The 72,089-nt window shown below is 36.9% G+C and overlaps 2 protein-coding genes across 5 annotated transcripts; both read right to left on the reverse strand.

Annotated features, from left to right (window-relative positions):
- Positions 1-207: 207 nt before the first annotated feature.
- On the reverse strand, positions 208-5,130 carry GTF2A2 (general transcription factor IIA subunit 2). The gene is made up of 4 exons (XM_036303370.1): positions 5,017-5,130; positions 4,131-4,235; positions 3,099-3,225; positions 208-506 (listed from the first exon to the last, which is right to left on the reverse strand). Exons 1-4 carry the CDS (start codon positions 5,086-5,088, stop codon positions 481-483), a joined length of 330 nt encoding a protein of 109 aa, XP_036159263.1. The 5' UTR covers positions 5,089-5,130; the 3' UTR covers positions 208-480.
- BNIP2 (BCL2 interacting protein 2) lies at positions 208-41,156 on the reverse strand. 4 transcript variants are annotated; one of them, XR_004966743.1, is made up of 12 exons: positions 40,919-41,154; positions 36,785-36,891; positions 33,713-33,780; positions 33,115-33,291; positions 31,409-31,585; positions 28,241-28,343; positions 27,306-27,437; positions 26,077-26,163; positions 25,858-25,956; positions 5,017-5,136; positions 4,131-4,235; positions 208-506 (listed from the first exon to the last, which is right to left on the reverse strand). XR_004966743.1 is itself a non-coding variant. In XM_036303332.1 (11 exons), exons 2-11 carry the CDS (start codon positions 36,832-36,834, stop codon positions 22,218-22,220), a joined length of 981 nt encoding a protein of 326 aa, XP_036159225.1. In that variant the 5' UTR covers positions 36,835-36,891; positions 40,919-41,156; the 3' UTR covers positions 17,659-22,217. The 4 variants fall into 4 exon arrangements, 3 of the variants coding, with proteins under 3 accessions (XP_036159225.1, XP_036159251.1, XP_036159235.1); XM_036303332.1 differs by lacking the exons at positions 208-506; positions 4,131-4,235; positions 5,017-5,136 and adding exons at positions 17,659-22,269; positions 24,764-24,799 and having other exon boundaries at positions 40,919-41,156; XM_036303358.1 differs by lacking the exons at positions 208-506; positions 4,131-4,235; positions 5,017-5,136; positions 33,713-33,780 and adding exons at positions 17,659-22,269; positions 24,764-24,799 and having other exon boundaries at positions 40,919-41,156.
- Positions 41,157-72,089: the final 30,933 nt, after the last annotated feature.

The following is a 72,089-nucleotide window of genomic DNA, read 5'->3' on the forward strand; positions in this document are numbered from 1 at the left end:
GGGATTTTCTAAGTAAAATTCCAATCCAGAATTTGGTTTTGCTCCTGCTGATGCTTTTATCAGCTGTTACAATTATAAAACTAACCTGACTTTATTGAAATGAATGTATTTCCTAATCTCCTTTGCAAGGAACATTGTGCTCTTTCAAAATGCTTATCTAATATCTTCATATTTCTAGCTTGATAGCTCTACCAGTTATTACCCACATTGAGTTTTAAAATGAATTTATTAAAGAATATTATTAGGAAGGCAACAATGTTTGATTTGTCATTAAAAAAAAGTCTGTTTCTTCATGCTGTAGAATAAAGGTAATGTAAGAGGCTACAGAGTTACAAGCATCTTGCTACTGGATTCTCTGATAGTATAGCACAGTGTAGTCATTTCTGCAATGCTAGAATAAATAAAGTCTCTTCTATGCTTCTCTTTAAAAAGTGATGAATAATAATAACAGAAGATGGCATAAAAAAGCCACTTTTCTATTCATTCTGTAGTATTGGAGCCAGTATCTAGGAAATAGAGGAGAGAAAGAGTAAGTTCAAGGAGCAATTTAATTTTTAAAATAATATCTTAAAAATAAAACAGGAACTAATGGTGATGATGGTTTGAGGGGTGGGGAAGAAGAGGGGAAGCTGACCATGAAAATACCTAGAGGACTTAAAATAACTTTCCCTTTAAGACAGAGGTAAAACACAATGCTTAGCTCTCCATATTATGCTAGAGAAAAACCACATACTACATTTGATTTAACTGCTAACAACCATATTTTTTTTTCCAGGTTCTCTACTATCCCAAAATTTTAAACCACAAGGGCTATCACATATAATCAGAAGAGAATTATATAACTTAATTCCTGATGAGAAACAGACCAAAATTCTAGCCACCATCACTTTTTTCTGCTGTTCTGTCAGGAACGTAACTTTATTTCAGAAAGCTGACTTTCAGTAAAAATGAGCTTATTTCATAGTAGCACTATATATATTTGATACCTGAGAAAATAAATTTTCTTAATTACTTCAACTTCAACTTCTGAATGCCAAACCATTTGCTTTAATTTTGGAAAGAAAATTTCTAAAATTGTATTCTTTTCTGATGACACAGACTAATGGCACACAACCTAAGCTTCTCTTAATACTCAACAAGGTTTCCTTGGAAGATTACTACAATGTGTTGCAGAAGGGCAAGCTCCTCAGGAGCCACTGCAATAGATGAGGCTGATCTGCTTCTTTTCATCCAGTTAAGTTTGAAAAAAACAGGTAACTTGTATCTTTAAACAAGAGTAATATACTTGAAGACCACCAGAAACTGGGAGCCCCTGTGAGTAAACTATGTACGTTTACTCAGAGGCCTTCTTTACTGACTTTGTGGTTCTTCCCTATGTTTCCAATGATTTACAATGACACTTTACTAGTCTACATCTGTGCTGTCCAATACGATAGCCACTGGCTAGCCACATACAGCTATTCAAATTACTTAAAGTTAACTAATGAAGTTAAATAAAAATTAAAGCATTAGATTTCTCAATTGCCCTAACAAAATTCCAGACAACGATCGTTTCCATCAGTACAGAAGTTTTACAGAACAGTACTGGGCTACCTCATTTAGATAGGTCTAGGAGTTATAAATTATTGCCTAAATTCTAGTAAAAACTTAAAAACTTAAAGGTTATGAGAATGCTATACTATTAGCCTAAATTATAAGAATATGTGAACAAAAATATACATTATCTGAAGTATAGAAATGTTATTTTGTGATCCGGTAAATATAAAATAACATTGTTTTTTTGCTGAAATGACTAAAAAGATGTATCTGATGACTATATTAAAAAGTCATATGCTTTTAAAGTTCATAATTGGCTAGAAAGGTACAAGTCATTGTAACATTGCTAGTTTCAGAGGCTTTCTGACATCTGGAAGAGACCATTTCTTTCAAAAGGGCTAAAGGTGTAATTTCATGCAGCCATTAAAAAACAGGTTTAAGAGAAGAGTTACCAACTATGTTTGAAAATGATTTGCACATGTGTATACATGCATATGTATATTACTGTAAAAATACAAGACTAGGTTATACAAGAAAGCATTAAAAATGTTATTTTCAGATAACATCAAATGTTGTTACAAATGTTTTTCTTCTGTATGCTTTTGTTGCCTTGACATTTTTTTTTAGTGGTTATTTCTTTAAAAACCCCAAATATACAGAACAAAAAACCCCAACCCATAACCTGAGAAATGTAGGGTGTTACTTTCTATATATTTATCTTTCTCTTGCCCCTTTTCCCCCTTTCTTTATTGATTAAGGTATTACATGTGTCCTTATCCCCTAATTGCTCCTCCCCCACCCCGCTCTGGTGTCTGTGTCCATTGCTTATATGCATGCATACAAATTCTTTGGTTGATCTCTCCCCTTACCCCCACCCTCCCCTACCTTCCCTCTGAGGTCTCTTGCTTTTTAAAACTCCCCTTCTTGGACAGTCTTCTCTATTTAATTTCAGGAATAGCTGCTTTAAACAAATGGTTCAGATGATAAAGTAAAATTAAGTATATATTTAAAATACAATTAGCCAAAAGGAAAACTAATCATGAAACAGAAAGCAAAGATGTATACTTTTTGAAACACTGAAGGACCTGAACAAGTCCTTTGGTTGGCTGTGGAAAATACACCAGCACAGATTAGAAAAATGGATACTTACTATTATAATTGATAAGGTTCTTATGGTTAATTAAAATCTTAAATAACCATTTTTTAAATATAAAATGTACAGTTAGCTAGCAACACAGAAACCAAAGGATAAATTGTCAAAATTAAATGCTTCCTTAAAAAAATAGGTGGTGGTGAAAAAGCCTGATAAATACTTCAAATCTGTAGCTGAAATCTGCCCACACCCCTAACTCAATCTTGAAGTCATCAACGTGTCACATGAAATATCTATACTAAAGTCAGTTTGAGATCTGGAATTCAGAATCTAGCTGAGAAGCCAGGTCTCTTTCTAGGAGTGGATCACTGACAGTTTTCCATCTAAGTTTCAGATGAAGACTTTCTAAAGACTCATAAAACAAGATTTCAAGTAGCTTTGCTTTCACAGTAATTAGGTGAACACTTACTTTTACCATCACAGGCTACAATTTTCACTTTATCCACTTTAATAAGTTCTGTCACCTCTCTGAATTCAACATCATTCAATACAAAAGTCCACACATTATCGCAGAATCTGTATGTATTTAGAGAGCCCTTTAAAACAAAACATTTAGACATAATATGAAGTCATTTTTCCTCACATTTTCCTCCAAAGCAGTTTGAGACTCAGCCAACAAGGACAAAATTCTTAAAATAGTATAATTCTTTAATATTTACCTTGCTTAATATTTTCCTTAATTTTCATCCTAACAATTAAAAAAAAAAAATCCCTAGATAAATTTGCTAAGGGAAGAGTTTAAATTTTCTGTTGGCAGACTATTTTCAGCATTGTAAGTCTGTAAATTGCTCACCTGAAATCTGAAGAAAGCTGTATCGCCTACTTGAACACTTAGAAAATTTGAATCTGTATTTCTACTGCCCTCATGTGGCTAAATTATGAAAGTTCATTTGAATTTTTATGTGAACATGGTTTAAAAGAACATGTATGTTAATTCTCCACAACTGTACAAAACATTAATTTTAATCCTGTGACTTAGCTCAGGGAATTACTGTATTAGCCACTAAGACTACAATATTATTGTCCTGTGTAACTGACATTCTTCTAATGAGGTTTTTTTTTTTTTTTTTTTTTTAGGAGCAGGAGTTTGAAAAACATAACCTTAATGGATTACTCTGTCACTTACCTTCAAACCTGCAGATATTTTAGGCATTTGAAATCTCACTAATTCTTCAAGGAAGGTAGCCAAACATACATAGGTTAATTTGTGAAACAATGAAATAAGAAAAATCTAAAATAAACTTTGTATCTCACATTAAGTGGATGAACTTTAGTATCAAGGTACTAAGTAAAAGTATAATTTTGTTATTATAAAACATGCTCCAAAATTTGATTGAGCCATTTCTTCCTTTCATGACTGATAAATATGTAGAGGTCCTAAAAAACACTGTTGTAACAACCACTGGTTCAGGCTAATAGGTTTTGGAAAAAATATCCTTACCCTGAAATTGACTCTGTTCCTGACCCTTTGAGCCAATGCTGAATTTATAGCCTTATCAAACTGAAGTAGAACTTGAAGGGCAAGTTGGGGAGTGATCTGTTGAGACTGAGGAAAAGTAAAGGTCATACATCAGAAGAGCATTAAAGGCAAAATAAACAAAAACACGAATTATCATGAAAAAATTTCACTGAGGCTAACCAGAGCCTCTAAGCTCACACCTCTTATCTTCCTTTGCCATACCTGACAATTAGGCAATTAGCCTGACAATATTTTCTTGCATTATCTTGACACAATATAATTTTGAAAAGAAAACATGCAGAGATGTTACAATGCCTGAACAAAACTTTGACTATCATTCTTTATAGTATCTGGAAAGAGGCATTTGATAAACTGAAGAAATCATGCTTCATTTAAATAAAAAACATAGGACCAATAATACATTTTAAAAAATCTAATAAATCTCATTAAAGCTCATTAAATATATAAAAGCAAATGGAAATACTTAATGTTCTTAGATTAGTATAAAAAATTCTGTTAAAATTAAAATTCAAATCTCAAAAAACTTTAAAAAATTGTTCAAATTTACCTTAAAGCTACACAAAATGTCTTTCTTATACATATGAGAAGAAAACCAACACACTAATCTTTAAGTTTAACAAAAATATTTGAAAATTCAGATATATGCAACTATATCATTCAATCATCATTACATTTATGATCCATAGTAGGATGGTGTAAATGCAGAGGAATTTGAGATTATTAATCTGAATACTGATTTTCTGGGCCAAATTATCTAATATATTTAACCTCTTTGCCTGGAATAAGGACTATAACAAGAATTATTATAGACCCCTTTAAATAAAAATGCTGATTTTTAGTCTCTTACCTGTATGAGCTCATCGAGGCTTTCCTGAAGACTGTTTCCCAAAGTGGTATTTCTGTATAACTGATATGCCATGGCTTTAGGAGGAAGGAACTTTTTCTTATTCAGTCTTGCATTGATGTCCTAAAAATTTAATATAAAAGTATTAAAAAGAGAAAACACTACAAATTATGTATGTAAAGTCTATACATTCTAACATATACGATCAGAACTCTTAGTAATTGCAAATTACTATATAATAATTTTAGAATGACAAGGAATAGTTAAAAATGATTTTTCTAATTATATGTTATTTTGACATAGGCATTTATATTCCTTTATACAAAGTATACATATTATAATTATTAAAATGTACATTTTTATCATTTCTTTCAAAAGTTTACCTTTTGACTTAGCCTAGAATTTACCATACACCATTCTTTCTCCTTACTGTCAAGTCACTGATTCAGACAATATTCAGATCACATTTGCATGCCTTCCCCTTCATTTTCCTGTTCTCTTAAAATTTGATATTTATAGAGCATGTACGAAGAAGAGATAGTCTGTAATAGGTACTAGAGAGAGGGAGATAAATATACATTCCTGACCCTAAAAATTATACTTGAACAGACATATAAAAAAGTTAAATTCAAAAGCGAGTAAGAACTGTGATACAGTTATACAGTGTATTATGGAGGCTGACTGTGGACTGAATGAGTTGGTTCACAAAAGCTTCCTGATTCTTAAGCTAGTGTTTAGCCAAGCAAAGGAGGAAAGTCATCCTAGGCCCGTGGTCGGCAAACTGCGGCTCACAAGCCAAATGCGGCTCTTTGGCCCCTTGAGTGTGGCTCTTCCTAAGCCTTAGGAGTACCCTAATTAAGTTAATAGCAATGTACTTACCTATATAGTTTAAGTTTAAAAAATTTGGCTCTCAAAATAAATTTCAATCGTTGTACTGTTGATATTTGGTTCTGTAGACTAATGAGTTTGCCGACCACTAGGCTAAAAGAATAGAATGGTTAAAGCCAGAGAGGGATAAAATAGTATCTTGTAAAGAGAACTATAAATTGTTCTGTATTATTAGGGTACAGGTATGAAGTGGTAAAAGATGAGTTTGAAAAAGATGGCATGGATGGATTTGTTCTATCTGGAGAAGTGCAGGGCTTCTTAGTGAAGGTAATGGGGAGCTACTAAAGCATTTAGGCAGGAAAGGGCATGCAATTTGGCAGCCATATGAAGAATGTTCCTAAGTACAAGATTAGAAAGAGATGAGGGGCCCTGGCCAGTTGCTCAGTCTCAGCTGTGGGCAAACTACGGCCCGCGGGCCGGATCCAGCCCGTTTGAAATGAATAAAACTAAAAAAAAAAAAAAAAAAAAAAAAAAAAAAAGACCGTCCCTTTTATGTAATGATGTTTACTTTGAATTTATATTAGTTCACACAAACACTCCATCCATGCTTTTGTTCCGGCCCTCTGGTCCAGTTTAAGAACCCATTCTGGCCCTCGAGTCAAAAAGTTTGCCCACCCCTGGTAGAGCATCAGCCCATAGACCTGAGGGTACGTCAAGGGCATGCATTTCGGTTGCAGGCTCTATCTCTGGTCCCAGTTAGGGTACGAACGAGAGGCAACCAATCAATGTGTCTCTCTCACATCAATGTTTCTCTCTCACAGCAATATTTCTCTTTCTCTCTCCCTTCTCTCTATTCCCCTCCCCACTCTTTCCTCTCCTTCCTCCCCTCCCCTCTCTCTAAAAAATAAATAAATAAATAAATAAATAAATAAATAAATAAATAAATCAATGAACAAAATATCCCCAGGTGAGAATTAAAAAAAAGAAAGGAATGAGGGATGAGGATTCCAAGAAGGTGGCAGTAGTATGGATTCAACAAATATTTACTGAGCTTCTGCTGCATGTCTGGTATAATATCCCTGACCTCATGGAGCTTTCAGTTTAGAGATGGACAGGAGGAGATATAATCAAGGCCTAATCATCAGGCAGAACTCAGCAAAAATGGCCCATTATCAATCTTCACATCACACACCATGTGAGCATTTGATATACTAGGTCAGGGGTCTTCAAACTTTTTAAACAGGGGGCCAGTTCACTGTCCCTCATACAGTTGGAGGGCCATAGTTTTTTAAAAAAAACTATGAACAAATTCCTATGCACACTGCACATATCTTATTTTGAAGTAAAAAAAACGGGAACAAATACAATATTTGTATTTGCATGTGGCCCGCGGGCCGTAGTTTGAGGACCCCTGTACTAGGTCATTTCTGCGTTCTTAAAGCCTTTGCTTTGTGTGTTGTTTTTTTTTTGGGGGGGGGGGGGTTCCCACAGACACTTCTCTCCCCCCACTTCACTGGATACTGTGTATTTCTAGTTTTCTTTTGCTGGTTTCTCCCCAGCAACCCAACTTCTAAGTACCTGAAGGCTTCTTATGTCTTCTCTATGCTTTACTGCCTTAGTTTCCCCTTGTTGCTATATATAATCCACATTAACTTCCCTCTTTCTCTGCATTCCATGTCAGCAAATCCTTTCAGTACTTCCTTCTAAATATAGCCAGAACCTGACTACTTTTACCATCTCCACCCCTAGCACTAAGTCACCATCATCTGTCACTATGATTACTGTCATAGCCCAGGAAGGAGTCTCCCTCTTCCTACCCTTGCTTACTCCACCTCCCACCGCCAGAGCAGCCACACTGAGCCTTTTAAGTCATAAATCAAACCACATCACTCATTTACTCAAAAATCCCAATGCCAGCATCTTATCTCACAGTAAAAAAGTTATTTTAATGGACAGCAAAACCTACATGATCTGGGTCCTCCTCCACTTCCTCATTCCCTGGCTCCAGGCTGTCCCTTCTATTGTTCTTCAATAGAAGATGTTCCTGCTTTAGGACCTTTGCACTGGCTGTTCTCTTTGCTTTGAATGGTATTCTCAGGTTCTTGCATAGTTCACTCCCTCATTTTGATTCAGATTGCTGCCCCAAATGTCACTTCATCAGAAAGGACTTCTGTGACCAACTGAAGGATTGTCTCCCTGCCCGCTTATGCTATTTTATTCTTACTCATATCAATTGAGGCTGACATTTTATATGCTTATTCTGTTTCCATCCACTAATATAGATTTTCCATGAAGTTATATATTTACCATCTAGAAAAATGCAGTATGTATTCAATATACAGGGGCAGCAAAAGTAGGTTTACCGTTGTATGTGAAACACCATTTATTCTTGTATCATTATTTATTAACTAGGGGCCCGCTTCACGAAGAGATTCGTGCAATAGGCCTTCTCTTCCCCTGGCTGCCGGCACCGGTTTTCCCCCGGCACCCGGGACCCAGGCCTTCACTCCAGCCGGAGCCTTCAGTCTTCGCTCCGCCGCTTCAAACCTATGTATGCAAATTAACCACCATCTTTGTTGGGTTAATTTGTATACTCTCCTGATTGGCTGGTGAGCGTAGCAGAGGGATGATCAATTTACATGTTTGTCTATTATTAGGTAAGATTATTGTATTGTTTACCTGTAGTGTATAAACCTACTTTTGCTAACCTCTGTATTTGTTAGTCTGAATAAACTTGGTCATATGTCAAAATGCTAATATCAAATATAAATGTATTTAAGCGGGATTCAAAGACTTCTACTTTACTGAGGAAACTGAAGCAATGAAAACTTTTGGACTCTCAAAACTACATCTAATCCCCTACCAATACCTATATCCATATACTTTGCCTACCTGCCTTTCACTAATAGTCGAACTATCCATACCAGGGGCTGCCAACTGGTGGTCTGTGGAACATTGGTGGTCCATGAGGTCCAAAAGGTTGGTGACCACTGATCCATACTGTTGTCTAAATACAGTTCTTCTACCTATGCATCAGGTCCTATCCCTTCTAGGACCTACCCAACACTCAAAGATATTGTTCCAACAATACAATCATTCCTTCTCTCCCTCACCATCAAATCTCCCATCTTTATGAACCATTCCCATCAACAAACAGGTGGGTACTTCCTCAGCCCACTGCCCTCATCAGCCATCCTCTTATTTCTCTGTTCTTTGCAGCAAAACATGAGAATTGTCTGTATCACTGTCTCTCACTCCTTTTCTCCCATTTGCTCTTAAACTCCCCTCATGGGTTTTTGCCTCCAGCACTCAAATGAAACAGATGGTGATAGCCATCAATGGCATTGCTAAAGCTAACCCTCATCTCAGTCTTCACTGGACTTTAGTGTCTGACACAGTGATTACTCCCTCTTCTTTGATAATGGATCTTGGCTTATCTTCTGGGACACCCTCCTTTTTGGGTTGTTTGTTCCCTTAAGTTCACTGGTTCATCCTTCTCAATATTGTTGGTTGATCCTCTTTCTCCCTGAACACTTAATTTCACAAGATACCATCCTTGGTTCTCTGCTGCTTTCTATGTTCATTCCTTAGTGATAACATTCAGTCTCATGGTTTTAAACACTATCCATACTAATAAAAGAGTAATATGCTAATTAGACTGGGAGACCTTCTGGATGTCCTTCCAGACAAAGCCATGGTGGCAGGGCTGAGGCAGAGGTGGTTAGGGGCGATCAGGCTGGCAGGGGAGGGCAGTTGGGGGCAAGAAGGCTGGCAGAGGTGGGCAGTTGTGAGCGAGCAGGCCAGCAGGGGGCAGTTGGGAGCAAGCAGGCCGGCAGGGGGGCAGTTGGGGGTGAGCAGGCCAGCAGGATGGGTAGTTAGGGGTGAGCAGTCTGGCGGGTGGGGGGGAAGTTGGGGGCAAGCAGGCTGGCAGGGGGTGGCAGTTGGGGGCGATTGGGCCAGCATGGGGGGGGGGAGTTGGGGATGAGCAGGCCGGCAAGGGGGAGCAGTTGGGGGTGATCAGGCTGGCATAAAGGGGTAGTTGGGGGGTGAGCAGGCCAGCAAGGAGGGGCAGTTGGGGGCGATCAGGCCGGCATAAGGGGGTAGTTGGGGGGCAAGCAGGCTGGCAAGGGGGGGCAGTTGGGGGCGATCGGGCCAGCATAAGGGAGTAGTTGGGGGGCGAGCAGGCTGGCAAGGGGGGGGCAGTTGGCAATTGGGCTGGCAGTTGGGGGCGAGCAGGCCAGCAGGCAGAATGGTTAGGGGAGATCAGATAGGCAGGCAGGTGAGCGGTTAGGAGCTAGCGGTCCCAGATTGCAAGAGGGATGTCCGACTGCCGGTTTAGGCCTGATCCCCTAAACCGGCAGTCAGACATTCCCTGAGTGGTCCCAGATTGGAGAGGGTGCAGGCCGGGCTGAGGGACACCCCCTCATCCCCGTGCCTTAATTTCATGCAACTAGTGAGTTGCTGATAATTCCCAAATTCACTTATTAGCACAGACCTTCCCCCTTGAACTAACTGCTGAATCCAACTGCCTACTCAACATCTCTCCTTATTGTCTTTCCCATCTCAGGTTATATAACTCCATATTTAGGCAAAAACCTTTGAAGTTACCTCTTCCTTCCCCCAAGTTCATCTCCAAGTTCAATCCCTAGTAAATCCTGTAAACGCTTTCAAAATGCATTCAGAATCCAACCATTTCCATTGTTATCATCCTGGTGTGTGCCATTATCATCTGTCATTTGGATTACTGACATAGGTCCCTAACTGGTATCCCTGCTTCCGTGCTTGTCCCCTACACTCTAATTCCAACTCAGCAGCCAGGTGATCTTTGAAAATATATGTTAGAGCAGACTCTCATATCCAGTTAGCCTGGAGGTCAAATCACCCCCTGGTATTGCCGACAACAATCAAGGCTTAACTACAACAAGATTGCGCACAAAGACCACTAGGGGGTGCACCAAGAAAGCATAAAAAATGCGGAGACAAAGAAACAGGACAGAACTGTCAATGGAGGATATTGAGTTCAGAACCACACTTTTAAGAACCACACTTCTAGACTTTTAAGAACTGTCTAGAAGCCGCCGATAAATGTAGTGAGATCCTCAAGAAATGTAATGAGACCCTCGATGTTATGATAAAGAACCAACTAGAAATTAAGCATACACGGACTGAAATAATGAATACTATACAGACTCCCAACAGCAGACCAGAGGAGCGCAAGAATCAAGGCAAAGATTTGAAATGCGAAGAAGCAAAAAACACCCAACCAGAAAAGCAAAATGAAAAAAGAATCCGAAAATACGAAGATAGTGTAAGGAGCCTCTGGGATAGCTTCAAGCGTACCAACATCAGAATTATAGGGGTACCAGAAGATGAGAGAGAGCAAGATATTGAAAACCTATTTGAAGAAAAAATGACAGAAAACTTCACTCACCTGGTGAGAGAAATGGACTTACAGGTCCACGAAGCGCAGAGAACCCCAAACAAAAGGAATCCAAAGAGGACCACACCAAGACACATCATAATTAAAATGCCAAGAGCAAAAGACAAAGAGAGAATCTTAAAAGCAGCAAGAGAAAGAAACTCAGTTACCTACAAGGGAATACCCATACGACTGTCAGCTGATTTCTCAACAGAAACTTGCAGGCCAGAAGGGAATGGCAAGAAATATTCAAAGTGATGAATACCAAGAACCTACAACCAAGATTACTTTATCCAGCAAAGCTATCATTCAGAACTGAAGGTCAGATAAAGAGCTTCACAGATAAGGAAAAGCTAAAGGAGTTCATCACCACCAAACCAGTATTATATGAAATGCTGAAAGGTATCCTTTAAGAAGAGGAAGAAGAAGAAAAAGGTAAAGATACAAATTATGAACAACAAACATGCATCTATCAACAAGTGAATCTAAGAATCAAGTGAATAAATAATCTGGTGATCATAATAGAATCAGGGACATAGAAAGGGAAAATCTGACTATTCTTGGGGGGGGGAAAGGGGTGTGGGAGATGTGGGAAGAGACTGGACAAAAATCGTGCACCTATGGATGAGGACAGTGGGTGGGGAGTGAGGGCGGAGGGTGGGGCGGGAACTGGGAGGAGGGGAGTTCTGGGGGGAAAAAAGAGGAACAAATGTAATAGTCTGAACAATAAAGATTTAATTAAAAAAAAGAAAAAAAAAGAAAATATAGGTTAGAAAAAAAAACTCTTCTCTCCTCAAAACCTCCAATGGCTTCCATTTCACTAGTCCTTACAATAACCTGGCTACGTATTATCTCTCTAAGTTTTATCTACCATCTCTCCCTTGTTCTCAAACCCTTCTCAGACACATGGGATTCCCTGTTCTTGGACCACAACAGACATGTTCCAGCCTGTAAGTCTTTGTAAAGGCTGTTCTTTCTACCTGGAACACTGTTCCCCAGTATACACTTAGTTCTCTTAATTCCTTCAAATATAGCACTTACTTAAGGAGGCCTAAACTGTCATATTTAAAAATCAACTTCCACCGAAACCGGTTTGGCTCAGTGGATAGAGCGTCGGCCTGCGGACTGAAGGGTCCCGGGTTCGATTCCGGTCAGGGGCATGTACCTGGGTTGCGGGCACGTCCCCAGTGGGAGATGTGCAGGAGGCAGCTGATCGATGTCTCTCTCTCATCGATGTTTCTGACTCTCTATCTCTCTCCCTTCCTCTCTGTAAAAAATAAATAAAATATATTTAAAAAAAATAAATAAATAAATAAAAATCAACTTCCACCTCTACTTGGCAACTTCCCAATCCCCTATTCCTGCTATAATTTTTGATGGCACCATCACCTTCTAACATATTATATGATTTACTTATTTTATGTTTACTTTGTATCCTTCTATAGAATGTAAGTTTCTCCGGGGCAGGGACTTTAGTCTGCTTTGTTCACAGAAATTAACCAGGCATCTAGAACTGCGATTTTCAACTGGTGTGTCACAAGAATTATTAAAACATGCAATACCTGACTATTTAGTTAGGGGCACTGACCTCTCTTCTCTTAGATTGTCAAGTAAAAAAAAAAGCAAAAACAAAAGAACGACAACCGACAACACAATAGCTGTCTGGTATGAATGAATAAAAATTACACCTATGTTTTTTTGGTTAGATCAGTAAAAAAATATATATATTTTTGGTGTGCTACTGAATTTTACTAATTCGTTTATGTGTGCCATGAGATGAAAAAGGTTGAAATTGCTGCCACAGATGAAACGGAAATCAAGACCTCAGGAATAAACCCAAACCTATATGGTCAATTACTCTATGACAGAGAGGCAAGAATATACAATGGTATAAAGACAGTCTTGTCAATAAATGTTGGTAAAACTGGACAGATACATGCAAAAGAATGAAATTGGATCACTTTCTGACACCATATATAAGAATAAACTTAAAATGAATTAAAAACTCCTAGAAAAAAACACAGGCAGTAAACTCTTTGGCATCACTCTTAGTAATTTTTTTTTTTTTTTTTTTTGGATATGTGTCCTTGTGCAAGGGAAACAAAAGAGAAAAAAAAAGAAAAGAAATGGGACTACATCAGCCTAAAGAGTTTTTGTATAGAAAAGGATACCATCAACAAAATGAAAAGGCAACATGAAAAGGAGAAAATATTTGCCAATTATACATCCTATAAGGCAGTGGTTCTCAACCTTCTGGCCCTTTAAATACAGTTCCTCATGTTGTGACCCAACCATAAAATTATTTTCGTTGCTACTTCATAACTGTAATGTTGCTACTGTTATGAATCGTAATGTAAATATCTGATATCGAGGATGGTCTTAGGCGACCCCTGTGAAAGGGTTGTTCGGCCGCGAAAGGGGTCGCGACCCACAGGTTGAGAACCACTGCTATAAGGGGTTAATATTAAAAAAACCCATAAGGAGCTCATGCAACTTCATACCCCAAACCCCAATAATCCAATTAAAAATGAGCAGAGAACCTGAATAGACATTTCTCCAAAGAGGATGTACATATGACCAATAGACATATGCAAAGATGCCCAGCATTACTGATTATCAGGGAAATACAAACTAAAACCACAATGAGGTATTACCTCTCACCTGTCAGAACGGCTATCACCAATAAATCAACAAATAACAAGTGTTGGTGAGGATGTGGAGAAAAGGAAATCCTCTCTTACTGTTGGTAGATAGTAAACTGGTACAGCCACTATGAAAAACAGTATGGAAGTTGCTAAAAAAATTAAATAGAAAAACCATATGACCCAGCAATCCCACTTCTTTGTATGTGTGTGTATATATATATATATATATATATATATATATATACACACATATATATATATATACACACACACATACACACACAAAACACCAATTCAAAAAAATGTATGCATCCCTATGTTCACTGCAGCATTATTTACAACAGCCAAGATATGGAAGCAACCTAAGTGTCCATCAGTAGACAAATGGGTAAAGAAGATGTATACATATATATGTACAATGGAATATTACTCAGCCATAAAAAATGAAATCTTGCCATTTGCAACATCATGAATGGACCTATAGGGTATTGTGCTAAGTGAAGTAAGTCCGACAGAGAAAGACCAATACCATTTAATTTCAGTTATATGTGGATTCTAAAAAACAAATGAACAAACAAAACAGAAACAGACTCATACAGAGTACTGAAAGTTGCCAGATGGGAGAGGGGTTAGAGGGCTGAGTAAAAAATGTGAAGGGATTAAAACGTACAGATTACCAGTTATAAAAATAGTCATGGGGATGGATGTAAAGTACAATATGTGAAATATAGTCAATAATATTGTAACAGCTATGTATGGCGTCATATGAGCACTAGACTCACTGAGGTGATAACTTTCTAAGTTATGTGTCTAATCACTATGTTATAGACCTGAAACTAATATATTACTGTATGTCAACTGTAATTAGAAGAAAATTATAAAAACAATCTTGAAAAAGAGCTGAAGGTATCAAGCTTCTTGATCTATATTACAAATCAATCGTAATCTAACTGTCCAGTATTGGCATTAGAAAAGATGCAACGGCTATTTCTAGTCACAAAACATCACCAGTTCACAGGTGGCAAGAGCCTATCCCAGCAGCTTGGGGTGCAAAGTGGGAACCCACCCTGGACAGGACACCCTTCCATGTAGGGTGCAATCTCACACAGACACTCGGATTGGGACAATGTAGACAGGCCAATTCACCTAATGTGCACATCTGTGGGATGAGGGAGGAAACCTGAGCACCTGGAGAAACGCATGCAGACATGGGGAGAACATGCAAATTCCACACGAATAGTGGTGCTGCCCTGGAATCATTTTTTTTCACCAACATTATAATCAAACAATTTTATTTGAGGTCCTGCAGTATACAATAAAATACTTACTATTCAGCCATAACATAAGACTAAAACCTTGCCATCTGCGACAACATGATGGACCCTGAGGGCGTTATGCTAAGTGAAATAAGTGAGAGAGAGACATATGGTCTTACTTATATATAGAATCTAAAACCCCAAAACAAGCAAACTAAGTTCAGATACAACAAAGTGATGGTCGGGGGGCGGGGAACTGTCCTAGGGTTACAAACTTCCATTTATAAAGTCCTGGGGATATAATATATAGCAGCGATTTTCAACCCTTTTCATCTCAGGGCACACATAAACTAATTACTAAAATTTTGCGGCACACCGGTTGAAAATCACTGACATATAGCATGCCGACTAGTTAAGGATACTGCATTGCATATTTGAAAGTTGCTAAGAGAGATCTTAAAAGTCATCACAAAGAAAGAAAAACAAATTTAAACTACGGTGGTGGTGATCATTTCTACAATATATACCATTACTTGCTTTAATGATTTTAGATCTTAAAAACTCCTCCGCAATGTTGAGATATTTTAGATATGTTATCAGCCATACAAATCTACTACTCTTTCATTTGCAGTTTAAGGAAAATTAAATTAGAAGGTCCCTCATTTGGAAGTAACTAAAAGTCCTCGTCCTCGATCAAACTATCCAGTTAAATTCACTCCTTTGCCGAAGTTCGCATGAAGTCGGGAGGCGGACTTCACACGAGCGCAGCAGCACAAGAATGAGGGAGCGCGCTCCCAGCTTCGGCCCCCACCCCAAAGCCTGGGTGCTGGACAGTCACCTGGCCACACCTGGCACAGCTGGGCGCGGGGCCGGGCGCAGGCCTCCCCTAGCGCCTTTCGGCGGGCGCCGGGGGAGACCAAGCCTCCGCCGCCTTCCTCCCGGGCCCCGGCCGCGGGGCCATCCCGGCACTGAAGTCGGTAACAGGTCGACCCGGGGCTCGGGAGCGAAGGGCCTCCATGCAGCCCTCGGAAAGACCCGACCGACCGCAGCCCCGGCACTGGGAGCGGGAAAGGATCACTCGTACCTGTGCGGAAGGCGCTTCCCGCCGCGGAGCGGACAGAACCAGCACCGCCAGGAGCCCAGGAGGTTCCTACCACCTCTCCCTCAGCACCTCTTTGGCAGCCGCAGAAACCGCACAGCTAGGCCAACGACCCGGAAGTGCTCGCAGAACCTGGAAGTGGCGTCACGGCGGGGCCAGGGAGGCCCCGCCCACCAACTCCTCCGGTACGCCTCTCAAGTTAGGCGAGGGGAGGGCGGAGTTGTGAAGAGAGGAGGGGCATGGGGCCCAGGGCAGTTAACTGTTTCGAGTAATTCACCAGGTTTACTAAATCGTTCATAAGGGAATTATAATTTTTAAGAATAATCTTCTCCACTGTAAGGTGCACAGTTAGAAAATGCAAGGCATTCATATTTTATGCCTGAGATGTGTTCAGGGTTAATATGTTTAAAACTTGCAATGCTAGATTTAAGACAAATTCTTAAAATTATGCCAGGAATTTACCGTTCAAATTAGGGCTGCAATTAATTTACCCCAGAAAGCTTTCAGTTTATGATTCATGAACAACTTCAATTTGGGAGAATTTGTATTTGCTATTTGTTCCCAATGCAAGACAAATACTCTTATATAGGGCGTTCCCCCAAAATGTATACACTTAACTGATAGCTCAATTGATGTTTCTTTTTAGACTTAACCCATTGGAATTAATAATTATTAAAGGTGTGTATACATTTTTGGGGACACCCTGTATTTTGAGTTTATATAATCCCAAATGCTGTCCTATGGAATAAAAGCAGCAGTAATGTGCACAGCTGTTTGCCATTAAGTGTCTGACTAATGATTAAGGAGTAAATGCAAAATAAGTGCTAGATGGATCCTCTAAACAGGTCTATAAGCTATACAGGTTGTCATTTGTACCATGTGTTCAGCCACTTATTGAACTGATTTCATCATTGGATTGCCCACTAACCAAAAGAATTCTAAACTATGAAACACAAAGTTTGGTTATAGTTAAGATAACATTTAACCGGGGAACAATTTGTAAAATAGATGTCTAACCACTATACTGTGCACCTGAAACTAATACAAAATAATGTTAGATGCAAACTGTAACTGAAAAATAAAATTTAAAAAAAATCTTCATTACAGAATTATAATACCCACTTGGAATTCAATTTAATCAGATCTTGTCAATATTTATAAAAGATCTTAAAGAATTTTAATAAAGTCTGGGAATTTATTTAAAAAACAAACACAAACAAGATAGTATTAAAATTAAAAGCAGGGTGGACTCTTCACGGCCCCTGGACAATATGAAGCAGCACCAGATTATAGGAAGAGAATCAAGAGTAACGGTCTACGATTTGAAAGACAACTCAGTGTAAAAATTCAGTATCATAATAGAAGACGGAAAAAATGTGATAAAATGAGACAAAAACAAACTTTCCAATTAATTTATTTAAATTCATTAACGTTGCAAAAATACGATGTGCAACAGATCAGGACACAAGTTACTGTATTCCTAAATAAAATATTACATCTCCTTAGTAAATCAATACCAACCCTAGTATTTCTTTCAGGGACCACATAAACATCTTGCACACACAGCCACCAATCAGAACTGAATTTCTCAAACACTGTAAAATGAAAGCACTAAGCTAGGCAAAATCATCTGACTAGTAGTAAAATTATCACAGTACATTAATTTAGTTTAAATGGCAACATGTGAACCAATGATAAGAAAAATATTTGAATTTTTGAAATACATATCAAAGTGTGTTAGTATCGAACAAACCCTGAATTTTTTTCTATTTGAATAATGCCCCAAGGGCTATGCAAGTTAGTGGCCTTGAACAGCACCAATATTTACTAGCTAGGTGTATGTAAAGAAACTGTTTAAGGAGCAAACTTTAGAAAGTCCATATACAAAAAGGGCAGTAGAGAGCTAATTTATGTTTTCCAAGTTCCTCCTTATCCACAAAGAATATGAAAACAAAATTTTTAAATGCAAATGTCTTAGCTTCTTGTAGAATGTCTTATAAGACAGAATCAGACAGCTATCTGAAACGGACAGCTTACTGTAATTCTTTAATTTGAAAGCATTATACCTTGATTTTCATCTATTGTTTGATTTATTAAGTGCTTCATGTGAACTTTTTGTAGCATTTTTTAAAGTAGTTCTCAAAACATAAAATATTAAGTAGCTCTGTCATATACAACAAAGTTACAGTTCTGTTCAAATTTTAGTGTCACTCCTTACTGCTCAACACATTACCTTATTTTCAATTACTATTTATAACTTTAAAGGAAAATTGCATTACAGGGGCTCACCATTGGTCTAACTCGAATTCATTCAGAATCCTGGGACAGGAAGAGGGGAGTTAAAGGTAGTAGGCAATTCTTCTGTGCTTAGAGCATCGAGTAGATAGTCTCCTACTTCCCTATCCTGCTGACTTTCCTATGCAAGTCTAAATTCTTGACTCTCTCGGCAGCTCAAATTATATAATTCCTATTCCCTATGACAAGATAAAATCTAATAGAATAATTGGTCTATTACTGTAAGTACAGTAATTCCTCTACCCATCCCATCCTTCTGAGAATTGTAATCCATTTCTCAAAAATCTAAATATGATGGGGAAAATATATGCATGAAAACAAAATAAAATGGGATAGCAATCTCTTATTTTTAGCCTATCCCCTCCTCCCTTCTGGTTGAACCATATTAGCAATTTTCCGTATGACACAGGAAAAGGGAAAATGAAGCTGCTGTCACATTATATACAACCTTACCAATCTCATTAGGAAACTAGCCTGTTCTATCTGACATATCCTAATGCTAATTTATCTATCAATTGAGAAATCTAAAAAGCCACTGCTTGCATTAAATCACTTTCAAATTCCCTGAGCACTCACATAAAAACAGCCAAATAGCAACACTATAGAGCCATTTACAAAGTCTCGATCAAAAACCAGACTTCTTACTTTTTTAAATTCTGGAATTACAGTTGAAGAATTCCTATCTAACAAAATATACTTGTCAATCAGCAGATTTCAATATTCAGTGCAGTTACTAAATAGTGATGTCTATTTTGGAAGACTACATTAATATTTACCAACCATGACATATGAAAAATAACCTAGTCCTAAACTTTAACTTGTGCACTATAAATTGCTGACCCTCTTTGTTCAAACTTGCTTCTGTATGAAGGGACATAGCAGGAGAAAATATGAATTATCATTATAAGTATCAGCCTTTCCCCCGTCACATATTCCGTGTGTAGCATGTAGGTTTTCCTGCTGGATACACAAAATGGTACCAACAGCTGCCAGTATGAATGTAACAGGGACACATTCAGTGGCATCTTAGATAACAGCTAACTCTTTACCCCTTCATAGTTTTCTTTCTTTTACTTCCTTGTTTTGTTACCTTTTCCAACTACCTGCTGGGCTCTACTTAGAATCATATTTCTTTATTACCCATCCCCTGATTTCCAGAGTTAGACTATTAAGCTTAAACTATGGGGTCAATATAGCATCTTTCCTTGGTGGTACTTAGGAATATAACCAAGTAGAACACAAATTACTTTATATGAGAAACTACTGACTAAAAAAAGGCACTCATAGCCCAAGTATAACACAAAGAGTGAAAGAATCATCAAATTAAACCAGTTAAGTTAGATCCATGACCCCAGCAGAAAGATAAAATAATATAAATATCTGTACTTTGACCTCGATCAGCAGTGTAAAATTAAAATTGAATGCTTTGGGGGAAATGTTAACATAGCTACAAATTACAAATTTAATAAATGCTTTTCTTCTAACCTACTTAAGTCTTAAGTCTTACAATTATGAAACATTTATTATGGGGCATGTCCCTATACCAGATTCCATTAAGGTGTAGGTGAGAGCAGGTATCCTTTGAATCTAGTGACTCACAGCACATCCCTTTTGTTATATTCCAGTGTTATCACTGTACCTTCTGAATCTTAATGTTCTAATAGAATACAGGCTAATTCTACTTTTAAAAATTATTTAAAGAACACATCATTTTTGTAACACGTTGGATCTGTAGTTAGAAACAATGCTTACAAAAGGAAAAGCCAATAAACACAATAAAGTTGAAACTGAACTGGGTACTTGATGTAGAGGAAAACCACCCATTTTAATAAAGCTCAGCCCATTTTGAGCCAGATGAAGACTTGTAGATAAAAGGCTAAAGCACTCTACAAATATAGATTCTAATCACAATTAAATTCAATATTATCCTTTATTCATAATCCTTATATAGTGAAGTCAGAAGGAATACCTAAATTAATGTTAATTTGGTGTTTCAGTACAAAGTGTTTCTAACATTTAAGCAAGCAATAAGGGTTTGATTTTATTCACTATAGTGACATTAGTTTGGGATCTGCCTATAGCTGCTGGATCCAAATCAAGTCAGGAGGCAACTGAGGGCATCTCATCCTGGGAATCCTCCAGCATCCCCCTTAATTGGACTTAAGTTAGCATGCAAGTTTATGACTGAAGAACACAAAAGGTAAAGAAAAATTCCCTTTTGTAACAGGAACTTTATACTAAAAGCGGAAGTGGTAAAAGCCACATGTGTCTTCAGTCCAGGATAGGATGAATCTTAAAAGTTTAGCTCTCATCCACTTCAGTTATGCTACTCCAGGACGCTCTTGTAAATTACCTTATAGGAAGGACTGGAATGTGATGTGACCCTCAAATCTGGAATTTACCAAATGTATGAGTCACACAAGTATATGACACAACATTAGATCAATCGGCTTTTAGGATGACTTTGTGGGTAAATTTAGTTCTTTTTCGAGGCATAAGTACAATTGATTTCAATGTAGAGTCAAGGTATTTACCAAATTAAACAAGGAGTTTATATGCTATATCAAATGTGTCATCCAAAACAGTATAATACAATGATGCTCTATGATTTAGAAAATAGCTTAACTTATAGGAAATGTGAAAACATACTGTACTGGCTACCTACCAAGTCCAAATAACTGATAGGGAAGTATTATGGTAAAGTGCCCAGATTGGGAGCAATTAAAAAAGCAGCTCCTGTTTTCTACAAAAAAGTAGTGACAGTGAATAACTCATCATGTTCTCTGCACCCACACAAATTCACAACAGTGATACCCTGGACACAGCTTATTTCACATTAGTGAACAAATCTAAGATTTTTATAAAGGTCTGTCTTTTGGCCAGAAAATAAAATGTCCCATATATATACATATATGTACAAACATCAATTCTTACCCTCTTAAATTCTCCAGTTCTAAAACTGGCTTTTTAAGTTGTCTTTAAGTTTAAAAAGGAAAAAGTATGCATTACACTTGTAATTGTGCTTCTGAATTAAGGAACAATATATGTTAAGTGATTAAAAAAGCTTAGGATGGTACTAATCTACTTAGATTATATGCATGATCTTTGGGTATTCATGAGAACCAGTTTAATTGTCCCTAACCTTATGAGCCACTTCGTTTTTTTAAGTTACCCAAGAAATGTAGTTAGTCTTTTATAAAACACAAAAATTCTAACATGCACTTTACAAAATCATGGTCTTATTTATCTGCATATTCTTCCAAAAGACAGGTATACATTAAAAAATATTGCTCAAAACATAAAAATATATATTATCTCTTTCCTTGACCAATTAGGCATATAAATATTTTACTGAAGAAGACGCATCATTCAATAAACAAATGCAAAAACCACTTTATATAAAGTGTGGATCTCTGCTTTAAGCAATATAAAATATAAAATGATTACATTATCATTAGCTAGTAAAGAGCTAAATTCAAGAGATTTACAAACCAAAACAGTAGTGAACAGTCCCTTATACAAAAGTCCACTGATAAAAAGTCAAGTCGATTTTGTAACAGGTTACATAAAAATCAGGGCCAATAAATGCATTCATTATAAATGCAAAAAGAGCACTGCTTCATCAGCACATTCTTCAGTCTTGTTTGGACTAGATGCCAAACTTACTGTTCACTTTTTGGTTCATCTTGTTTTCCATTAAGCTCTTGATCAACTCTGTTTAATGAAAAACAATATAGATAATAAAACACTAGCAACTGAATAATTTTCTTCTTAAAAATAATTACTTTTAGCATAGAATATTATTCTGTTAAAAACAAAGCTTTGCCAAGAAGCAGACACAGTAAAAAGGTTACCAAACATTTCCCCAACAAGGAAAGATAATTTTTAAAGTCAAGAGAACACTGACAAGAAACCTGTTGTTTTTTAAAAATTATAAAATACTTATGTACAAATAAATGTACATAACCTTTATTAAAAGTTCAAATTACTGAACTTTACTGAACATTACATCCTGAACAACAGGACATACTGAAATGTTGGACTGTAGCATAGCTGGGGTAGGGATCTAAGTGAAAAGCGAGTGGTAGGAAAAACAATTCTTTCAAAAATGATTTTGTTAAGGGGTATATTAAAATGCCACTACAGTCATGCGCCAGGTAACGATGTTTCAGTAAACGATGGACCACATATATGACAACTGTCCCACAAGATTGTAGTGGAGCTAAAAATCCCTATCACCTAGTGATATTGTAAGGCCATAGCACACACAAGACAGTAATGTCCTAGTCCTTCACATTCACTCACCGCTCACTCATTTCCAGTCCTGCAAGCTCCATTCATGATAGGTGTCCTGTACAGGTGTACCATTTTTTATCTTTTACACTATATTTTTACTGTACCTTTTCTATGTTTGGAATTATTTAGACAAACAAACATTTACCACTGTGTTACAACTGTCTATAGCATGTTCAGTATTAGTACAGCTATATGCTGTACATAGCCTAGAAGCAATAGGCTGTATCATATAATCTAGATGTGCAGTAGGCTGTACCATCTAGGTTTGTGGATGTTCACACAATGACAAAATAGCCTAATGACACATTCCTCAGAACACATCCCTCCCCATCGTTAAGTGACGCATGACTGCACTTCAATGCTCAGTTTTGAACTGTCCTTTTCATCAGTACTCACTCATCATAGAGATTTCACTTTAAGTAAGCTACCCCATATTTAGCCTGATAACTTTTGGTTTTAAAAACATGCCCCTCTATTTTTAAAATTTGAATGTTATCATTTTCAAGCTAACACGAATTTATGAATTTTTTAAGGTTAAACTTTATATAAAAACTAAGAAGTGCCTAAAAGATATACATAATGATTCTATTAAGGTTAAACAAAAGTAAAAAAAAGAGAACATAAAGAAAAAAACACAAAAAACCAACACGATAAAATAGTAGTGTTTGGTTCCAAACAATACATTTAAATAAAAAGTACAGTTCCACTTTTTTCTGATGCCTAAATCACTTAATAGATAACTAAATACTAAGAACTTGGTAAAAAGGCACAATATAGCAGATTTCATCAATAAAGGCAATTCATTTTGAAATCCATGAAGCAGCTGGTTTCAAAATATTCTACAATTACAGGTTATAATTTTAATTTCAGCCATTTATCTAACAAATGTACACCAATGCCTAGAAAGGAACGAGAAATTAGCAAGATCTAAATATCACTGCCCATATCTCTGTTAAACTATTTGATAAACTGCAAAGTGTCATATAGAAATGTAAAGCTATTATTCTATCACGTGGTCAACTGAATTTCTGCTCATCATCAGAGACAAAATATGTCCAAAGTTAAGAATGTTCCAGTTACTTACAATTGGTTCTTTAGAATGGTCAAAATGATAATTACATAAATCTCTCTCACCTTAACTCTTAAGAAAGATTGCATTAAACTGTATTGCTAATTTAATTGTCAATATTTTAAGTCCATTAACAAGTTAGATCCAAATCCTACACTTTTTAAAATTACTATATAAAATGTAGCTGTTTTATACCCTTGCCTTTCATCTTCTATGCCAAGGTATTAATAGATAATAGTTTGTTATGCTCAAAGCAGAAGTATTCAAAATTAAAATTAAGATGGAAAGCGGGGTGTTTAACTATTAAATGGTACATTGATCTTTTAGGTATTTTATCACATGTAGAATCTGACTGGTTAGCAGGCCATTTAAGCATACAAAGAAATCAATGTTGGTTAGCCAAAGAATATGTGCATTTTAAATATAATCATTAACCCCAGAAAAGTAAAATAACGTCTTTAAAAAGTGCACAAATAATTCGAAAGCACAAATTATAGATTTAAAAATATGGTAAAAATGATAAAATATTAAAAATAATTGATTTTTCAAATTGTATTCTTAGTAATTCTTCTGGTTTACCGTAAGTACTTATACCCAAAAGAAGGGAGCACAGGCTGTGGCCTTTAATTACTAATTGGCAATATATATGGTGTAAAACAGAGTAAATCCAAGCCATAGGCAGCATCAGGAACATTGGATTCACTCTGCATTTGGATTCTGGGGTGTACTTATATTTACAAATGCTATTATCTTTGTCTACAAGCTAACCAACCAGTAAGGAAGTTAGTCTGTGCAATGCAAATGGACTAGTCTAGATGCAACCCAGTCAAGGTGTGCATATACCTTTTTTGTTTCTTTTTTAACTTTTCTTCTTCATACCTTGGTAGGGAAGAGTTATTTGAGTAAATACACATGTTATAAAGATAAACAAAAACTCAAAAAAGGCACTTAAAATCATTTAGGTTTGCAGGCAAAATAAAAAATATTTAATACAGTACTACAGAAAATCACAACTGACTTAAGAAATCTGGCTTTGACACATTCAACAGACTAAAACCTCAGATTAACAGAACAAAGACACTTTTTCTACATTATAGCACCGTGATACTCAAGTATTTTACATTAAAAGCCTCTACCAAGCTCTTTTAAAAAAGTTAGATAGAAGTTAATTTGGTAAACAGAATAAATTCTAGTCACTGGAAAGTATTAAGGCTATGCTGATCTAAATAACATTTTATTTCTCTAGTAATATTGTTCAATGTCATGACAAGCTTTTACTCAAATTAGGAGAGCAGCATGAGCGTGCCCAAGTTTGGATAATGTTCTTTAGCACTGACCAATCAGGAACTCATCTCTCAGACTGTAAGCCAGTCTTTACAAATATAAATGAATCACAACCAGAAATAATACTTCCTATTTCTTCAACTGACAGACTGAAGAAAATGGTGAATTATGGGGAAGGTGCTGGAAAATGGCTTCTTCTTTTGTTTTGTTAATACTCACCCAAGGGTATTTTTTTCTACTGATTTTTAGAGAGTGGAAGGGAGGAAGAGGGAAGGGGGGGGGGGGAGAGAGAGAGAGAGAGAGAGAGAGAGAGAGAGAGAGAGAGAGAGAGAGAACACGAACAAAGACCCATCAATTGGTTGCCTTTTGCACCTACCCTGACCAAGGATGGGGATCAAACCTGCAACCCAGGTACGTGCCCTTGACTGGGAATCGAACTGAAGACCCTCCAGTGCTTGGGCCAACACTCTTAACTGCTAAGCAACACTGGCTAGGGCTAGCTTGTTCTTTTTTTATTTTGTTACAAAAAACAAGAGAAGTTACAAAATACTTATAAGCTATGAAATGAGAAAAAATGAGTATTAAAAATATTTATCTCTTGCATATCAAAATATAAAGATCCAATACAATTAAAGAAATAAAACAAAACATACTGTTTTATGCATTCTGGTATGCCAACATACTCCATGGGGACAAGTTCCGCTAGTTCTGCCAAATTAAAGACGTATCTAATTTTTTGGCTGAATTTTGAGCTATGGAAGAAAATAAAAATAATTACCTCAATATTTCTGACCAGCAGCACTGACAAGAAATTCATACAAGGAGTTTGTGTTCCTGCTTTTTAAAAATGTCAATGGCATTCAAAAAATTACCTAATAAACGGTCTTGTAACAGCCAGAAGTGTTCTGATAAACCAAGAGGGATGTACGATGATTAGAGATTTTAGGTTTTTCCGTAACCTGGAGTTAAAAAGAAAGAAAGAAAAATTTAACAAGCTCTACAAATTCTAATGCTAAAAGTTAAGCAACCAACAAGTATATGGAAGTTGAAACAAAAATTAATTGAAAATCCCTCACCTAAGTGTTCTCATTTAGATGTGATATTCCGTCAAATACAAGATAATGCACTCTTGAATTGTGATGTTCCCTCCTACTGGTATGAAATAAACTTTACTTCTTTTGGCTACATTTATGTATAGCACTTGTCTTCAGGACTGCCACCCAAGGGTAGAGGCTAATACTGAACACAGAAGTAAACTGTTCACATTTTTCAGGACTGGGGAGAAACTGGTACTAATTTCCTCAACACCATGAAAGGCACTGTGCAAGCAAAAAGTTGGGGGTGGAGATCACCACAGTAACCGGCAGCATAAATTGGATCTCATGAGTTCTTACAAAGTCTAAAATTTTTATTAAAAATGAAAGGCATTATTCTAGACAATTTAAAATGACCAGATAACTTTTATCACACATATTTTGCAGTTAAATAAAGTGATTGTTGTGAATCTTTTTGAAATGACAAGAACGAGTCCATGTCATGGTTAGGTATGAAGAGAAACCTATTAATGGGTCTGAGTTGATTAAACTAGCTTGAATTAGTTATGGTCAAATCAAACCAATCAGAGGAACAAAGTTCCTTCCATTAGCATGGATGACTAACTAACTTCCAATAGAATACACTTCTAGAGCTCATTCCAAAGAAAGATTACAGCTAAATAAGCACCGTAACATAAAATATGCTAACACTATAAGTTAGGCAAAACTCAGAATGTAATAAAATAGAAAATGTACCAAGTTCTCCATCCTTTCCCAATAACGTAAATTACTGGAAAATGTTCAGTGTGGTATAAATAAGGAGGAATAAAGAGCTATTATATAAATCTGTTTTAAGGAATTAAAGTTATTCTTTATAAAACAGATCAAAACTAATTTCCTTCATAACATTTAAAAATACTGTACTGAGAAAATAGAAACTTTCTATGAAATTAATAAATGTAATTTAGGAAGTATATACATGGTACCTTTAAGTGTCAACAGAAAATAATATAATAAGGCCATTATAAAAATTATTCAGACTAGCTGTCAACTTGTATTTATAGTACCTTCTATCAATTTGCTGATAGCATTTCCTGAGCCATCCCAGACTAGGCATTTTCCTTCGTGTCGTTGCACCATTTAAATAAACTATCATGTAGTTTTCTGCTACTAATAGTTCCAAAGTGCCAATAACATACCTGAAAAGCAAATTAAAACTTCAAATAACAGTTCTGTGAACCAAACTAGGTTATCCAAATTATACAGTTCCCTTCCCTCCCCTCAATGATAGAAAAACCAATTAAAATTTTAACAGCGTTAGTTGGTATAATGGTTATTTTTTTTTAAAGTTATCTTCTGTTTATTTGTAAAATTAATTACATTTATTGGGATAACATTGGTTGAGTTACCTTTTAGAAATACACATTGAAATGTTTATAAATGAAATATGATGTCTGGATTTGCTTCAAAATTATACAGTGGGGGAAGTTTGAATTGTGGGAATGAAGTCTAAATTGATGATTGTGGAATTGGGTGACTGGTACACAAAGATTCAATACACTGCTCTTTACTTTTGTATATGTTTAAAACTTTCCACAATGAAGTTTTTAAAAAACTTCACGAATTTGAGAAACAGAATGACTCTGTGGAAATACAATAGAACTGAGTCAGCTTAGTTACATTTGGCTTTTCAGGGCTAAATGTAATTTAGTCATGTAATTTTGAAATTAAAAAAAGTCACTTCTTTATCCTCAATGTGTCCTCAACTATAAAATAGAGAGGCTGGAACAGATCATCTGAAATATCCCTTCCAGTTTTAAAATAACAATTTTTTTCAGTCAAGCTGAAAAACAAATAGTTTCATAATGCTAAAGAATAAGTACTTAAAGACAACCAGACTTGGGATATTTTTAATTTTTACCCAGCTAAACTTCACTTCCTTAAATTGGACATCTAATTAACTTGGAATTCTGTCCAAACATTTTTGTGAAGATATACATACTTAAAGAGATTGTCCATCAGGTATCTATAGTTAGGTTGACCACTTTCAGGCATAAAACAGACAGCAAACACAACAATGGCATTTAATCCATCCCCATAATATCCTGAAAAGAAACCAAAGATAAAATCACCAGCATGATTTTACTCTGAAGATTTTTCAGAGGACATCTGTATGGTTGCTAGAGTATAAGTGGTTTACCTTCCACAAAATTTTGGATCAAAAAGTTGTATGTGTGTTTTTTTTTTAGATCTTTAAATACCCTCTTGTCAAAAAGACAACAACAACATTTGATGAAGAGGAAAGGGTGGACATAAAAAGCAGAAACCCATTTAAACCAGCATAATCAGAAAGTCAGACTTGTTTTAACAAGTAAACAAATATAACGATATAACCCAGCAGACACGATACAACAATACCTGCAATAAAACATTCTAATGCAACTCAGGTTAGAGTGGGTGCTTTATTTTTTTTTTTAAGTCTTTAAAAAATATATATGTTTTTATTGATTTCAGAGAGGGGAAGGGAGAGGGAGACAGAAAGAGTGAAGAGATAAACATCGATCAGTTGCCTCCTACAGGCCCCGTACTGGGGATTGAACCTGCAACCTGGGCGTGTTCCCTGATTGGGAACTGAACCAGCAACCTCCTGGTGCATGGGATGACGCTCATCCAACAGAGCCACAGCAACTGAGCTAAACGGATGCTTTTTAAAAAAGTTATGTTCACCCTAGCTGGTTTGAGCGTCAGCCTGTGAACTGAAGGGTCCTGGGTATGATTCCAGTCAAGGGCACGTAGCTGGGGTGCAGGCTCCTCCCCGGCCTGGGCTCCTGCAGGAGGCAACTAATTGATGTGTTTCTTTCATATTGATATTTCTCTCTGTCTTTTCCTCTCTCTTCCACGTCTAAAAATCAATGGAAAAATATTCTTTGGTGGGGATTTCAAAAACAAAAACAAAATAAATAAATAAATAAATAAATAAAAAAGAGTTACGTTCAACATTGCCTGTTTTGTAGATTTTAGGGCATTAATACCTAAGAAAACAAACATCATCTCTCTGATATAATTCTAGAAAAACAGAGCTAAAATATGTATTTTTGAATTGTAATATTTAGATATTAAGTGTAAGCAATAACAAATATTTTTGCTGTAACTTTCTTTTCTATTGTTTGCAAACATGCACTAAAAAGATTTGAACATTTCAAATACATTAAAATCTTTATCTTTCTTAATCCCTTAGTCACAAAATATAGTGAAAAATTCAGTAAGATACACTTGCCCTAATTATTTTAAGAAAAACAAAGTATTATTTCTGAAAAACATTGTGTTTAAGCCATGAGCTAGGTCTCACAACCTGCTTTGTATGAACTATCTGAATTAATATGTCTATGGATTTCCTGATCTATATTATCCTGTGGTGGTGTTTTGTTTTTCATCCGGGTAAGATTAAATTAGGCAGAATAATGTAACTGCAAATATTCAAGTAAATTGTTCTCAGATGAATGAAGACTATAGAAATAAGCAAGGGGGGGCCTTTGGCAGAGAGTAAATTAAGTGGAAATAATTCTATATGATAAAACCTATCAGCTTGACCTACGTGGCTCCCTGCCTGCATTAGAAGGATTTCAGGTAACATGACACACTCTACAGAGTGAGTTGCATTTTGGCTAGCACTAACATTCTAGCACCGTTTGCACAATGCCAAGGTAAACTTCTATATACAGCAAAGACAGACTGACAGAAGTTATAATTGTCTTCATAGCTTTACCTATTTGACTTATAAATTTCTTAGGGGAAGGGACAAAAAGCCTTACATTTTTATATATCCCACAAATATGCAAGGTAGAACCTACATAAAAATGTGGAATGAACTGGTTTTCTACTTTGTAGTAAAGATGAATGATTTGTTCAGGGTTTTAAGGTAAATTAAGAATCATAGTTTAAAAAGCCAGGTTTTACTTAAATCATAAAAGATGGTATAAGAATGTTCATGGCAGTTTTAATAATGATAGCTCAAATTTGAAACAACTAACATGTCCATCAAAAGAAGACTAGATAAGCAAACTGTGGCTTACCCATGCAAGGGAAAGCCACTAAGTAGTAAGAAATAAACTACAGATGCAGGCAACTACATGGATGAATCTCAAAAACATTATGCTGAGCAAAAGAAGTAGATCAAAGAGTGTACACCATATGACTCCAGTTACATGAAATTCTATAACAGGTACAACTAACTAGGGGGTAGACATTAGAATAGTGGTTACTGGAGAGGTAATCCTTGGGAGGGAGTATGAAAATGTTCTGTATGTCTAGGGGTGTAGGCTATAGGGGTATATATGGTTATATGGGTATTTGTCAAAACTAAATGAACTGTACACTTAAGATTAGAACATTTTTAAGTGGAATAAGTCAGACAGAATAAAAACAAATATGATATTACTTATATGTGGAATCTAAAAAAAACCCAAACTCAGAAAAAAAGACTAGAATGGTGGTGACTATGGGATGCAGGAAAAGGGGAGATGTGTCAAAGAGTACCAACTTCCAGTTAGAAGATGAGTAAGTTCTGAGGATCTAATGTACAGCATGGTGACAATAGTTAGTAATTCTGTGTTATGTATTTGAAAGTTGCTAAGATTTCAAAATGTTCTTACCACAAAAAAGAAATAGTAATTATGTAATCTGATGAGGTGTTAGCTAAGGGTATGGTGGCAATCACTTAACAATATACAAGTGTATCATATCAACATGCTATACATCTTAAACTTATAATACAATGTTATATGTCCATTATATCTCAATGAAGCTGGAAAAAAAAGAAATTTGCAAATGCTACAAAAACGGTTTAGAACATTTCACTGCATATATAAATTATAAATGGATACAAAAGGGGAGAAAGTCTCAGTTTTGGGGATGGTGTCAAGGGATAGGGTGGGAGGGAGAATTTTCATTGCACATTCTTAGAACTTTTGAACTTACTATAGTGCATGTATTAATGATTTTTAAATGCTGGTTTTATTCTTTTAGTTCAAACCTGTTATGTTACTAAAATGGCATGATAAATATTTATTATTTTTTCAAAATTACATAATATCTCAAGGGAGAGTTTCTTTAAGCAATTAGGTTTCTGATGTTGCAGTAAAAAATCTAAACAATCTTAGGTAACTCTTACCTCCATGACTGATAACTTTTTTATAGGGTTCAATGGCCTTCATATCAACTCTGTGGTCCTGTTCTCCAATTCTGAACATACGCCAGCGTCGTCCATCTTCTTTTTCTTCCTCTGCTGTGTATTCGGTAATTGAGCCTTTCCTAATAACTTCAGTAGTTTTGGGTTTTGGAAGATCATCTGTCAAAATAAAAGGTTTTTGAATCCCAAATTGTTACTTATACCACAAAATAAAATTACATGTTAACCACTTTGCTATCTAATTAGAATGTTTGGAGACTTTTTCATTATACTTTTTGTGGAATATTAAATATTTCTTTCATAATAGAAGGAAAGGCTTGCTCTTCAGATGAAGTCATTTTATGCTTTTGGAAATCATGGTTCTTTAACTTTTTTTGTATTGCCTAATTCAGAAAGCACCAAATTACAGTACAAGGTATATCTGTAAGTTCAGAGAAGATAATTCATACAGCCATCAAAATCTTAGTACACTGGTCCTACAATGCCTTTCCAGATTCTGTTTAGAACAAGACTGTCCTTGACAGTTATCAACACTATAGGTTACTTAATTATCTGGGAGCCAATCATTTTTTGTTGTTATTGAGCACATAAATTATTCCCCAAACATTATGATATCAGTAGAAAGTGGTTAACCAGTCAATGATTACTGTTCATTTGATCAGTTTTTTAAAGCAGAAATTTATTGATAATATTCTTAAGTATACATGCAAAAGTATATTTTAAATTGACATTAGCCAAAGCATAAGCACCAATGATTAGGTGTAATTTATATTTCAAAATCGTATTTTAGATGATTTTTAATGCTGTAATGATTTTCAAAATTTTAGTATCATAGTCCTTACCAAAAGATGGGGGGAGGGGAAACCTACTGTATGTTAGTTGTTTGTTTCCAAGATAAAGCAGTTAACGGAAAATATCCTTCCAGGAAATGACTAGAGATGCATTAAAGAAAGAAGAAACAAAACACACAGGCAGAAAACTATTTCAGTATCTTTATAAAATATTGCTTCTTACTGGACTGTTTATTGAACCAATAAACAGGGAAGAAAAAAGGAACAAAAGGTACAGCACATCCAGGATCTTACACTTCACTGTAGATAATATACTTAGTGCTAAATACTGCTTTGAAGTAAAAATAATTTTAAAGATGGTATATACATATAAATTATCAACAATACAAAGACACTGTAGCCAACAAGTATCTAATTAAAGAAAGCACGCGAAGCAAAACACATGCAAATTCCTTTGGATTTCAAATAACAAATGATAACGAATATAAAACTGAGGCTAGAGTATACATTAATTCAAGCTGGGTGTTTACAAAGTGCAGCAATATCAGCAAACCTATTTTTTTTTTTTAAAAAATCATCCTCAAAAAACTCCCTTTAGGACTCTCTCTCTGCAAACCCTTAACTACTTTTAGCACATCTCCTAAATTATATGTCTCTTTAAAGCTTTTTTTTAGTGGATCAACTGAACGTAAGACTATGCCATAATCATCAAGCAATATTTTGGGAGCGACCATGAAAAAAATGTAACTTCACAGCAATTGAGAAAAAAAAATCATTAATTTTAACGTCAAGTTTTAAGTTTTTTCCAATTATCCTATGAGAATGCCATTACAAAAAACACGCATGTATGACAAACATTCATTAATAAAAGTTAGATAAAAACAATGAAACATTTACCTTCCCACTCAAATTCATTACTGTTCTCTGATGGTGTATCTAAGCCATCTAAGTCAATCTCCCCACTTTCATCCAAATCATCTGACAACACCGAGCCATCACTAGGATCCAGGGTCAGGCTAATGTCTGGAGCCATTAGTTTCTTTCTTACTTTATTTCCATTAACTTCTAGTGAGCCTGGAATGGGTAAACGAAGTGAAAGATGTATCAGAAGGAATGTTTAAATGCCCACCACTTCATCCTTAGGAAAAATAAAATTAAACACAATCTCAAAGCACTAATTTACAACTTTGGATTTTGATCACGACTGCTTCTACATCATGGTAAGATGGTGTATCCCAGCAAAGATACATCTTTTTAAATAGAGGCAGATCTCACAGTCACCTCTACTACTAAAAATGATCTACTCTCATCCCTTTAGTATAGAAATTTCCAGAAACCTCTAAAGTATTCCAAAAATTCTTTCCTCAACATTCAACTTATCTTTTGCTCTCTATGATGAAACAAACACCAAGTATACTTTTTCCTTGACAAAGAAATGTGTTCAAAAATAGCACAGTCTATCACTTTACTGAAACCAAAAGTGTCAAGTTCTTACCAGGCTGGTTCTCTGGTTCAGTTACAGCTAATATATCTGCTTCAATACTATCATCTTCTGGTAATGGTCTAGAAGACAAAGACATACTTTTAAGAAATTAAAAAAAAATTTTTTTTCAAGTCCCAAGTTCTATTAAAAATAGCTTATAGCCCTAGTTGGTGTGGCTCATTGGATAGAGCATTGGCCCTCGGACTGAAGGTTCCTGGGTTTGATTCCGGTCAAGGGCATACCTGGGTTGCAGGTTCCATCCCCAGCCCTGGTGGGGGCTCGTGTGGAAGGCAACTAATTGATGTGCCTCTCTCACTTGATGTTTCTCTCTCACTGTCTCTTCCCCTCTCTCTAAAAATCAATGGAAAAATATCTTTAGGTGAAGATAAAAAAAAAAAAGCTTATAAAAACAATTATGTAGAAAATTGACTTTACAAAACACTTTTAAAGAAAATATTTTCAGATCACAAGAACCAAGATGGCGGCATAGGTTAACGCCGGAGTTTGCTGCCTTGAACAACTACTTCAAAAGTGAAACCAAAAAACGGAAGGGACATCACCCAGAACCACAGGAACGCTGGCTGAGTGGAAGTCCTACAACTAGGAGGAAAGAGAAACGCATACGGACACTCAGAGGAGGCGCAGTGCTGAAGTCAAATTCTGAGGTGCGGAGTGCGCGGAGCGGGCTGGCGGCGGAGGGCGCAGTTGGCGTTTTCAATCGGGAGGGAGTCGCAGACTCTGAGCTCCAGATCCGGGCAAGTCTTTAGGGACCCAGACTCAAACGGGAGAAGCGGGACTGGTCTGGCTTCGGTCAGAGCGAGTGCAGCTTTCTCTCCGAGCTTTGCAGCGGGTGCTGGGACTCAGAGAGGCAGAGCCCCTGGGGACAGGACTGAGAGCCGCCATAACTGCTCTCTCCGGCCCACCCTGTGGATCCTGTGCGACCCGCCCCGCCCAAGCCCTGCACACAGGCATTTGCCGGATAGCCTCAGGCAAAGGCTAGATTAGCACCTCCCTAGAGGACAGAAGTTCTCTCACTGCAGACACAGCTGATTCTCATAGCCACTTGGCCTGGAGGTCAAACCCTCCCTGGAATTAGCTACAACAATCAAGATTTAACTATAAGACTGCGAACAAAGACCACTAGGGGGTGCACCAAGGAAGCATAACAAAATGCGGAGACAAAGAAACAGGACAAAATTGTCAATGGAAGATATAGAGTTCAGAACCACACTTTTAAGGTCTCTCAAGAACTGTTTAGAAACCGCCGATAAACTTAATGAGATCTACAAGAAAACTAATGAGACCCTCGATCTTATATTGGGGAACCAACTAGAAATTAAGCATACACGGACTGAAATAACAAATATTATACAGACTCCCGACAGCAGACCAGAGGAGCGCAAGAATCAAGTCAATGATTTGAAATGCGAGGAAGCAAAAAACACCCAACCGGAAAAGCAAAATGAAAAAAGAATCCAAAAATGTGAGGATAGTGTAAGGAGCCTCTGGGACAGCTTCAAGCGTACCAACATCAGAATTATAGGGGTGCCAGAAGATGAGAGAGAGCAAGATATTGAAAACCTATTTGAAGAAATAATGACAGAAAACTTCCCCCACCTGGTGAAAGAAATGGACTTACAGGTCCAAGAAGCGCGGAGAACCCCAAACAAAAGGAATCCAAAGAGGACCACACCAAGACACATCATAATTAAAATGCCAAGAGCAAAAGATAAAGAGAGAATCTTAAAAACAGCAAGAGAAAGAAACTCAGTTACCTACAAGGGAATACCCATACGACTGTCAGCTGATTTCTCAACAGAAACTTTGCAGGCCAGAAGGGAGTGGCAAGAAATATTCAAAGTGATGAATACCAAGAACCTACAACCAAGATTACTTTATCCAGCAAAGCTATCATTCAGAATTGAAGGTCAGATAAAGAGCTTCACAGATAAGGAAAAGCTAAAGGAGTTCATCACCACCAAACCAGGACTATGTGAAATGCTGAAAGGTATCCTTTAAGAAGAGGAAGAGGAAGAAAAAGGTAAAGATACAAATTATGAACAACAAATATGCATCTATCAACAAGTGAATCTAAGAATCAAGTGAATAAATAATCTGATGAACAGAATGAACTGGTGATTATAATAGAATCAGGGACATAGAAAGGGAATGGACTGACTATTCCTGGGGGGGAAAGGGGAGTTGGGGGTGGGGGAAGAGACTGGACAAAAATCGTGCACCTATGGATGAGGACAGTGGGTGGGGAGTGAGGGCGGAGGGTGGGGCGGGAACTGGGAGGAGGGGAGTTATGGGGGAAAAAAAAAGAGGAACAAATGTAATAATCTGAACAATAAAGATTTAATTAAAAAAAAAAAAAAAGAAAATATTTTCAGATTGTCAGAGTTGACTGACATATTTATATCAGTAACACAAAAGTAAACACAAATTCCTTATGTAACTGCCCTTAAACACAACTATAAAACAAATATAAAAATTATAAACCTACAAAACAAATGTAATTCAAATGCATAAATTTAATGTGATACATGATACAATGTATGATGAAGCTAAATCATTGCTCACAATGGGACTATGGTAATTGCTTTGAGTATTAGCATTTCCATATTACTATTATCATCAGGTACTACCTATGCAATGACTCAGTACTCTCACCAATCCCTTGCAACTGCTACAGAACCTTACTACGCACTGGATGGTTTTCTAACCATGATGGTATGGAAACATCATTTAAATATAAGATCTGCAAACCATCATGCTGTATGTCTTTAAAATTTAGAGTGATGTATGTCAATTATTTCTCAATAAAATTGGAAATAAAAAGGTTTGCCTTTGTTCTTTTTCTATCAATTCTAATCAACTCTATTGGTGCCAATACAATTGTAAATACAAATGCAAATCTGTCAAGGTAGCCGGCCACAAGATCTGGGAAAGCCGGCTTATTTAATACATTTTTTAAAGATTAAAAGCAGAACACTAAACCCAATAGTCATTTAATAGGTGACATCAGAATAAAAAGTTTGAAGTTTTGTTCTAAATTTGTTTTCATTTATAAGCACTGCTTACATTGGAAAATCTTCATCTTGCCATTCTTCCTTAAGTTCTACACCTTCCATCCTCAGCTTGGACTCAATGTCAACTACAAACTCCTGATAATCCAAAGAGCCAATGTCCTGTGAAAAGAGAAAAATTTTAACAACTTATTTGTCATTTTACTTTTTATTGGCTGAAAAGGTACAATAATCTTATATTTTAGCTCACACCCCTAGCTTTAGCTCAATGGTCTGGTCATAAAATCAATTTACTGGGTTGCAACTACCATTTAAAAAGAAATTTGAGTAGAAAATAATGAGTGAAAGATATATTCACTCTTAAACATTTCGTCACAAACTTTAGGCAGAAAAGTACACTAGGTAGATAAAAACAGTTGAAACAATTGAGAGAGTACTGTTCTTGGAAGAACTTTATCAGCAGCTCTAATAACAGGAAACAAACAAGAAAGGAGCAATACAAGCACAATCACTGAAGGATATTGCTGACTTAGAAGTTAACTGGCTGCTTCCCATTTTTGTAAATTAGAACGAGGGAAAAGGAATGAGGAAATAATAATTTAAGAGACTATTTGTTAAAATAACCCAATGTAGCCCTAGCTGGTTTGGCTCAGTGGATAGAGCGCTGGACTGCAGACTGAAGGGTCCTGCGTTCAATTCTAGTCAAGGGCACATGCCCAGGTTGCAGGCTCATCCCCAGTAGGGGGCATGCAGGAGACAGCTGATCACTGATTCTCTGTCATAATTGATGTTTCTATCTCTCTCTCTCTCCCTCTCCCTTCCTCTTTGAAATCAATAAAAATATATTTAAAAAATAAAAGTAAAATAACCCAATGCAACAGGAATAACCTGATTTCTCAACCGACTTACGATAGTTGTGGCATTTCATTACTTTTGCCAGCTATGAGTGAAGGTCATAGAGATAAATTAAAAACAGTCGTTCACTTTAGTGAGATTAAAAATCAAGGAGATAATGAATTTCCTCCTTTATCACCAAGAAGGGGATTTCCCCAGTGCAGCTTAGCAGTATAAGCAAAAGTTAAATATTAAGATCATATTTAGAACTGTCTGAATTATAATTTTACATGGTAACTTTACTATTATGTAGCTTAACACTGCTGCTGGAATAGGTACTAGTAACCACATCTATAGTGAAATCAATTATAGTTGGAAGAAGGAAATGCCCAGGCAAGCTTTTCACTTCCTCATTTAAGTGAAAGGGATTCATTCTAAATATTTATGTTCATTTTTCCTATGAGTTTGGCAACACTGTTAGCATTACAGGAAAATAATTTAGGCCATCCTATGTGTTTATGAAGATCACCAAGCACTCCTGGAAAAATCCTATATGCTTTCTTGTCATTGCTTCCTTGAAAGCAAGGTCATGTAGGTTTTTTAGAATGAAATGACCCAATGTCACCTCATACCTGTAAGAGCGACTAGTACAAAAAAGACAAGAAATAAGCACTGGGAGGATGTAGAGGAAAAAGAATCCTTGTACACTGTTGGTGAGAATGTAAATTGGTGCAGCTACCTGGATAACAGTATAAAGGCTCCTTAAAAAAATAAAAGTAGAACCACCATATGAGTCGGCAATTCCACTCTGGGTATTTATTCAAAGGAAATAAAATCTATTTCAAAAAGACATATGCACTTCCATATTTACTGCAGCATTATACAATACCCAAATATGGATACCACTTAAGTGCTCATCAATGGGTGAATGGATAAAATGTGGTATGTGTATATGTGTACGTACACGTGTACACACACACACACACACACACACACACACGAATATTATTGAGCACATAAAGGAAGATATTGCCATTTGCAACAAAATGGATTGACCTCGAGGGTACTATGCTAAGTGAAGGACAAATACTGTATGACTTCACCTACATGTGGAAATCTAAACAGCAACACAAAAACAAAAAATTAAAACTGAGCTCATAGATACACAGAACAGATTGATGGGCAAAATGAGTGAAAGGGGCCAAAAAGCACAAATTTCTAGTTATAAAGTAAATTCTGGGGATGTAATGTACAGCATGGCGACTACAATTAATAATACTGTATTATATATTTGAAAGTTGCTACAAGAGTAGATCTTAAAAGTTCTCAGCACAAGAAAAAAATTTTTGTAACTGTGTGGTGATGGATATTAACTAGACTTAATTGTGGTGAACATGTCACAATATATACAAATATCAAATCATGTACACCTGAAACTAACATGTTCTGTCAATTATAGGTCCATTAAAACAAAGAATGAAATGAGATATTCTATCAGAAATGTTAACACAAAATTTAAGAAAAATTATAATGGTGATGACTTTTCTTAAAATTGTGAAAATAAAGCAAAGAATAATTATCCCACCTATAAAAGACACATGCTGAGACCTTTTAAAGGATTAAAGTCTAATAACTGATCTCTAACACTTTCTTGTAGTTACAAATATTATAATTTTGGGATACTACTATCATCATATTATGCTAGTATTCTGCTTTACAGAAGGTAAGCTTAATAAGATGTCTTTCAATCCACCGCCAGCCAGGGTTAATTTCTCAGATCTGGCTAAATATACTACTTCCTTTCTTCCATGCCTTCCTTCCTCCCTGCTCCTTCTACCAGCATTACTCCTGACGGAATGAACAGAACTGCTTTCCCAAAGAGGGCTTTTCACATTTACTAACCACCTGCACATTCATCATTTCATATGTGCCAACCAACAAGTCTGTAAGGTATAAAAAACACTAGTGTTATTATCCTCGATTTATCACATAGATGAGGCAAGTGACACTACACCCTGGTTCCCAGGCCTAGACTGTTTCTAACACAGCAGTGTCTCCAGTTCACTGGCAACTTTACACAGAATAAGCCTGTAATGCCAGATTTGGTGACACTTAGCTTCAAAGGTCTTGTAATGCCTAAGGACGCCAACAATACTGACACGTTTGCAGACGCGGACCTGTAATACTTCCTGTCTAAGCCCAACAATAGCAGGCTGCAACAGAGAAGATTATGAAGACTAACAGAGCTCAGAGAAAATGTAAAATGACAAGAAACAGGAGAAGGAGTGTAAGATCATCAAGAAAATAGCCTGCAGGGTAATAACTAACTTCAGGTACAATTTTGAGGAATCTTATCATTTACAAATTGCGAATTACAAACGATCAGAGAAAGAATACATTTAATTTAAAAAGTTAAGAAGTTAAGCATTAGGAGAAATAGAGCTCTTCATTAAAAAAAAAAAAAAAAAAAAAAGGTGAGGATGAAAAATGCAATCACACACTTCCACTAGGTGGAAGGCGCTGCGAACCACCTCCAGGGGCGGGGAGCGTCTGGCCGGGTAAATCATGTGGCCTGGCCCTGCCAAGGCATTCGGGGTGCCTTAATTAAATGGACGACCCAAGACAGCGGGCTAGTTTTTAAGCTGATAATTTTGAGTGGCCCTCGAATGATGTTAGAAATATCCAAACGGCTCTTGGCAGAAAAAAAGCTCCCGAAATAGACAAGGGAAGTTTCAAAGCAAAGCAGCAGAACCAAATAAAGTTTTCATTTCACGTGAGTGGCCCTCGATCCCCAGTGGCAGCAAATGCACCCAGGACACCGAAACCATTTTCCGCCAGATACTTAGGCAAAAGATAGCGTCCGAATGCACGCAGAAACCCGGCTTTTCAAGCGGGAAGGTCTATTGACGCCCTGATGGCAGATGCCGCTTCCGTGTTGACTCTGCGAAGGTAGGAGGCACATGAGAAGCCCAGGTTTCTTTGTTCTGCACCGGGACGGAGGCTGGTCACAAACAGGGGACCGACGTGGCCCAGTCACCGCACCCAGACCGGGGTGTGTGTGGGGGTGGAGGGTCAGGAAGGGGGTAGGTTGCAGCCGGTGTACAACCCCAGAAACGGAAAAGGGGGTGGAGGTGCAAGGATGGCAAAGCAAACAGGGGCCGAGCCAAGGGCGGGGGCCGACGCTGGGCGGGATCCGGGAAGCGCCACCGGGCAGGTTCTAGGGCGCCCCCCACCAAGGGTAACCCTCCGCGCTGCCTCTCTCTGGCCCTCCGGGGCACGCGACCCTCGGACGCTCGCCCCTACGCTCGTTCCCAGCCCGGACCCGGCATGCCCAGCCCTCCCGGGCCGCACTCACCCCGGAGGAAGCCTTGGCCCCCTCGTCTTCTTCGCCCCTCCAGGCCGGCGACGTGGGGCTGACGGCCAGGTCGCAGAAGGTAGCGCCGAGCGGAGCCCGCTCCCCTCGGACCGCCGTGGAGACTCGAGCCCAGGACCCCGGCCACAGATGCAGCTGTAGCGGTAGCGGCGTCGCTGACCCGGATGCAGAGGGCAGCCCCGGCGGAAGTGACTACCTGCGGACCTTCTTGCAGGCGCCGCACCCGGTGGAGACGGAGGCGCAGGCGCGGGCGGGGGCGCAGGCGCAGGCGCAGGCGCGGCGTCATCTTGAAACCCCTGAGTCCCTCCCCTACCCGCTCAGCCCGCGGAGAGTCACCTTGCGCATGCGCCGCGCGGCCGTCCTCCCTTACTGCCGGGCTGGCGGGGCGCCTTGTTTGGGGCCCTTCCAAGGCTGTAGGCGCAATCCTGACCTGCGCTGGGACGCAGCCTAGCGTCCCAAATAGCCGTTTTTATATTCTTTATGTTGGCATTATGGATCGCTACAGTAACTGTATATTATAAGATGGACAAAATGAAGGGAGGAAAGGTATCCGAGGCCTCATTTTGGGGAACGAGCCCTCAGAAGCATCCAGAGTTTGGTAAAACTCGAGGGTGAACAGCCTTAAAACAGTGAATTCTCAAACTGTAATGTGGGAAGTGATCAGTTTATTATTATTTTTTAAAATTTCCAATTAGTTGTGAACCATGCTTTGGTAAGATAAGAATATGATAACCATTTTATCATTAGAGCCGGTTCCCATCAATTACCTGCTTAATTTCCATAAAGGTTTCTAAACGCTTACTCTCAATTTCTGTGCTATTCTTGCTGCAGACCAAGTAACAAACAGTTCTCTAAAGGGACCAGATCTGTGGATCACACTTTGAGTAGCAGCCCTGCCCTACAACTTCAAGGAAATAGGGATTAGTTTGGAGAACATCATAATCCCGCACAGAAATCTCACTAAATCCCTACAAAGGCCCAGCAGTCTATTATTTGGGCAAAGCATTAGGGAATGGTGGGGCATAGAGTAACTGAAAAGTTCAAAAATCTAAATCATTGAACCAAAATGCAGCAATTGGGTTTGCATTGCTTTAACATTTACTCACTGTTGGTAGGTGGTTAAACTCTCTGTGTCTCATGGATAAAATAGGGGCAGGGAGGGGATAATAACTACTTAGTAGGGTTTTTGTGAGATAAAGTCATATATACACACACACACACACACACATACACAGGGGTGAACAAAAGTAGGTTTACAGTTCGTATGGCAAATAATACAATAATTAATAATGCAAGAATAAACTGTCTTGCATACTCACAACTGTAAACTTACTTTAGCGACCCTGTATATGAGAACAGTACGTGGTATATGGTAATCATATATGTGCTAGGTATTATTATTGTCCTTCTATTCTAGAGATTTTGTTAAATAGCTGGCAGAGAAAACAAAACTGATCAAATGATGAACAGTTTTAACTAAACTTCTTGGGCCATGCTCCTGTAACTTCATCTGCATTTACAGACTTTTCATGGTTCCAGATTTTGCTTATTTCAATCCTGCAATGAGTAGTGTTCTCCACAGGGTGGCAGGAAATAATTTGAAATCATATACAATGATTTCATAATCTGTAGTTTATTTTTCATTTCAGTAACTTTATTGTTTAATAAGCTTAATCAGTGTTTGCTTTAGTTTTGAATAAGGCCTTCTAATCTTTGTCTTCTTATCCCCATCTCATGAATTATCTACACTTATAGTTGAAACGTTAGAAACTTACAGATACTAGGTGTACCGGTTAATAATGTGGATTTTTTTCAATAGATGGAGTTACATATATGTTGATATATATGCGATTTGATATGTATGCTATTTTGTTGTATTGCTCCTTCAGATCACCACTTGTTCTGATCGATGACACACGTACTTTCTGAGAAGCACTTCAAAACATACTAAGAAGTGGAAAATTGGGTCTCTGAATGGTTTGCCTCAAAACAAGAAAAATTCTAGTGGGACAGTATCCACAAATTACCTGAAAGATGGGGGGGATGTGTAGCTAGTGATGGACATTACTTTGAATAAAGCACTTTTGATGTTTCTCTTGAAAATATCGTGTTTTCTTTGATTACAAAGTTAATAATGTGTATTAATTATTAACCGGTTAGTAATGCGGATTAATTATTGACTAGTTAATGATTTGGATTAGCTGTGGCTGGTGTGGCTCAGTGGATAGAGTGTCGGCCTGCAGACTGAAGGGTCCCAGGTTCGATTCTGGTCAAGGGCACATGCCTGGGTTGCAGGCTGATCCCCAGTAGGGGGCGTGCAGGAGGCAGCGATCAATGATTTTCATCATTGATGTTTCAATCTCTCTCTTTCCTTCCTCTCTAAAATCAATAAAAATATATGAAAAAAATAATGCAGATTAACTGTTAACTGGTTAATAATGCAGATTAATTATTAACCAATTAATGGGGATTAATTTTTGACCAGTTAATAATGCGGATTAACTATTAACCAGTTAAAATGTGTATTAACTATTGACCAGTTAAAAATGCGGATTAATTATTAACTGGTTAATAGTGTGGATTAACTATTAACCAGTTAATAATGCAGATGAATTAACCATTAATCGGTTAATAATGCAGATTAATTATTAACTGGTTAATAATACAGATTTTGTAATCCAAAGAAAACACGAACATTTCAAGAGAAACATCAAAAGCGCTTTATTCAAAATAATGTCCATCGCTAGATACACATTTTCCCATCTTTCAGGTAATTTGTGGATACTGTCCCAATAGAACTTTTCTTGGTTTGAGGCAAACCATTCAGAGATCCAATTTTCCACTTCTTCATATGTTTTGAAGTGCTGCTCAGAAAGTGTGTGTGCCATCGATCTGAACAAGTGCTAATCTGAAGGAGGAAGGTCTGGTGAATACAGCGGGTGGGTTAATACTCCCAGGCAAGATCTTTTAACATGTCTTTAACTGGTTTTGAAGGGTGTGATGGTGCGTCATCATGAAGCAAAATTATTTTGCGATGTCTTCTGGCCCATTCTGCTTGTTTTACGATCAAAGCGTGTTTCAAATTGATTATTTTTTGTCGGTAGCGATCAGTATTAATTCTGGTTTTAGAAGCTCATACTATACCACACCTTCCTGATCCCACCAAACGCAGAGCATTGTCTTCTTTCGGAAGCAATTTGGCCTCACAGTTGATGTTGATGGTTGACCTGGATCAACCCATGATTTTGTGCATTTGGGATTCTCAAAATAAACCCACTTTTCATCGTCAGTCACAATTCGACACAAAAAGACTTTCGTGCTGTTGAAGCAACATTTTACTGATGACTTTTCGGTTTTCCATTTGTCTTTTGTTCAGTTGATGTGGCACCCATTTTTCTTCCTTTAAAATCTTTCCCATTGCATGTAAACAATTGGAAATTGTTTGCTGAGCAACGTTTCATCTTTCTGCAAGTTGTTTTTGAGTTTGACACGCATCTTCATCCAATAATGCTTGTTATTGCTGGTCTTCAAACTTTTTCGGTTGAACTGGACGTTCTTTGTCTTTCACATCGAAATCACGTTTAAAGCATTTAAATCAGCATTCACAAGTATCTTGAGATGGAGCATGTTCACTATAAGCGTCCCCAAGTATATGATAACTTTCAGCAGCATTTTTCTTCAAAATAAAGTAATGAATTAAAACTTCCCATAGATGCTTTTTTTTTGGCACGAAATTCAACATTTCTAAGAGTAAAAATATCTGTGATGTTAACACCTTCAGAAAATTTGACATATGAAGTTTTGAAGCTTGCTGTCAATACAACAAAATAGCATACATATCAAATCGCATATATATCAACATATGTGTAACTCCATCTATTGAAAAAAATCTGCATTTTTAATTGGTACACCTAGTAAAGCAAACAAGATAATCTGTATTAATATATTTATGTATATCCTTTCAGATTTTTATATACATTTCTACATAAATAGTACATATGTGTTTTTATAAAAATGAAATAATTTGTAACAAATAGTTATTAATTTAATTTTTTCTTTTCATTTCAAAATACTAGTATATCATGAACTTGTTTTCAGGTCATATAAAATTCAATAAAATTTTTAGTATGGATAATTTATGTACTAATAATTCCTTATTGAACATTTAGGTTGCTCCATTTTTTTTTTTACAGTTAAATGACACTTAATAGAATGCTTAAAAAGTCAGAAACATAGGACTAACATTTTCAAACAATATACTAGTTAACATTTTCAAATAACATGCTCAATATATTTTCCTTCAACACTTAGGTGAAATGCCTCTAAATAATTGGTCCAGCTATAATCTGATGAAAGTGTAAAAAAGATTATTTCCCTGTGTTTCCAGATTTTTGGATAATCTTTAGTGTATTTTTTATAATCACTTGTTTTTTCCATGTATCTCCTTGAATAGTCAGATATTTAGACTTTTAAAATTTTGGAAAATAATTCAGAGGGAAAAAGTATAGCTTCCATTCCCTAAGTAGAAGGTATCATTTGGAAAGTGATAGATTAGTTCAGAGCCACCGTTAAACTTATGCTTTGTGGTTTCTGACTTAGGTATTATGTTTATAATAGGCCTTCCTCACCCTAAAATTATAGAATTAGTCATAGTTGTTTCTTGTTTCACCTTTACAAAATATGAACATTAAACCCAATTGGAATTGTGTATATATACTTATTAGAATGAGGGAATCTGATTTTACTAAACTGATGAAATAGTTTGCCTAATACCATTTATTAAAGATTCCAGTAATTCTTGAACTGTACTAGGTCTCAATCAAATGAATGTTTGCCTTCAGAGTTTTATCTTAAGTTACCCACTTCATTCAAATTCCTATTCATAAATCGTATGACAAACCTTTATATCCATTCACAAGCCATCACTGGACAAACCTCTATTGAACAACACTTGTGAGTCAATACTGTTGGACCCTGAGGGTACAGATAAAAAATACACAATGCCTACCTTCAGGGAGCTCACTGACTAGTTAGGGAGAGTGGCAAGTGAAGACACTCAACACCTTGGTGGATTGCGGTGACTTTGGTACTTCCAAGGTGCAGTTAAGTAGAAGGTAGTTAAACCAAGATTGGGGGGATGGGAGGTGTGGTCAGAAAAGAAGATTTTCTAAAGGAAGTGATCTTCAGTAATAAGAGGAGGAGCTTTCAAGCAAAAGGAATGGCATACACAAATGCAAAGAGTCTGCTGGGAACTGCACATTTTTATCATGATTGGAGCACAAACAGTGAGAGGATGAGTGGGTGTGAAAGGCCAGTAATCTATCTATATAAGTAAAAGGCTAATATGCTAAGTATCCCTCTGCCTGTCTGACCGCTTGCTATGACATGCACTGACCACCAGGGGGCAGACGCTCAACGCAAGAGTTGCCGTGATGCGCACTGGCCATTTACAGAGAAACAGCAGCACGGACCTGGTGCCAACAAACCAACACTCGGCTTCCCACAAGTGGGACACAGGCCCTGCCACCACCCCAGAGTGACAGCCCACCAAATCACAGCCGACGCTGCTGAGACCCCATGGCCAGCCTGGAAACTGTAGCTGTGGGTGCTGGGTAATGAAGTCATATAGCAACGCCTGGCTTCCTCTTCCTAGTGACTAGCCTCCTTGGAATTTCTTCAGCCCAGGAACACGACTTGCTTTATAGCCAGGTGGAAACATTTCACACTCTAACCAAATGTCTGTGAAGCATTTTCCCATGCCTCATCTCATTTGATCCTCGCAGAAGTCCTGGAGTAGGTAGATAGGAGACTCACTGGAATCCTATTTTCTTTTCATTAGCTGGAAAATGGGTTATTTAGAAAATTTAGAAACTTGACCTGACTGAAAAGAAGAAAGAAATGGTGGACCTTGAAAATGACTTCAGGTTTTCTCACTGCGCAGAATATCGTCAAACACTGTTGCAGATGAATATTTTATCCTTTGTTCTCCCTGGTGATCTACAATAATAATCTGCTTTGTGTTGATATTTATTGCTGTATTGCTGACTATCACCTGAAAGAGAAGTTGGGGGTTCTTTACTGGGCTGGAAAAATTTTAGCTAAATCAGAAAGCAGGTCTAATAAGCAAGTTTATTCTATCTATAATAATAAAAGCATAATATGCTAATTAGACAGGATGACCTTCCAGACGTCGTTCTGCAGGCAGGCAGAGGTGGTTAGGGGTGACCAGGCAGGCAGGCGAGCAGTTAGGGGCTATCAGGCAGGCAAGCGAGTGGTTACTAGTAGGGGCGATCAGGCAGGCAGGCATAGGGGTTAGGGGTGATCAAGCAGGCAGGTGAGGGGTTAGGGGCTATCAGACAGGTGGGCAGGTGAGCAGTTAGGGGCGATCAGGCAGGCAGGTGAGTGGTTAGGGGTGATCAGGCAGGCAGGTGAGTGGTTAGGGGCGATGAGGGAGGCAGGCAAGTGGTTAGGAGCCAGCAGTCCCAGATTATGAGAGGGATGTCCGACTGCTGAGTCTGTACCTGCTCCCAAGATCCACCCCAACCTTAGACTAGAGGTAAGATAAGAGATGATAAAGAAGACAAGAGATAATGAAAAAGACATTTAAGACACCCTGAAGAAAATGCTTGTGTAAGTTTAAGTTTCAGAAGGCATAATGTACATTAAACAAAACTCTTGAATGCCACTACACTCTTCAATGTATAATTTTACAGACAGATTTTTATTCTTGCCTATGAGCGTACATGTTTAGTGATGTGTGGCAGCTCACTCATAATTTTTGAAAAAAAGTATTCTTTTTACATGGGCTGAATATGTCTTTGCTGGTTGAGCTCGAGGGTAAAACTAGATATAATTATATAGTCATTTAATTATTTATAACTTGAGTCTGAAATGAATGTACATATATTTTTTCACTTATTCACTTTATAAAATTCAAAATTAACCTAGAAGCAGTTTTGTCTTTGGCATGGTGATAAGTTTCTTTTCTATAATGAACCAGTATAAAAGAAATTATTCCAGACAGAATTTGTACTTCCATACTTCAGAAAATCAAATTGAACCTACACATATATTACACATCACCTTGTGTGATGCTTCCACATTCCACAGAGCACATAGAGGGAAGCAGCAGCAAACATTTCTAAGAAATATAGGGTGGGGCAAAAGTAGGCTTACAGCTGTGACTTTATTCTTATATTATTTACTAATTATTGTATTATTTTCCATACAAACAACTGTAAACCTACTTTTGCCAAACCATGTACTTCCATATGTACAGTTTGATTATGGCCATTCAAGGGGAAAACTAAGCTTATTTGCTGGATAATTTTAGTTCACAGGACTTTAAGGATTCAACTCGTTCAGGGAATTACCTAAGTTATGGATTGAAGTCATGTGAGAGCAAGAGTTCAGATTTAGACTAGTCATGTTGATGAGAGATGTGCTCTTCATCCAACACAAGATAGGAAAGGCTAGTACTACTTTAGATCACTCATCAAAACTATTAGTGTGGACCAATTGTAGAGTCCATATTCAAGTCCTCTGTGAATACATTTCTGCAATGTCATAAAGGAAATGTCAAATGAGTTTAAAACTGGGGGTATGCATTTTATAATATAAAAGCATAAGATTTGGCAAAATCGTAACAAATACATTGGAGATCATGCTTATCATTTGGAAAAAAGACAATGGACAGAGATCCATCTAACTTGAATAAGGGTCATTAAAAAATCATTCCATTTATTAATTAATGCTTTTATAAAAGTACTGAACATAATATCACATGCTTGGCTTATGACTAAAATAAATATTAATTTCAAAGAGGGAAGTAAATTTCACTCTTCTTTAAGATTTGAAATGTTAGTAGCAGTACAATCATAAATATTTAGAAACAAACAAATTAGTAATAGCCCCCAATTAGGAAAAAAAGCAGAATTTGATTGATCAATTGATTGCTTTATTGATCATTTTTACCAGTGATAATGTTTTTTAAATTCTTTCTGGGCTGGGTAAATAAAAGCGAGAATTGATAAACTAAGGTAAACTATTCTGCAATCAATTATAGTCCCTGCAATTAGATTAACCCAACATTAATTAGAACACTGTCATTCATCAAAGCATCAACCATTTATTCTGCATCTTTAGAGTCAAAATACAATCTTGTTTCAAGAAAACATGTGCATTTCAAAATACACCAATCATTGTTGGACTAATTGGGAGTTTCATTCTATTTAATAAAACAAAATGCTAACATTGATCTATATAAGGCAAATGCATTTTTACTTAATCAAATATAAAAATTAAAATTTACTATTGAAATGGGCTAAATGTTCTGCAAATGTGTTTCCAAAGATACTTAACTTAGTTAAAGTAACTACCTCAACTGAGAGAATCTAGGTGATTATATTTTAAAACATTGGAACTCTGTAGGTAAAATGTACTAATTCAATTATTTTTAATAAATTTCAGTACAAATGGGGAGAAAATATTAATATTATAGCATTATTTTTCATTTACATGTTTCCCCTATGATACTTAAAAAAGACAAACACTTATTTCTAATATAATTGCTAAAGCACAAAAATATGCTTTACTAAGAAAACATTTCCAGTTTCAGGGTTTTAATGTAATGAGGAGAGACAAAATGACAAAAGTTTAACATGAGTTGTCATCTTTAAAAGATCTTTAATCTCTAAAATTCTAGATTTAAAGAAAAATGTTATTTTTAAGAATTAAAATTTTTTAAAAGTTGACATACAATATTAGTTTCAGCTATACAACATGGTGATTAGACATTCATATAATTTATGAACTAATTACCCTGACAAGTCTAGTACCCATCTGATACCATACATAGTTATTACAATATTAATATTTTATTTAAAAATATATTTTTATTGATTTCAGTGAGGAAGGGTGAAGGAGATAGAAACATCAACAATGAGAGAGAATCATTGATTGGCTGCCTCCTGCACACCCCCTACTGGGGATTAAGCCCACAATCCAGGAATGTGCCCTGACCAGAATCAAACCGTGACGTTCTGGTTCATAGGTTAATGCTCAACCACTGAGCCACACTAGCCAGGCTACAATATTAACTATATTCCCTATGCTGTACTTCATAGATTTTTTAAAAGTAGTACTAACTCTTCAGTAGACCACCTATTAATATGAGGGGCTTTACCTACATATATATGTAATTTATATAAAATTGAGATACTATTTCATTTAACAATTTTACCCAGGCACTATTTACACAATTTATAAAAATTGTATATCATATGTCTTATGTGTTTAGTTTGGGATTTGGGAGTGTGAGGGTGAATTTGAATCAATAAGATGACTAATGCCTGAAATTACATTATTAGTATTTCCTTAATTAGCTAATGACACCGATTCATGCTTAAATGCAATTATTTTTTCACAGAAGGGTTTAACACATAAACCTTTTGCTAAAATGGAAGGCTGAGACTGGATTGGGATTAAGAGTCATTCTAGTCCTTATTCAGCAACAGTCTCTGTGACCTTGAATAAGTTGCATATCTTCACCAGAACTTCAGCAGTTTCCTTGCCAATAATTTATGAGGTGCCAAAGACTCCTTTTACCTAATTTAGCATTTTGCCTAAAGCGGGGCTTATCATTTCCTTTCCTTAAATTTCAGGAATTCAATAAAATGTTATGTGGATGTTAAACACCTGAAAATTACACATCTTACATGTCATCATGACATAAAAAAGAAGACAATCCATATACATACATATATCTATGCCAGTATGCAATATGCAATATGCATTCTCTAAGACTAGGAAACTGGCCATGGCAAAGGGAAAACAGATGGCAGTATCAGGGAGTCTCAAGCATTGCTCTACCAGGGGTGGGCAAACTTTTTGACTCGAGGGCCACAATGGGTTCTTAAACTGGACCGGAGGGCCGGAACAAAAGCATGGATGGAGTGTTTGTGTGAACTAATATAAATTCAAAGTAAACATCATTACATAAAAGGGTACGGTCTTTTTTTTTTTTTTTTTTTAGTTTTATTCATTTCAAATGGGCCGGATCCGGCCCGAGGGCAGTAGTTTGCCCATGGCTGCGTCTAAGCTGATCATTTTTAAGTTCCATTCTGAAAATGAGGTGTTCCTTCAAAGTTTAGTTTATGATTGCCTCTTCTTATAATAGTCCTTGCTTTAGTTCCTTATCAGACCTGGAGGTATCTATGGAAGACACATGCTGAAATGAAATCACTTGAAACTTATCCTTCTTTTTTCCTTTTAATAATTCTTTTTGTGTTTTGGGTATTAAAACGCTGTTCCCCAGGAAATCAATTTCTTGGCATAGCTATATATTATTAAAGTATTAATAAAAATGCATACTATAATTTTAGGTTCTTATAGCTAGGGTATATTTTCTAAACATGTCTTAGTGCCTCCTAAATAAGAGATCTTTTTGTTAAATTAATAAATCTATCCTAAAATTAGCTTCTTATTTTAATCTACTCTGGGGGAAAAAAGTCACAGGTTGTGAACGTCACTGCCTGTTTCACCCCCACAACCTCATAAATTGGCTTGGTGTTTAATTTTTGATCTAGGAAAGAATAATTTATTTTTCTCTTCATTTAATTTTAATAGTCAAGGAATAGTCTATAAAGATTGAATAAATTTAATCCTTCTGCCATTAGTGTCAAATTAATTCATTCTGGATGTGAGTAACTAAAGAAATACAGACCCCCCAACACACGGACAGAAACCTTTATCAGGTTTAATATTTTATGTAAATGATCCTACCTGAAAGGAAGGTTGTCTTGTTTTTCTCTCCTCCCTTCCATCCTTGTTTGTTTTTAAACCTAAATTTTCTCTCCGTATTTTATAAGGACGGGAGTCTTCACTGGATCAGCTGTGTGACTTGCCTTCTTTGGGTGGAGAAATTAATTTTCTCCTTAATAAAGCTCGCAACCACATAACTTGTGTGGGATGCTCTGGCAAGGATAATATGGTCAGACCTCATGAGGATGATCTGGCTATGTCTTGTGTGCAGCAAGCAGATAGGATTATTGTAACTAGCCATTGGTTTCACACAACACAATCCATCTGTATCACCTGGATTTGTCACCAGGAGATGACTTTCCTGAGCAGGAAATGTTGTCCCTACTATGGGAAAGTCCAGACACAAAAAGCTACCTAGCTGGTCAACATCCAAATCATTTACAATATCCTTTCTTCCTTCTTTCCTTTTAAAAAAAAAATCAACATTTAGGGTTATATGGTTGATGTGCATATAGAATTTATAATGAACCATCTTAATACTTGAAGAATATAACAATCTAATATACTTTTCTTAATTTCTAGTGTAGCTATAAGTGCATACTGGCTATTACTAAACATGACTCATCAAGATTTAAGAAAAAGATAATTTAGTTATCTCTCGTCAAGTCACTGTTTAATGTTACTTTCTATATTTGCTGTGATAAGCATTAAAAACTCTATATTGGTTGATAAATCATTGTTTAAGAGTGTCTAAAAGGTCCAGTAAATGGTATGAAATTGCCATAGTGTAATAAATGGTTATTTGATAATGAATGAAATTGTTTGAAAATACTGTTAAAATGTCAAGTTTAAACATATAGATCATTACTCAAAAGGAAGGCAAACATAGAAACCATAGTGACATCATAAATATACTGCAATAAACACATTTATTTATACCAGGCAAGTTGTAGGTATTTTGTATAAATGTGTACAAATTGATATATGAAGTTAATTTCAATCTGTAAAAGTAATTGCATTGGTTTAACTTATTTAACTCTCCTTACAATAATATTTATTGCAGAAAAAGAAGGTAAAGAAATAAATGATGATAAATAGATAAAATACATAGGAAATGGGAATTGTTTTGCAATTTAATTATGTTGTCACATAAAATTATCACACAAATACACCAACCCGACAGCAGAAATACATTAAAACTCTATTCTCCAATGCAGGGAACATTTTTTTGTTGGCTTTTATTTCATTTGCACATTTAGAATAATTTTATTTTTTCTACCAGAATAAAATGTCAATGTCAAAAGCAAAAAGGGTAAGCTGGGAACAAAAGTTATTTTCTAAAAGAAATGGTCTGCTTTGTAGAATATTGTGAAGATTGGCCTGCACTCTTAGGGCAACAAAAGCAACCCCATCCCGAGTGATGGGTATATTGAAGAAATGTAACTCAGGTACTTGCCATAGAAATTAAAGTTAACTGACTTGCTAGACTGGCAGAACTCACCAGGTGTGCAAATAATGTAGTCGCTGAACACCTTAAGTGGCATAACATATTTTGGAATAAATAAATATACATGGCAAAGATTCATTTGTTTTACAAAACCAATTCAAACATTTATTTCCTAATATTTACTGGGAATATGCTAGATGCAAGGGGGCATGACTTTGGCTCTGTCCCAGAAAGGCTAATCAGTTAGCAGGGTAGATGAGACATGTTCATGAGAAATAAACATTTATGTCAGGCCTAGTTATTTATTTGTTGATCTATAGGTTGGATTATTATGCTCTTAGTTTCTCACCTATAAATTGGGACCAGAGGAGTGTCATAAAACTTTTCAGTAAAATTCCTAAAAATTGGCATCAATTTCTATTTCTGGTATCTCATCCTGAAACTTTTGCAACACATTTAATAATAGATATGCATGCACCATATTTAGGTTATTAGAGCAAGAAAAATTTATTAATCCTATAATGGAAAATAGAAAATTTAGTTTTGGAAAAATAAACATGATAATTAAAATAAACTAGTCAAAGGGAAAATTAATTTAAGCAATGGGTGAGAATTGCAAATAATTATAGCAGTTAAATGCAATTAGTAATTAAAGTGATTCTAAAACATATCATGCAATTTCTTTATAAGGGTCAAATACTTAACCATGCACAATAAACTATTTTTTTTAGATGATAATTAGTCTTTATGAAACAAAGACATATTTCTTTTTCTCTCTAATTTCTCTCAATACCCATTCCAATGGAAAGTAAATGTGGGCTTTTTGTAGTCTGGAGGCTAAATAAGAGACTGTAAAAGCTCATAATGCTTGGATCCTAACAAATTGGATTTATTCTTCTGATTTGTTATAAAATTTGTAATGGGGAAACATAAATGATGAGTGAAAAACCAGAAGAAAGTTTTCATGGACTTAATTGATCAGACAGGGGCTTATCTGCAATTAATTATGCTGTTTCCTAAACGAAAGAAATATCTGATAATTTTCTGATCTTTGGTACTGGAAGAATCTTTAGCAGTATACATTTTACAGAGTCATTTTATAGTATTGTCTGATGACATATATGTGTATATATATTTATTTTCTATTTATAGGATGGGGCAAAAGTAGGCTTACAGGTGTTCATATGGAAAATAACACAATAATAAATAATGTTACAAGAATAAACTCTGTGATTCGCATACTCACAACTGTAAACCTGTTTTTGTCCCACCCTGTTTTTATGTATAGATTCTATTGCATGTACATCTTTCAATTGGTAGCTTTTTTTTCTTAAGTAGAACAAGCAGAAGGAATGACAGACATATAGTTTTACAAGTATTCAAATGATTTAAACATTTTGAAATAATGAAATAAAGTACAGTCACTTTTTAGTATACTTCAATTTTAATTGCTTTAAAGGATTGTTTTTAATAAGTCAAATTTAATCACGAGATAAATATGAACATGATTCTTATCAGAGAGGGAGCTATATCTGATTTTTTCTTAATTGCATGATATATGATAATTAAAGTGTGTTTTAAATCTAAGCTCATTTTGACTTCAACTGCTGAATTCATTTATAAAATAAAAGAAGTAGACATTGAAATAGGTAAAATACAATAATAAAGGTAATTCAGACATGACAACAGAAAATGGAGATGCTTAAAAAGAAAATTTAGAGTATCAAATATTGATGAGAGTAGAATCATAAAATATTATTCCTAGAATGGTTTTTATATTCCTATAAATTAAATAAATTGACTTACTTCTGAACGTTAAGGTCTTCCAAATGATATGTATATACTGAAAATATGATCTTTTTTATTGGCTATGGCTACAGAGAGGGTCATAAGTAATGCCAGCCATTATTAGAATTTAGAAGACATCATTTATTATACTTCAGAATGGTCTATTATATACAATCGTTATTTAAGAAAATATTGAACATGGGATGTAGTTAACTTTTAACATATTGGAAATATTATTAATTTTAAATTCAAATCCCTCTATTCTCAAAAGGAGTGGTGTTTAATCACTTTTAAAAATGTATACCCCCATCTTGAATTTAAAGATAAAACTCAAGGAAGACAACCAATATAGTAAAACAGAAATGAGTACATCTCTGAATATAAGATTCTATCATGCTAAAATAGAACTTTCACCTTTCATTTCTAATGTCCTCTTAGTATGAATGTTTTCACTAAAACTAGTGCTACTGTTATTATTCCTTCCTTTTCCACCAAGACACCAACTTCTCATTTGATGTGTTTTCCTAAACTGTGACATCCGAGTGCCCGGGAGGTTTGTGTGCTGTTTATGAGATTGCAAGAAGAGAATAAGGTAAACCCTTGTCCTTTTCCTTAAGATTAGAGATGGGTCTTATAACAGACTACTCCCTCAATTAAACAGAAATTACATTCAAGTTAAGTATAAATAGGAAATTACCAGTTATATCTGCATTTTATATCAATAGAAGTATGAACATGGGAATGCTGCCACAGAACTTCCTAAGGAGTGGCCTGCCATAGGTACTTGTCTATTTTAGCTATAGGCAGAGGCCTCTTTAAGATAGGGACGTAGGGATAAAACGGCCTACAGTCCCATGTTTGGAGTGGGTCTAAACTCTTTCAGGATTTAAGCAGCTGCTACTACATGGCGCCGAAGAGAGTGGAGATGGGTGGATACTACCTGTTGTTGCTAAAAAGAGATTAGAGGCCCTGGAACACAGTCGCATGAATATGCTGTCTTGGCTTGGCAGCCCCTCCTTATTTCCAGTCCTTTTCCTCGCCCTGAACATGCCCATTTGACATATTTTCTTTCCTCCTTTCATATAATAACTGTTGTTTTTGTTGGATTTCTCAGTGTAAAAATAAATTATTTTACTTAATTTAATACATATATATTTTTTACAAAGGATGGGAGGTGAGAGATGCGAGAGGGGAGGATATTATATGCTATGCTTTGCCTCTAGCCTTGAAAAGCTCTGGAGATCTGGGCAAAGTCCTATCACTAGACAGATAACAAGTCTACTACAGCAAGCATATAGAACTCAAAGGCTAACATGGGCCAAGTAAACAAGGTCTAAGTTTATGTGGCCGCAAAAAAACAAAAGCTTCAATTTTCATAGAAATGTAGGTTTATTTTGATAGAGACATGCTGATTACAAAGGGCTGAAATAAATGAGTCATCATAAACATAAAATAATAGAACATTTTAATAAAAATTAATATTTTTCTTGAACATTAACTTACCGGACACTGAATAACTGTACAAATCAATAAGCATAACGCAAATACTAGTAAAACTATTTTTCTTGAAAGCGAAATAGTTCCTGTTGTGCACACCAAACAAGTTAGTCCAAGACTAATAACATGGCCATCGGCTGCTAAAGTATTTGCTGCTAGTATGGTGGGGAGAAATGGTGTGCCTGCGCATAAGGCATGTAAGGGAAATGAATGCAACACGATTATAGTAATAAGTCATTAGTGAACATTGTAGTTCATTATTAATAATTAAGTATAACAGGATATTGTAAAAATTAAGTTACAAAATTTTTATTAAAACATTTCTTACATACCGTTATATTGGCTGGGCCACAAAAACAGTCGTTGTAAGCTGCATGTGGCCTGCGGGCTGTGAGTTTGACATGCTTGGCCTACAGAGTGCTTGTTGTATTGTAATTCGTTTTCTTAACTCAGGCTTATCAGAGTATAATTTACATACATTAAAATTCACCATGTCTAGATATATAGTTTCATGAATTTTGATAAGTGTATACAGACTTGCTACCATTACCACAAACAAGATATAGAATATTTCTATTATCCTGAGATATTCCCTTTTACCCATCCCCAACTGTAGTCCCTGGCAACCATTGATCTACTCTTTGTCCCTATAGTTTTGAGAATGTCATATAAATGGAACCATACAGCATGTAGCCATTTTTAAAATTTAAATTTTATTTTTCAACTACAGTTTACATTTAATATTATTTTGTGTTAGTTTCAGGTGTATAGAACCTGAAACATTATAGTTTATCTAGCAGTTGATGGATGTTTGGGTTGTTTCCATTTGTTGACGATTTTGAATAAAGCTGCTATAAACATTTAGGTATAGGGAGTTTGTGTGTTTGTATATGTCTTTAATTTTCTTGAGTAAATACTTAAGAGTGGAACTTCTGGATTGTAGAATAAGCATATGTCTAACTTTATAAGAAACTGCCGAACTGTTTTCTAAACTGGCTATACCATTTTTCATTGCCCCCTCTAATTCATGACTGCTCCACTTGTGCTGCATCCTTGTCAGCATTTGATATTGTCAGCTTGTTCTGATTTGAGCCAGTGTAATAGGTGTGTGGTGGAGTATGTTGTAACTTAACTAAATCATTTCACATCTATAACATTTGATTCCATGAAGGAATTCAGTGAAGTTTAAATAATTCCGTCTGCTAGGAGCTTGTCTTTCAGCTGAGAAGCTAATACACAAAACCCAAGTGGAATATTTCAATAATAGTTCAATATGGTAGCAGGAAAGATATCAGAATAAAGTTCATGATTGATTTCCAATGAACTGTTCAGTTAGTCATTGCTAGAGTAGTTTCCCAAACCTGCATGCTTTGTGGACACCAAGTCTAATGGACTCCCTTCACCATCAGTTACTAGTTTTCCTTCCTCTCTTTTTACTGCTAACACCTTAGTTCAGGCCTTTGTCATCTCATCCTAGATTACTAGAGTAATTTCTAACTAGTTTTGTGTCCTCTCGATTCTTTCTACTTCAATCAGTCCTAATTAACAGCCTTCAGAACAATCTACCTAAAACAGTTTTCTACTGCTGCATAACAAATTACCACAAAGTTACTGGCTTAAAACAGATAGGGAAGAAACTAGATCTTCCTAAATGAGTGCGGTGGTTGTCCAAACCCAAGTGACTATGGTTTGTTGCAGGCCTGACTCCAGATGTAAAGCAAGGGGTTAGAAAGAATTGAGTCTCTAACATTAAGTTCAGAGGTCTAGTGGACCAAAGGGTCAGAGCTCCCTAAAAGGATAGGCTGGCTCCTCTAAAATCAAAATGGGTCACTCTGGGCTGGGGTGATAAGGGGGCCCTTGGTATTAGTAGTCGATGACTGACTCACTCTAGATCAGAGGTTCTCAACCTGTGGGTCGCAACCCCTTTGGGGGTCGAACGACCCTTTCACAGGGGTCGCCTAAGACCATCAGAAAACACATATATAATTACATATTGCTTTTGTGATTAATCACTATGCTTTAATTATGTTCAATTTGTAACAATGAAAATACATCTTGCATATCAGATATTTACATTACGATTCATAACAGTAGTAAAATTACAGTTATGAAGTAGCAATGAAAATAATTTTATGGTTGAGGGTCACCGCAACGTGAGGAACTGTATAAAAGGGCCGTGGCATTAGGAAGGTTGAGAACCATTGCTCTAGATCCAACTGAAGCCTCCGTTTCTCTGTATTCATTCATTGCCACCTTCTTGCCTGAGTTGGGTTGTGGACAGTCCTGGAGTGGGGCTACCATGTTTCTGTGAGATACCTGTCACCTTGGCAGTTAGCTTTGGCATCCACCCCACCCACGAGAAATCAAAAGATAATCCAGATTCCTAATCAAAGTGTCATGTAGGGCATATCTCTGTGCATAGAAAGTGAAATCAAATGTTGAGGCAATTATGAGAATTACTCAGGCAAAGACATTTCTTCCTTCCATATATGGATATTTCATGAAAAATTTTTAGGCTTGTCATTAACTAGCTCATTGCTTTAATTAACCACTTCATTATGTAAGTGTAGACACAGCCTTAAAATTATTTGTACTGTTTCTTCCTGTGTGTAAATAACTGTGAAGTAAAAATATTAATTTATGAATGTAATTGTGTAGGTGATCACTCCATATTTACTCAGAACTAGCAATTAGTGCATGCAAATCAGCTAAGACAAGTCTCTCTGATCCTGTTCAGAATACAGGGAGAGTTAATTTGCAAGAATGCCTGCGTCTGGCCCGTCTGATTCTCAAAAGTCACGTTCTTGCATCTGAAAAATCAGAAACTGACCGTATTTGTTGTGAGCTTTATGATCACTGTTAATGCCCTTGCAAACACAGAAAATAAAATGCTAACAAATCATCATCCATTACCTAATTATATTTACTTAGACAGATAAAGTTGGGGAGGGGGGAAGAATGTTTCTCATTTAGCGAACAAAGATGAAATTTATAGCTTAATTATTCTTCCTTCAAAGCATTTTCTGTTATTCAGACTCAAATTCTGAGATTTTTCTCCCCCAAAGGTATAAAGTGTGTGTTGATTCCCAATTAAATCAGTCTCCCCTCCAGTAGGAATAGTGTTAATGAACTTTAAACATTCCTGAGCAGGAAAAATTTGATGCTGATGAAATCTCACTCCTTCAGCAACACAAATATCAGCTAATGCAGACTAGCGCAACTGCCTTGGACACCTTAATCGCGGAAGTTACTAGAATAAGTCACCCTCATTAAAAATCATGACTGTGATTTTTAATTTATTTAAATTATTGCCTCAATCGTTGGACAATATCTGGACATTTATTTCTAGGCTATCTATTCAAAAATGTACTGTTTTAAAGCTTTATAAGATGCAGCTATCGGTCTGTATCTTATGAACCGAACCATATCTCCTGGCCGTTGTGATCACATATACTTAACTCTGCATGCTCTGTGGAGGCACTCAGATGCCAATCTCCCTGCGCTGAGGGCTACCTTGAAAAGGCATGGACTGGACTGGCTGGGGAAGATGCAGACAGGTATCCAATTCACGCTTCATCTACTCATAAGTTTTTTCAATTTTTATTCTTTTGCTTAGTGCAATTCCCCGGCAACTCCACCAGAGGGAACAAGGTTCATGTTTGAGGAAAAAAGCCAGTAGTAAGTAGCCTTACATCACTACTCACAGCAGTGATAGATACCTTATCTATCACAGGCTGACGTCTACGTGCCAACTACCTGTTAGGTATTTTACAACACTTTTTTATTTTTATTTTTAATCTCTTAAGTTTAAGTTATATTATTTATTTTTGAATAAAAAAATTGACAAGTTTCAAAATTTTAGCAATATTAAAACTCCCTGCTACCTTTGTCCCCCAGCCTCTCAGAGACTCTTCCCACAGGCACCTAATATTATAGGTTTCTTGTGGTTTTTCATTTCACAAGACTTAATGTGATCAGTTTCTTTAGAGCTCATTTATGGACATATATGCCAATGAGCGCAGTCTTTCCTTATAGATAGATGATAGTATACTCTACACACAGTTCTGCATTTAACGATATATCTTAGAGGTTTCTTTCCAAAGCAATACAGAATGATCTTCCCCAATTTCTATGATGTCATTTCAATCAGTTCTTTATTGATGGACATATAAGTTATTTTAAATCTTTTGTGATCATAAACAATGCTACAGTGAAGAAACCTATAAATACACTACTTCTTAAGAACACAAGTTAACCTGCAGGATAAATTCTGAGAATTGGAGAACCTGGGTCAAAGAGTATACACACCCATCGGTTATTTCCAACCACAGTGCCATTTCACAAGCAAGAAGGTTCAGAGAAGTGAAGTGACTCACTCAGGCACTCACAGTCATTAAACACTGAAGCCAGGATTCAAACATAACTTGGGTTTAAATAAAACATCCACATTGCTCTTTTACTGTCTAATAAGGTTTTCCTTCAATAATAATTAATAATTGAATATTTAATACATATAGTGTGTGCTAAGTTCTTTGTAAGATACAAAGGAGTAAAGACATAGTCACTCTCCTCAGGGAATTTACAATTGAATAGTTTTAGTAAAATATAAAAGAAAGGAAGTGAGTGAAGCTATGGAATATATATATATATATATATATATATATATATATATATATATATATATATACCCCCATTCTCATTCTCTCTCTCTCTGTGAATATGTATGTATGTATATATGAATATGTATATATATGAAAACATATACAAATATATATAGTACATATATAAGTATATTTACACACATATACACATACTCTGTATATAAAATATAAAGTAAATACAAATAATTGATATATTTGAAAAGAAATTAAGGATTTGTAATTAATGAAAGAATACAAAGTAATACAATGCTATTGCATAGATAAACATTGAGAAGAAAATAAACATCACTCTTACTTTTATTACCCAGAGATACTACTATTAACTTTGGGCTACATACCCTTCCATTATTCTTACTTACAAAGTAAGCTCCTATTTTAAATATTGCTTTATAATTTATTTTCTCTTAATAATATTTAATAACTATCTTCTCAGATCATTACATATTCTCCCTTAACATCATTTTCATAGCTTCAGGATTTTCTATGATATGAACTGAACCATAATCTATTTAACTATTGTCAGGTAAGGTTGTTCCTAGGCCCCTCCCCTTGTAACTATGATAAACAATACTGGGGTGAACATTTTTATTTTTATTTATTTATTTTTAAATCTTTATTGTTGAAGGTATTACATATGTCCCTCTTTTCCCCCTATTGACCCCTTCCAGCCCACCCTCACCCCCCGCCTTCACCACCCCACTGTCTGTGTCCATGGGTTATGCATATATGCATAAAAGGGGGAATGAACAATTTTGAACTGGACGTTTATTTTTTTTTGCCATTCATTATCTAGCACTCCCCCTCCCCCTTTGGCATCTGGACCTCCCTTTGGGGGGAATCCAACACTGTAGCTAGTCTTAGTGAGAAGGCAATTCTCAGTGCTCCCTCCCTCCACATCTCTGAGCATGAACAGAAATCAAGGGGACCTGATTCGTCCTGAACTCACTCCTTTGGCACAACCACAGTATGCTCAGCCAATCAGAAACTGGCTCCCGGGAGTTTGGACCCTAACAAAGTGGAGGCACAGACAAAGGGAATGCTGGAGTTCAGATCGTTCTCCCCGCAGCGCTGGTGAAGGGCCAGAAAGTCCCCGTGGGGTAATCTTGGTTCCTCTGGCCCTTGTCCCCAGTTTCAAGCATGATTCTCTAGCCTCCTGTTGATTCGGTGAGATCCCCAAGATGTTTCCAATATACTCCCCCTTTGCTTAAGAGAGCCAGCATTGGCCTTGTTTGCTTACAACTGAAAACCCTCACCGATGCAATGATAATGATATAAATGATCTATGACTTAGGTAAAGAATTTATTTCTGAAAAGAAGGAAAAGAGGATTTCATTAAGTAACAAAATCTTCTCAGGCATTTTGTATAATTGCATCATATATAGAGTGAGGTACATCCCACCTGGTGTGGCTTAGAGGTTCAGTATCATCCCTGCACCAAGAGGTCAAAGGTTTGATTCCTGGCCAGGGTACATGCGTGGGTTTAGGGCTCCATTCCCAGTAGGGGGTATGCAGGAGGCAGCTGGTCAATGTTTCTCTCTCATCAATGTTTCTATCTCTCTCCTCTCCCTTTCTTTCTCAAATCAATAAAAGCAAATTAACAAATAAAGTGATATACATTTGAGTAATTTTAAAATTGTTTATTGACTATCTTGTCAATAACCTGTTGATGACTTAGCAAGCTGTATGTTTGTCAAGAAAGCCCTCTGGGTCCTGGCTAGGTTGCTCAGTTGGTTGGAGAGTCATCTCATACAGCAAAAGGTTTGATTCCTAGTCAGGGTACATAACCCAGGTTGCAGGTTCGATCCTCGGTTGGGGTGCAAATGAAAGGCAATTGATAAATGTTTCTCTCTCTCACATTGATGTTTCTCTCTCTCTCTATCTCAAATCAGTGAAAACATATCCTCAGGTGAGGAAAAGAAAGAAAGGAAGGAAGGAAGGAAGGAAGGAAGGAAGGAAGGAAGGTAGAACAGAAGCTGACAAGAGGAAATTATATAAAATGAGTTGTGTGTCTAGTTTTAAGCAAACTCAATATGTACAAATTCAAATCTTGGGAGGGATAGGGAGGAAGAGGGACTCTTTTTTCTTTTAAAATATTTTTACTGATTTCAGAGAGGAAGGGAGAAGGAGAGAAAGAGAAACATCAAGGATGAGAATCATCAATCGGCTGCCTCCTGCATGCCTCCTACTGAGAATCAAGCCTGAAGCCCAGGCATGTGCCCTGTCTGGGAATTGAACTGTGACCTCCTGGCTCACGGGTCGGCACTCAACCACTGAACCACACTGGCTGGGCAGGACTCTTTTTTTGTTTTAAATATATTTTATTGATTTATTACAGAGAGGAATGGAGAGGGATAGAGAGTTAGAAACATTGATGAGAGAGAAACATCAATCAGCTGCCTCCTGCACACCCCCTACTGGGTATGTGCCCGCAACCAAAGTACATGCCCTTGACCGGAATCGAACCTGAGATCCTTGAGTCCGCAGGCCAACGCTCTATTCACTGAGCCAAACTGGTTAGGGCTCTTTTTAAAAAAATATGTTTTTATTGTTTTTCAGAGAGGAAGGGAGAGGGAGAGACTGGGAACTGAACTGGTGACCTCCTGGTGCATGGGACAACGATGCTCAACCAACTGAGCCACACTGGTTGAGTGAGGTATTCTTTACAATAGTGACATAAAAAAAACCTAGAGTTTGTGCCCATCAAATCCTAGCAGTGTCACCTTGGGTAAGTCACTTGACCTCATGGAATTGCTTCTTGATATATAAAATTGGGGTAATTACAATCCTTACATCAAAAGGTTGCTGCTTGGAATATAAACTTTAGGACACATGAATACATGTGAAAGTATGTTATAATCTGTAAAATGTTGATAACATTTATTTTATAATTGCAGTACATGAGAATTTCTGTTTTTTTTTTAATGTTTTAAATATATTTTTATTGATTTCAGAGAGGAAGGGAGAGTGAGAGAGACAGAAACATCAATGATGAGAGAGAATCATTGATCAGCTGCCTCCTGCATGCCCCACATGGGGATCGAGCCAACAACCAGGGCATGTGCCTTGACCAGGAATGAAACCATGACCTCCTGGTTCATGGGTCGACGCTCAACCACTAAGCTATTATACTGGCCGGACTCTGTTCATTTTATTTCTTTTAGAGCTTGTTCACTGTTTTACACCAATGTGCTTACATCAAATGCTAGCTTACAGCAAACTCTGAGTGTATTCAAGGTGAATCCATTTATAAAAATTCAGCTTAGAATCCATTAATTACAAAAAGCCTATTCTGCCTTCCCTCCCTTTCTTCTTCTCTCCCTCCCTCCTCTATCCCTTCCTTCCATTCATACATGGTTAGTATCGAGGCCATAAAAATGAAAACAAAGTGACAGCCATCTATAGTTCCTCAATTAAAACAACTTGACTCATGCTTACTCGCCAAACCCATACTGTGGATTGCAAACTGAAAAAAAATTAATAACCAATTTCTTAGTTTCCACAGTGCCCTGCCATTGTGTTTTATAACCAGTTATCCTGATAGTATAACATGAGCTATTGAAGCAGTGAGAAGGGCTTTACAGGTTGCCCTCTAGACAAATACTCAGGAGACAACATGTAAATAAGTGTTCCTAGAAAGGGATCAGCCTTGCAGTGGCAGATTGCCCACTGGAGAGAAGGGAGCATCTACTCACCTTCCTATCATTTCTGAGGTCATGTGGTGGACAGGGGAGTCGTGGGAAACACCATTCTAGGGATGACAAAAATGGGCAGCAGAGGGGCATTAGGACCTGGGTCTTTAGGTTCTGAAAGCGGTAATGTACCCATACGTGTTTTTCTTGCTATCCTTGTAGTAATTTATCATCTGACACTTTTATGACCTTGCTACAGTTTCTCTCTAAAATGTCTCTTGAATCGATTTCATCCCATTCTTACCCTGTGTTTTGCTGACTTCTGTTTTCCCTACAATCCCTAGCTCCTTAAAGATGAGTAATCAATTAGCTTTAAGCTGGTGAATATTCTTAACTTCTTCAGCAGCTGACTCGCTAAGATCTTACTAAGTGGTCAAGTTCAGTGACCTGACTAATTTAAAATGGGAGATATTCAGTCAACATGCATATTGAGCATTTATATCACATAGTTAGCATCTATGGGGGATACAGAAGAAATATAATGCATGCTGTTGGTCCTTAAGTGGCTTATTGTTTAATTAGGAATAGAAGATGATTCCATTGACCATAGCATCAGAACTAGCAACCTTTTGGTTCATAGGATGACGCCTAACCAACTGAGCCACACCAGCCAGGGCTAACCTGATTTTTAAAAGACATTTTAATAATATATTACCTTTCCAAGTCATCAAATAATAATCTACAAGACTATTTTTTAAAGGGTGGATATTATTCTACTGAATATATACACGGACACTTATGTTGCTTCCAAGTAATGAATGCTTTTTCACCTGAATCTTTACATAATTCATTGTTATTTACTGTTCCTAAGAGTGAAATTACTGGGTGAAAGGCAAGGTTATTTTTAAGGCCTTCAATTTATAGTGCCACACCTGAAATTAAAGTAAGACGATATAAATTTGAATTCCACTTTCATGGAATTTATAATCACTTTCATGGACTAAACTAAAACTGAACTTTGCACTGGCTAAAAAAAGTGGCAGTTACATTGTAAAATAAAAAATATGGAAGAAACATTTACTCAAGAGAGAAGATGGTTTTCAACCCCCTTACAACACATTCATCTATTCAGTAGCTAGTTCTTGAACGTCAGCCTTGATCAAGATAGTTTGCTGAGCACTGTAGGTGACATAAGGTGGCACTAGGTGCCAATTCCTTCCTCAAGGGATAGCACGGAAACCATTAAATCAGTGAATTAAAAATTCTTAATTTATTTATCAAAGGAAGGCCCTCTAGGACCTCTCTTTGGTAGGACTTCATTAAGGACCAATTTTCACTATTTAAAACAAAAATTAAAGGACAGTTTAAAAAGTGTATAATTGAGACTAATTCAGAATATCTTTTCCTTTATATCCTGTCTACATTTTTCTTATTGAAATATCATATAGCATGTGTTATTATTAAAAATACTGTGCTTACAGAGTGATTGTGAATCAAAATATCAGAAAAAGATTTTTCAAGTTCTAAGACAGTCTAGTCACTTGGGTTAAAAAAATAATTTCTGAAAAATATGAACTTAGTATAAATATATATATATTTTTGGTCTACATGAAGAACTTGGCCTACTTAAGGTAGACTATGCTTAAAAATCCAGACAGTAAAAAAAATTAAGATACCTAGGAATAAACTTAACTAAGGAGGTAAAAGACCTGTACGCAGAAAACTACAGGACACTGAAAAAAGAGATAGAGGAAGACATAAACAGATGGAAGGAATACTGTGTTCATGGATTGGTAGAATCAACATCATCAAAATGTCCATACTACCCAAAGCAATCGATTGATTCAATGCACTCCCCATTAAAATACCAACGGCATATTTCACAGACCTAGAAAAAACTTTCCAAAAATTCATCTGGAATAAAAAAAAAACCTGAAAAGCTGCAGAAATTTTGAGAAAGAAGAATAAAGTAGGTGGGATCTCAATACCAGATATCAAGCTGTATTACAAAGCCACTGTTCTCAAAATTGCCTGGTACTGGCACAAGAACAGATCAATGGAATAGAATAGAGAACCCAGAAATTGACCCAAACCACTATGCTCAATTAATATTCAACAAAGGAGGCATGAACATAAAATGGAGTCAAGACAGTCTCTTCAGTAAATGATGTTGGGAAAATTGGACAGATACATGAAAAAAAATGAAACTAGACCACCAACTTACACCATACACGAAAATAAACTCAAAATGGATAAAGGACTTAAACATAAGATGAGAAACCATAAAAATAGTAGAGGAATCCACAGGCAGCAAAATCTCAGACATATGCTGAAGCAATTTCTTCACTGATACTGCTCCAAGGGCAATGGAAACTAAAGAGAAAATAAACAAATGGGACTACATCAAAATAAAAAGCTTTTGCACAACAAAAGTAACCATCAACAAAAAAACAAGAAAACCCACCGCATGGGAGAACATATTTGCCAATGTTATCACTGATAAGGGTTTAATCTCCAACATTTACAGGGAACTCATACAACTTAACAAAAGGAAGATAAACAACCCAATCAAAAAATGGGCAACAGACCTAAATAGATACTTTTTGAAAGAAGACATAAGGAAGGCTAAGAGACATGAAAACATGCTCAACATCAATAATCATACCAGAGATGCAAATCAAAACAACAATGAGGTACCATCTCACACCTGTCAGAATGGCTATCATCAACAAATCAGCAAATGACAAGTGCTGGCCAGGATGTGGAGGAAAAGGAACCCCCGTGCACTGCTGGTGGGAATGCCACTGTGGAGAACAGTATGGAGTTTCCCCTAAAAACTAAAAATGGAACTGCCATTTGATCCAGTAATCCCACTTCTAGGAATATATCCCAAGAAACCAGAAACACCAACCAGAAAGGATATATGCACCCCTATGTTCATAGCAGCACAATTCATCATAGCTAAGATTTGGAAACAGCCTAAGTGCCCATCAGCAGATGAGTGGATTAAAAAACGGTGGTACATCTACACAATGGCATACTAGGCGGTGATAAAAAAGGAGTTCTTACCATTTGCAACAGCATGGATGGAACTGGAGAGCATTACGCTAAGCTAAAAAGCCAGACAGAGAAAGATAAATATCACATGATCTCACTCTTTTGTGGAATATAATGAACAACATAAATTGATGAACAAAAACAGATCCAGAGACAGAGAAGCATCTAACAGACCATCCAACCTCAGAGGGAAGGTAGGGGAGGGTGGGGGTAAGGGGGTTGAGGGGGAGAGATCAACCAAAGGACTTGTATGCATGCATATAAGCCTAACCAATGGACACAGACAACAGGGGGTGAGGGCATGAGTGTGTGTGTGTGTGTGTGTGGGGGGGGGGGGCGCATAATGGGAGGATAAGGACACATATGTAATACCTTAATCAATAAAAAAATTAGAAGTAAAAAAAAAAAAATCCAGACAGTAGCCTAATCTAGGGCTTCTTTTGCAATGGAGGTGTTGAATAATGTAGTCACTGGTTTTACTGGATTGGATACTCCCAACTCCTGAGACACCGAGAATGTGAGCAACACCCTGCCCGCAAGAAAATAGAAAACAAAGACCTGCTCTTACTATATTAAGAAAATGAGAATTTAGCTTATTTTTAAAAAATGCCCAACCATTGAGCTCTACATTATAAAATCTGAGAACACCAGTCTAATAAAGCAATAGGCCAGGGAGATGAAGCAAGTCCCATGCTCTCCAGCAGGTCTGTAAGGGCTGAAGTCATTGGCACATGGGTTGGTTTCTTCAAGTATCTCTGCCATAATGTGAGGATGAAGTCACTCTGATGTTAATGTTCTTCTAACACTTCCTCTTTCCTTTCTCTCCTTCAAATGTTCTACGAGTTTCTAAAGAAAATGGGCTCTGATTGCCACACTGACTCTGACCCATGAGTTTTGCTGATTCTCGGTCTAGGGATAAGAGGATCCAGCCCTTTGAAAAAAGTCTTCTCATTTCTCCAATGAATAGCAGGGCATCCGGTTTCTGCTGGGCCGCATTTGTCATTCCCAAGAAAACACCTTGCAGACAATCAGACTCTGAGATTCACCAATGCCCGCCCGCCCCCCCCCCCCCCCCCCCCCCCGACTCTAGGACTGGCGGCATCGCCCTCTCATCGCCCTTCGGGGAAACTCAGAGGACTCAGGATATTGCTTTTGAATGTTTAAAGGCAGACTTCTAGATTTTAAAGACTTGGTGGGATGGTGGCAGACTTCTTTTATGCTGAGTGTGTGAAACTGTGTGGATTTCCGAGCTTCCTGTGGGATCTGTGTGGAAGGAGGCTGTGGCTGACAGGCTGGGGAGAGGTTGGCTGCCCTGTACCACCAACTTCCCATCCATGACTTAGTGATCCTTAATGGTGCTTCCCAAACTTTTTTGGAGTAAAGATAGGGCATAAATCATTCAATGTAACAGCCAGTGGCTCTTTAATTCTGTATCTGATTCTTGTGTCACTGTGACCACCCCAGGTAGTGCTGTGATATGTCTGGTTCCCGGGGAAGCTCCTTCAACCAAACTTGGTCTTTCAAGTTCAGTCTTAGTGACTCTCTCAGATTGCACCTGAGATCTCTTTTCATGCAGTGGGGCCTGGGGAGTGGGGAGGAGAGGATATCTACCTTCAGATGATCTGCACCAGACATTAACAGAGGAAAAATGTCCCATCACTGTCAATGGAATGAATATTCTATCACAATGGCTCTCTCATTCTCCAGTATTGAGATTAACTTTACCTGCTGAAGGTGGTAAAATTTATTTCGGCGGCCTCTGACCACCATCTATCAGCATCCGACCCCTATCTGTATAAAACAATAAGCATGATCTTAAGGCACTCTTAGGGGCTGTCTAAGAGATGTATATTTGCTGACATACAACCTGACTGAAGCCAAACACCATTACCCCTGTGACTGATTGGAGGGCGGCCATAACCGAACAGTTTTATTTCACTCCCGCAGCTGAGCTCCCTGACCATGCGAGCCGAGCTGACACGGCATTTCAAGTCCTGTTACCAGCTCAATGGTTCTCTTGTAAAAAAAGCACCTCTTCATTTAGCCTCTCCATCTTGATCATTGCTGATGGGCTATCAATAATTTCAAGTTGGATGAGCAGTTGGCTGAAGGTTAAATAAATTCTGCCGGCTGTTTGCATGATTGTACCCGAGCGGAAGGATTCCAATTTGAAGCAGTTTTCTCACAAGTGCTCCTTGGAAATGTTTCTAGAGTCAGAAAGTTAAGAAGTTCAGTTTCGAAGGCCCAAGTGCGCTTGAAAGGGAAGCACCGTCAGGAGCCACAGGAACCCTGACCTTACAAAAATGGGTTTTCCTCTCTTTCAGGTTTCCCTCTGAGTAGTGTGGAACCCACAGAACACGGGGGATTAATTATTAGCACAGAAAATTCTAAACCCCCTAAAGCACTATCTTGGATGTTGGTATTTGTTTGTAAAAAAATGAACCAAAGTACATTTTCAGAGATTCAGCCAATAGCAATAAGAATAGGAAGGTGTATCATGAGCTGTAGCCACGAGCTTTTAGTTGCGAGATAAGACTTCATTCACATTCAGGAGATGATTCTCTTTTCTCAAAGTAAAAATTGTTCCCCTCTCCGCCACCCCCCCCCCCCCCATTGCAGAAATCAGACATCAGAGCTAACTGTTCTCAACATTTGACTCTATGCCTTTCTAGGTTTTTAATGTATATATATTTGTACTTTCTTTTACTAAGGTGTGGTCTTACTGAATATAAAATGCTACAGCTGTTTTTTAAAGATGGTAAAAAAGAAGCACATAAATGTTTGAAGGACATGCTCTAGCTTTTGTAAATGATTTAAACTGTTTATTTGGTGAGTTGATGCTGTCTGAGCCTCATAACAGGTTCTCCACGAAGCTCTCAAAGTGGGTCTTTTTGATGACACCACGTTTCTTCATCTGTAATTTTCTAATCTCTGACTCTGACAATAAAAGTGCACCTACTAGTAGTTTGCCTGGGTCATAACTAACAGATTTTAGATAAGCTTATGCAAATTTCCAAAGAACTTTTAAAGTTACAATATTTTGACATTACTTTACCAATAAAAAAGCCCTTAACTTCCTTTAGAACAGCGGTTCTCAACCTGTGGGTCATGACCGCTTTGGGGGTCAAACGACCCTTTCACAGGGGTCGCCTAAGACCATCAGAAAACACATATATAATTACATATTGCTTTTGTGATTAATCACTATGCTTTAATTATGTTCAATTTGTAACAATGAAAATACATCCTGCATATCAGATATTTACATTACTATTCATATCAGTAGTAAAATTACAGTTATGAAGTAGCAACAAAAATAATTTTATGGTTGGGGGTCACCACAACATGAGGAACTGTATTAAAGGGTCGTGGCATTAGGAAGGTTGAAAACCACTGCTTTAGAAGTTTAGAGAGCACTTTATGTATGTCTCATGTGATTCTCACTCCCTGTTTTACACTCCAGTGGGCTTTGCCCTGCCCCTTCTGCTTTTCACATAGGAGGCATTTCTATATACACGTGAGCTTCAGTAGTTCCAATATTCTGGAAACTGGCACAGTAGAACTCAACAACTGTGATAACACTTGATCCTTACATACTTTCCCACCTCTGTTTAGGTTCTTACCCTGCCCTTACATTTGCAGTCATTGCCATCCAAAAAATGAAGGTTAAGTTGTCCTGAGAAAGTGAAGGCTACAGAAGGTATTATCTTGGTTTCTATGGCTTTTCCCTGAATTGCAATTAACTCATCATGTTTGGCTGAGTGACAGGGGAAGATAATGATAAAGTAGAAATGGAAATGAATCCCAGTGGTTTAAAGCATTGTTACTCTGCAGGCCAACAGCACTGGCATCATATGGGAGCTTATGAGTCACACAGAAATCTCTAGAACCACCCAGACCTACTGAATCTGAACTTGCATTTTAATAAGAGTCCCTAGTTATTTGCATTTCTATTAAAGTTTGAGGTTGGATGAAGGATTTCATGGGTATAGTTAAAATGTTGAAGTTGGTCATTTATCATTGAGCATTTAAGTGCTGTAACAACACAAAGACATTGAAATTATTATGATTTCTTAAAAAAAAACCACTTCTCAAAGTATTGTACTAGTTTTTTAAACTGCAAAAAGTAGCTGCAGTCTATTCCCTTAGCTTGGTCATTGACATTGATCTCTCATGAATAGGGTGAGAATGGACTTACAAAGGTGAATCAGATGACTTATAAAAGTCTCTTCAAGCTTAAAGTTACTAATAGAGAAGCAATGACAAAGAGCTTCTAGATGATTTACTCTCTGGTAGGCACTGTTCTCAATGTT

This window comes from Myotis myotis, unplaced genomic scaffold (genome assembly GCF_014108235.1).
Source record: "Myotis myotis isolate mMyoMyo1 unplaced genomic scaffold, mMyoMyo1.p scaffold_m19_p_1, whole genome shotgun sequence".
In the NCBI taxonomy this organism is placed as follows: Eukaryota; Metazoa; Chordata; class Mammalia; order Chiroptera; family Vespertilionidae; genus Myotis; species Myotis myotis.

Bases quoted from the DNA above. Each gene is read 5' to 3' on its own strand.
- GTF2A2 (XM_036303370.1), bottom strand. From the start codon at position 5,088: ATGGCATATCAGTTATACAGAAATACCACTTTGGGAAACAGTCTTCAG. The intron at 4,236-5,016 runs GTAAGAGACTAA...ACTTTTCCTCAG, and splicing joins GCCTCGATGAGCTCATACAG to TCTCAACAGATCACTCCCCA. The intron at 3,226-4,130 runs GTAAGGATATTT...TTTGTTTTAAAG, and splicing joins GGAACAGAGTCAATTTCAGG to GGCTCTCTAAATACATACAG.
- BNIP2 (XM_036303332.1), bottom strand. From the start codon at position 36,834: ATGGAAGGTGTAGAACTTAAGGAAGAATGGCAAGATGAAGATTTTCCA. The intron at 33,781-36,784 runs GTAAGCAGTGCT...TTTGTCTTCTAG, and splicing joins CAAGATGAAGATTTTCCAAT to ACCATTACCAGAAGATGATA. The intron at 22,270-24,763 runs GTATATGCACAC...TTCATTAAACAG, and splicing joins TTAAAAAAGAAACAAAAAAG to AGTTGATCAAGAGCTTAATG.